The sequence below is a fragment of the Rhipicephalus microplus genome, chromosome 5 (genome assembly GCF_043290135.1).
Source record: "Rhipicephalus microplus isolate Deutch F79 chromosome 5, USDA_Rmic, whole genome shotgun sequence".
NCBI lineage: Eukaryota > Metazoa > Arthropoda > Arachnida > Ixodida > Ixodidae > Rhipicephalus > Rhipicephalus microplus.
Window position 1 is genome coordinate 5,422,157 of NC_134704.1, and position 66,485 is coordinate 5,488,641.

Sequence of the window (66,485 nt, forward strand, 5' to 3'; positions counted from 1 at the left end):
CTGCCCTTCGCATTTCTCGGTGCTGTTGCAAATGATTAAATTGTGCCTTTCACACATATCCATTAGCATTCTGCCTGTTGGGTCAGTATATCCATCCATATCTTTTATGTGCGCATTCATATCTCCTAATATAGTTACCTGGCACTTTTCTCCTAGTTCATCAATGTCATAATATATACACTGTACCATTTCTTGGTTTTTTCTCTGGTTTTTGATCTTGTCCACAAGTATGCAAAATCCAGGCGTGTCATCTGCTCTGCCACTTTCCGTTTTAGTAATAAATGCACCCTGCACTGGTCTTTGAGATTGCATGCAATATGTCGGAGTGCAATCTCGGCGGTCATGACTAGGCGAAGCTCAGATCGTCGAGTGCATTCATGAGAGCTCTGCGATAGCCTGCGATAGCCAGCAATGCCAGCGTGTCTCATGAGTTGCGGAGGCAAGACAGGGGTGTGAAGGAGAGTATGACATGACTGTCCGTAGCGGCCTGAACCCACGAGCCTACAGCATTTCTGCCTTTATTGAAAATGCAGCCGCCGCAGCCAGGATTCGATCCCGCAACCTGCGGGTCAGCAGCCAAGTAACTTAGCCACTACACCACTGCGGAAAGGCTATGGAACACAGCAACATATCATCACACAGATAATATATATACATGAACATACTGTGCGTACTGTACGACGGTCTTCTCGAGTCGGAAAATCACTGCAGACTAAACACTGAGAAAACACCGAACAAAATGCAACCGCGGTGGGGAAATCCCCGGTTAAAGTAAGCCATAAAGAAGAAGGGAACAATCTGCACGTAACAATAAGCCACAAGAGAATTCGTGCGGATTTCTTAGGCTGTTTACTCGCCAGAAAGTTAGAACGTTGTCAGTTTCTCTTTCTAAACATCTTCTTTGACGAACTTTCTTCACTATGGAAGTCTGTTGTAATGAGGTTATCAAAAAGTTTGTTTCTCTTTCTAAATATTTTCTTCCGTGAACTCAATGATCAGGGCAGAACTGATTTGCCACATAGGATAGTTAAGTGGCTATCCTATGTGGATAGCCACATAGGATAGTTAAATGTTATTGTCTGCCCTCTTCATTTGAAACTTGCCCTGCTTTACTTGAATATAACATTTGTATGTGCTTTGTAGTGTATGAATATCATAATACTGTATGAGGGAAGTCACGCATGATCACAATACGCTCTTCTACGACTGAGCAATCCCAAATCCACCAGTGCTGCACCACTTGTTTTTCTGCATTAGGCGATAGGTGGCAGCATCCTGCAAGCAATTTGCTTGGAATCTGAGAGCAAGGCAAAATGTTGTCCACGTCCAGAAGTGTTGATGCGAAGTGATCCAAGTCTTTCGACCGAGCAAATCCTCCACGTTGCTTTCAGCAGTGATGTTGAAAGAGACCATCTAGAAGACAAGGATTTTTTAGTGGACGTGGAAGGCTGGTGCACTGATGGCAAGAATGCACCAGAACTACCATTAGAAGAGAGTTTTAGAATGGCATTGCTCAAAGCTTTACGTTTGTGTTAGGCAGGCGTCGAACGGAAACTTCTTGCACGCCTCTGTTAAGTGACACCGTCTACTACCGCAATAAATGAGGAGTATGCTAATATCTTCTCGTCAAACTCCGGTAAAAATATGTGCTGTACATACTGTAACTACAGGGCCCTCAATATATAATGCTACCAATGCATTTCTTGCAGCCCTGACCACCAGCAATAAAGTTTGCGGACAAGCTAGTAGGTACATGTTACTTGAAAAAAAAAAAAAAAGTGAGAATACTGAGCACAATAACTGTGCTCACGTTGTGTGATCGCCTAGTTGTATTCCGTCATTGCCCTGCTTTTGTGTTTAGAGTAACCTGTCCAAACGGTTGAAAACGCAAAATCATGTACTTGAAGAGTTCCATTAAAGTGTTCTTTTTAAAGAGACCCAAAAAACAATTTGATTGCAGAGTTTATTTTTCTGGGTGAGACGACAGTCCTGGATCTAGAACAGCGTTACTCGCCTGGCGATAGCGCATGCTTATCTTGGCATAAAAGAACTTGAAGAAGAAGAGTAGATCATCCACATGTCCTGCGCAGCCCTGCAGAGCCAGCAGACGGGTCACGGCCAGATGAACGGCTTCAGCCGTGGCCAGCCAACTGGATGGCTTGCCCCGCTGAGGACGCCAGAATGCTGATTGGCCCCCTTCTAGCACCGCACATGGCAGGCCTGTGAAACCACGACTTTCCAGTTGGCTATCTGCAGCTAATATACTGTTTTGTTCCCAACGTATGCGGGATCTGCTGAATTTTCTTTTAACAACAAAGATGTTCTCAGTCAAGGCTTCCTGTTTGTTGTTGTAGTGCTAATATCGAAATTTTGCTGAAAGTAGAAAATAGGAGTCCCATTTTCCTCTTTCATTGGTTCATTTTTATTGGTCCGTTGAGCCTCGCCATGTCAAGATGGGCGAGGCTCAATGGACCAATAAAAAGTGGGCTAAGAATTTCAAGACATGGTGAACGAAAGAGAGGCGTACAAATATGGGTGAAGGTGAGCAGGGAGGCATGAGCTTCTCTTTTTTGACAATGTTCACAACATGCATCTTATGGGAATGTGCGCATGGTGCACCTGCTGCAGGTGGTCAAGTACAGGCACAGCCAGACGTACCACCCTTGTAAAAAAATAAAAAAAATGCTCTTGTATTATTTTTATTGGTTCCTGCTATTACCATCATGAAGACTCAGAAAGAACAGAAGGTAATAATAGGGGTAGTTTGTGGTGAAGTACATGCATGTTATGCATATATGAATGTTTAGAAATGAATATTCTCAATTGATAGTAAGCGCTCATCCTCTGTCCTTTCTGAAGAAGAATGGCAATTTGGGCTAGTTGGTTTGAATTCATGGTAATAAGGGCTGCAGCGCGAGCACGAATGTGCTAGAAGAAACAGACGAAAGTCGAGGCACGGAAAGGCACGTGTTGTCCTCTTTGCTTTCCGTGCCTCGACTTTCGTCCGTTTCTTCTAGCACATTCGTGCTCGCGCTGCAGCCCTTATTACCATGTCCTTTCTGACTCTTCGTACTTATTGGCGCTTGTTTCATCATCAGCTTATAGTAACATGCCCAACTGGCAGTCATCCTAAATGTTATTACCTTCACTTGACACTTTCTCCATGAAGAGAACTTCACAAGCAAAGTATCCTTGCCAAAACAACACAACACTCTCCAATGCCGAAAAATCACCAATGCTTCAGTTTTAACACTTTGCTGCGTGCTGCCCACTACAGTGGACACATGCAATTTTTTAAGCAGCTGTGGTACCCTCCAAGACGTGCATGTGCATAATGGTAAATAAAGTGGATAAATGGTATAATTCCCCACATTAGATAACGTCCTGGTCATGATCCCACACTTTTTCCTGCCCTCTTGTTCAGAATGGTAGACTCCTACTTTAGTGGGTATGTCTACAGGTTTTCCCACTCACTTTCATCCAAGTTCCAGCTTAAATAATCTACATGCTATTGAAATAATCTGAGCGCCAAGCTCTTAATTCCATTTGCCAAGCATTTATTCCAAGCGCCAACTTAATTAGGTTGGGTGCCTGTGAATTTACTTAAGTGCCATCACGTTTAATCCGATTGCCAACGGCTTTAATTTAAGTGTCCATCAGTTTAATCCAGGCACAAAAAGCAAAATACGGGCCATAAAAACGGCAGTACCATTGAAATGTAGTTTCTACAATATATAATAGTCACAAAGTAGCACAAATTATTATTATTTGCATTCACCGCTAGTATTTGTGAAAAAAAAATTGCTGCCATTGTTCGCTTGAGCCATGTTTGTACTTCGCTTTGTACAATTTTGTAGATGGCTGCTTGTCTCGGGTAGAGTCAGTTCAATGGCAACGAAAGAAAAAGCAAGAACAAGTTAACAAATATTTTGTGCTCATCAATAAAGCTCATATTTGAATTGTATAGCATTACATGACCAGGGCAGGTCATGTAACTCGAAGGACAGAATATGATTATTGGAGTGCTGGAATGCATACCAAGATATGAAAAACCTGGCCGTGGGCAGCGATGGGTCAAAAGCAGGTACGTGCTCAAAAAATTAGAAGGCCCGCACAGGTCAGAGCGATTTAGCAATGATTCGAAAAGGTTTTCGTCCTGCAGTGCACATAAGATGTGAACTCATGATCCTGATGTGGAAAACGGAAGTCTTATTTTACATTCATATTAGGTGTTATCTTTTAGGGGCGAAGCTCCTTATGGCGTGGCTTGGGCGTCCCTTGTATGTAACCACCAGTGGCACATACCCGAAATAGGTATAACACTTGACCTCCAAGGTGGTGCCAGTGAGAGATTTTGTCTGTGCGCTGTTTAACAATAAAAAATAGTGCTCAATGTACATGCCAATGGCTGCTAATGGGGAATGAGAGACATGAGCATTCGGCTTTTAGTCAACGCGCACGCTGCGATCCCCATTAGCAGCCATTGGCTTGTACATTGAGCACTATCGGACAAGAAAGAGACGCTACATTATACTCGCTGGGTGTAACCTCCTTAGCTTTAGAAAGGTTTAGCGAGCGTTGAGCCGCAGTGCCATGAATACAATGAACTTGTATATACCATGAATGAACTCAAGGTGGTTAAAAATGAGAAGTAGATACGAAGCGCAAGCCGTAAGAAAGTAAAAGCCGAATTCTCCTGTCTCTCATTTCTCATTAGCAGCCATTGGCATGTAAATTGAGCCCTATCTGACACGGAAAGGTTGCTACGTTATACTCGCTGGGCGTAACCTCCTTGGTTTTCAAAAGGTTTAGCGAGCGTTTGGTCGCAGTGCCATGAATACAGTGAACTAGAATATACCATGAACTCGAGGTGGTTAAAGGTGGGAAGTGGACCCAAAGCGCAGGCCGTAAGAAAGTGTGCGTGTGCCACCTCTCGTTTAGTCCTTGGAATGTCCGCTGGATGGCGGTGCTTCTATATGGGGAATATATGATAAAAAGATGCGAGATGGTGGGACTTGGAGTGTTGAATAGATGAACGAACGGACACACAAACAGATGCATGGATGGACGCATGAACGGACGCAGGGGCGGATGCATGAAAGAACGCAGGGACGGGCGCACAAAAAGACGCATGGACGGTCACACAGACGGACGCATGGACGGACGAATGCTTCGCCCCACTCTCCATCATTCACTCCGTGGATATGCTGCCATTTTTTTTATTCAAACAAAATTATGTGTATTCAGTGAAACACGCGTGTTTCAAGCAAACACGCTTCAGTAACACCAGCGTCGTCTATTACATTAAAACAGGAGTATCTCCTTTGATGCTTTTATGAAAAACCTAATTCCACATGAATCAAAATAAGTGCAAGTTCAGTTTTTAAATGGTTATTTTTGATTTCAAGGGCGGATGAATATCATCTGTCGGTCACCATCATTCTCTCCAACCTGAGCAGACGACTGCGAAAGCCTCAGCGAATAAGGAGCCAAATGCCGTCCGGTGAGCAGACGAGAGTCTCTTCATATGCGATGGTGTAGATTATTTGCCGGAATAATGCAGTAGCGATGAAGCATAGGCTAACATGGACTCTATGAACAAATACATTTAGTACCCGTAAGTGCAATTAATACGGACTGTTTTTGTATTCGAAGCTACGACACCAACACGTTGGGGGTAAATAGCAGTGCCCCTAATTTCATAAGCATTAGCTTGTATAGGCAAGCGACAAGTTCTTCCTGTCTCTCCATGTTTAGATTGTTCGGACACTTAGACTCTATAAAAAGGCAAACGATGTGTTTCTGGTGCATGGATTAAACTGACTGGCACCTGAATTAAAGCCGTTGGTAATTGGATTAAACTCACTGGCACGTGGCCTAACTCAGTTGGCGCTTGGTTTAAATACGTTGGCGCTTAGAATAAATGTTTGACAGATGGATTAAATAGCTTGTAACTAAAATTATTTCTATGGTGTGTGGATTATTTATGCTGGTACTTGGATTAAAGTGAGCGAGAAAACCTGTAGTTCCTCACTTTTTTTTCTAACACAGACGAAACCGTGATTTGGTATGTTTCATTACACGCACGCGATAAAAGTAGCCTTTGTAGACACAGACTGTAAATATGGCTTATTGAGCTGACGATAATTTCACAAAACAAGTTTTGCACTATTTCCACTGTAGTAGACACTATGCATAGTGGAGACATAGCTCACTCATGTGTGGCTTTTGTATAATATGTGGCTCTGGCTTTATGTAGCTGCATATATGTGGCTCATGATGTTACTATTCTTTTAGTAGTGCGTTATTACTTTTGTTCAGTTTCTGGAGACAAGCATCATGAGAACTTAAGTCATTTTCTCCGTCAACAAGTATATTATGCTCAAAGATGCAAAAATGAGCAACTGCAACAGGAAGCCATTTTCACTGAGAACATACAAAAAAAAAGCTATACCCTCCCTCAGCTCCCCTAAGCTCCCCCCTCCCTCTTCAACTCTAAAAATATTTTCGTTGCTTTCCTGGTGGTACCGCAGCGCAACTTTTCATCCTGTTACATAACTTTCTTATGTTCATTCATTCGAGCAAAATTGCACGCCAGCTGAAAAAAACTTTGGCAGCTTTGACTAATCGAACCTCTTGCGAATGATATCTACTCTAGCGGTCTATCTTACGTGCAATAAATGTTTCACCCCAACATAATTTGTTTTCGTTTCTCCAAAGGCAAAATAACAGAAAACTAAATGCAAACGTTGTTTAGAAGCGTAGGTTCTTGCCATGCAACAAAGGGTTAAATAATACTTGACCCAAAATGTGCAGCAGAGATTACCTTTAATCTTGGCATCCAGATAGATTCGTTTCGTTTGCTTCCATGTGCTTATGCGGAGGCAGGAAGGAAGCATGCAAAAGAAGTGGGGTAAATTGTTAGAGCTACACCACTGATGAAGCAGCTCTCCCAAGTTTTCACTAATTTGAACATTGACTGAGAATAATGAAGGCAAGACTTTTTGCATCCTTAGGCTACTCCACGATGAAATGATGCTCTGCCTCTACCCCAAAATCTAGTCACTGAAAACTGAGACATGCTTTCCTTTTTATACGACAGACTGCACTAGGTGTTACAAGACCCTCAAATCAGCCACTTCAATGGTGACCGCATCCCTTTCAAAGCTCTTCAAGAGTTGGCAGCTTTTTTTTTTTTTTTGCTGTGGTTGTCTTTCATGTGAGCCGCATTTCGGGCAAGTTGGTAATTCATTAGTTCATCACGGCTGTGCAACAACAACAACAAAAAAAGACAAGGACAATAGAGATGAAGACACAACCAGCACAAGCATTCCATTAAATTTATTGTGCCACTGAACCTATTTATTCCCTTCAGTGGCAATAGCACAATAGTACATATAAATTTCAGCAGCGCATCGTGCATGGCGTGTTTCTTCAAATAACTTGACAGTGCACATTTTTACAACCTTCCCGAGCAAACATCTGGTGGTCGTTTAACTTCACGGTGCTACATAGTGCTGCAGAGAATCCCTTTAATGGAGATACTACCACGTTCAACGACTGCTTGACGTGTCACATTCTAGGTCCAATGACAAGAGTTTTTTTTTTCTACGCTTGAAATGGGTACAGCTGAAAAAAAAACTGTGCATGCAATTTTAACCTAATGTTTGATTGTTATCATGCAAGAATTGAAAATGACTGATTACAGGGTAATTAGGCATTTTTGACATGATACAAGACTCACATTAATTACTGAAACTCATAATAAACACACATTCCTTTATTTTCTTTCAGAGAATGCAATATTGAGTGCCCTGGATGCATGCCATGCTAATTCAATAAATTTCCAGACCGTGGATTGAAATACGAGCTTATATATTGATGCAGTACTGACTACAATACTAGACACTTATTGAAAACTTTACTTTTACTTTACCTTATGACATTAAAGACCCTTTGGTAAGAGTATTACATAAGGGGTGGGAATACATTAAGACGTATTTTGAATGAACATGGCTGAAGATACAAAGATAGAAAAAGGGAAAAAAACACATGTGCTATATATTTGCATAATACGTAACTGAACACCGTAGGGGGAAAAAGACAGATGGGTACATGGAGTAATGTGTTAATTACGTCAGCACAAATACTTATATACCTAAACAGTACAAAGTAAAAATAAAATAACCCTTTCATTGCGAAAAGCGTGCCATGACACTATCCATGAACGCACACGGGCAAGTGATGGCAACGATCTGGTGAGACAGATTGTTTCACTCTGTAGCAGCACATCAAAAGAATAATGTGGAAAAAGTAGCAGTGCACATGCGAGGGCGGCCCACTTGACTACTGTGTAGACTTGTATCCCATGACTCAGCTGATTCGCTAAGTCACTATGGCTGAGGCGATAGCTAAATTAGGTGACAAGGGCATTAGTTCACCTTCACTATCTGCGACTCACAAAGAACTTGTGTTCTTGATGGCAGCATGTTCTAACTCCTAACCATGGTAGTGAATATATATATATATGGCCAAACCAGCGCCGGGACCCCGTTCCCAAACTGCTTGAGTTGCCCGCAACCACCACTGGGCTTGCGGCGAGCTTATGGGCCATTCCGATGGCCGGTTCCAACCGGTTCTCAACGACGCTAGCGCATGGCTCCGCGTTCGCATCAGTGCACAGCACGGTGTTAAGCAGTGATGGTCATAAAGTTTACTAAAATTCACTAGAAAGAACTCTGGTGCTGCGATCGTTCAGAGAGCATGGGAATTATGTGTAGTACATGAATTTGTCTAGACTTCGTACTTGCGGGCGGCGAATCACACTTGTGGTTTTGTTTATGGCTGTGTTTCGGTTTTCTTTCAAAGGAAATGGCAAACTCTTTTGATCTTTATGACCTAATTTGAAATGGCAAGTCTGAAATGGCAAGCATTTTAGAATTTTGGTACGACCACGCATCTTCCGTGGCTGCCCCACCGCCGACAAAGTGCGAAGTGGCGTCGGCGCGCATGGCCAGCGCCTCCTATGATGCACCAGGCGAGAGTGAGCGCTTGTTATTAGCCCCGAGAAGTTGGAGTGGCGCCGCCTGGTGGAAGGCTTGTATGACGTCACGGCATGGACTCTTCGAATCTTGCTGTAGCGTCCGTATACATATTATGCGTTGCGCTGCCAGCATTCACTTTTTTGCTTGTGCCATGGTTAAAATAAATGACGAAAGCAGTATCGATGGTGTTCCTGGTAAAACCATGAAAAACTAAACTTTTTTTTTTTTCAGTAGAATCCCCAACGGTGCCTGCACTCCAGTGAACACGTTTTAATAAGGTTTGTTATGGGTTCGTGCTGCTTATCTCGAGGATAGGCTCGATTATCGACCATGGCAGCTACACTCCAACAGGGGTGAACAGCAAGACAATGCATGTACACCAGGTTAAAGAATGCGAGGTGACCACAATTACTCTGCAGCGTGCCTTGCAATCATGACCCTCTTCTGAAATGCATACCACAGCATACTTGCATTTCAGGTTGCATCGTCCATGGGCGATTCTTTTAAAACGATGTGATTGTTTTGCTTCCACAATTGGTATTTGCATCGGACGCGTTGGAGCAAATGCTGGCATTGTTTTGTTTTTTTTCCTTGGGCGCGTGCTTAAGTTACTATCGAGTGTCGCAAAATATCTCGAATGCACTGACCCGAAAATACCGCCGCAACTGTTGCGTTACATTTTCTGGTGTGTAGTTGCTCATATGTCATCACATTATTTTGCTTCATGTTCTGGGGAATAATTTCGGTGCTTCATTTCACTAAAAAAAAAACAAGTTGAAGTGAGTTGCGGAAACTGCTCACGATTTCAGATAGTGTCTACAAGCAACATTCTAGCAAATGTGCCGTCACACCTGTAAGTATCAGTTTATATAGTCACCTGGTGAATAAATTTTCCCATATGAATACGATGTGCGAGGCCAATCGTTGCATCATTGAGGTAAAGGGCATTTCATTATCACGTGGGTCACGAAGCGGAGTGCACCATCGAAGCACTTCATTTCGACTCTGGCATTTGTTTTGCAAACGATTGCTATCAGCAGTGCTCCTACGTGAAGTGAACATTACCATTTATGACATGGTGGTAGATCGAGTCAGCTGTTCGCATAAATCAGGGTATGCGACTACTTAATCCTGATGACTGTTGAGAAGAAATCTGTGCATGAGATCAGAGTATACCAACGTCTACCAACGGCAACAATTGTGTGGTTTGCAGCGTTATTTTTTTTTTCTGGCTAGTACAGGTGATTGTGTATTAAAAACAGATCCACCTAAAGTTCCTAATGCTTCCTGCATACCAAAGTGGAATTCTGTCGAATTAGCAACATAATAGGATATACATATTACGACTCACGCATGCATGCACGCACCGCGCATGTTTTCGTAACGGTCTACTATCGCGATGCGTGAACGGCGCAGAAAGCATGACTTTCGACCCGGGCGAACTGCGACATGCCTTGACTGTCACTAGGCGAATCTAGATGTGCTTTCGGCCGGCGTCATCGTAGCATTTTGAAATCTTGTTCTGGCTGGCACTTTTGCACCACGTGTGTGTTCCAAGTGCCCTGCAGGACTAGCAATTGATACACATGCTGTGCGTGAGCGTAAGTTGGAACCAGATTCTAGCGCTATGTTGACACCGGCTAACAACAGAAATTCTGCCTTCTCACAGCCAAGGCACGCCGCAGTTCAACTGAGTCGAAAGCAACGCTTTTCGCTGTTCGCGTTTCTTTCAATCGCAATAGTACGTACCTGATGAAGCTGCTTCCGAAGTCTGCAATGCTTGTGCTGCAGACATTTCGGACTGTCGAGAAAGGTCTCCTCGACGTTTCACACGACATCTGCATAAACTTCCAGACCAGGAACAGCGCGAAACATGCTTACAACCGGACTCAAGTTGTGAAGTTTCGCGTTCGATTTGCAGGGCGTCTGCTCGCCTGGCAGTTGAGAGTGTTGCTTCGCAACGCTCGCAACAGGCGGCGCCACCCGTTTTTCAATATGGCAGCAAGCACTGAGCTCGCTGTATTCTGGTGTACACGGCGGGCTCGAATAAAAGCGGCCATCGGCAGCGGAGCAGGTGAGTCCTTGCTGTGACGTCCCTTTGCCGCGACTGCAGCGACGCCAGTGTTTGTTCTTGAGGCTAATTGCGCGCCGGTGAGCGCAAGGCGGGCAGGCGGGCCTGCATCCCATGAGCTGACGTTGCCACCATGGTTTGGAGTGGGGGGAGGGGTGCTGCCCCTTTCACTAGAAACCAACTTTTGTGCGTTGGCAGTACCACACTTTTATTTTCCGTCGGATATGTGGGGCCACACTGCATATGGAGGGCACTTTACCAAATAGTTTTCCACGGTATTGGTGTCTATGTCTTTCGCTCTTTGTTTTGGACACCGTGAGCACGATGAATAGTTTTACTGCGTGCGCATGGTGTGGGCCTTGACGATGTTCAGCTTTGCTTTTATTTTTATTGTGATAGCAATTATATGAACAGTCTCGGCAGGTTTTTATTGCGATAGCAATTATATAGACACACTCGGCTGGATTTTGCCGCCAGTTTCGACGTCGCCGTCACTCGCCGCATATGTATACATATCTATATATATGTAAACGCAAGAAACAAGAATAATCCAGAAAAATACTTTGCCACGCGGAATCGAGCTTGGTACCTCTGACTCGTGAGTGCGAGGCAATAACCCCTGAGCTTCTTCAACGTTCAAACGCCAAGCTATCTATATCTACCACTTACCACTGTTGACGGGCATCTCAGGAGGAACTATCATGTTTTCATAATTACCAGCAAGATGGTGCAATGAGCATGCGTCGCTACATCCTCACGACACGGTGGCGCACCCTCTCATCTCCCACACACAGAAAGGAGGGGGGGGGGGTGGACCCTCACTCGCGCACCCCTATCTCGCAGAGGAGATCGTAAGTCTTGGCTTGTCTTGAAGGTAAACATTCGACAGAAGTCTGTCAGGTTGGGTATGACACTGGGAGATGATAAATTTTCTTCAAAACATTTAGGTGGCATCTAAATCATCTCCCAGTCTGCTTGTGCCCATGCGCTTATCTTTTAGCGGGGAGAATCCCACGCCTTCGACTTTGACTGGAACAATTGCATTTAGTTGACGGGCACACAAAGATCACTTCACTCGTTGGACAGCCCCGTTTGCGAACTAACAGCTGGGGCACTTGTTAATTCGCACTAGTATCAGTACCTGCTGTAATAAGGTTTCGTGCCTCAATTTCATTTAAACAGCACGTTAAGTGTCGTGCGGTAAATGTCATTAGTTTGCTATTGTCCTGTGCATGTTGTTTTCATGCGTCATTCCTGTGTGAGCAGCACGCTGTATGCTTCGATCTACTAGCTGTTCTCGGCGTTACATTCCAGGTTGTTGCTATCACATTCATTGTTCCGCCTTTGCGGCGAAACTGTGACTTTTCTTAATTTCAGACAACCGTGTGGTCAACACCGAGGGGATGTCAGATAAGGCGCTGAGGGAAACTCTCTGAGACAACGATGACTGACAGATCTTCCGAGGTAGACTCATCACGTGCTTCCATCTTGTGCCGCGAGTTTACAGGACGGTAGTTTTGCGATTAGCTGATTAGTTTTGGTAATACGATGACCCGTAAAATACAATTCAATGAACGCGAGAGTAAGAAATTAGTAATGCTATAAAAAGTAAGCCTGGCAGCCGAATATTTTGAATCCGATATCGCGGAACTCCTACAAAACAGCTGTGTGAGCAAATACGGCCGCTCCAGAAAGAAGTGCTCTTCTCACACAGTGCCTTTGCGTTGAAAACGCACTGATACTCGTGCACCAGTGATCGCGACCGCCCTTAAAATACAAGTTCAACGTTGCTACTTGAGCGATCCCCTCTCCTCCCCTACTGCTTTGTTTCATGCTCGTTAAAGATGGGTGATTTACTTTCTGTTTGAGTATTCGACGGCTTTTCTAACACGCAAGAGATGTTATCTTATGCACTGCCTTTCCAGGCGATGGGGATGGGCTAAGTCATTTGACCTCTGCATCAGACGTGCTCGCGTGCTTTTATCCACTCATGAAAGCTACGATGCGCAGGGACATGCTATCAATTTAGACCTGCTACGGAACATGGCCGCAACGGCAAAATCCTGCCTAGAGTGTCCACATAATTGCTACCGCAATAATAATGCAGTTTTTTACTGTAAGATAGGTGTTTTGGCTTAGCTCTGCTTTCAGTCCTTCTTCGTTTAACTTGCGGGCATACTTTCGGAATTTTCGTACTGAAGCTGCCTATAACCAAATCCTCTTTATAACGAATTTTTTCGGGAATTTACCGTTTTTTTATATCCATGTCTAACTGTACACAAAACTCTGCGGTGACAGTGACCGATGGTCTGTGTGTGTGTGTGTGTGTGCATCTGTGTACGAGTGGTGTGCACATGTGTGTGCGCCAACAGTAGTTTTGGCAAGCATACCGCTTTTGCATTTTTAACAGAATAACTTAAAGATCTTATTTCACAGAAATTCTTGTGTTGGCATCAGTGTCGGCGTCGTTGGTTGTGAAAAAAAAAAAATCATCATCTTATGTGTGACCCAAAAACGAGAAGGATGCAAGTGAAATAATTAAATAATAAAAAAATCCTGGAGCAGAGTGTGGACCAAACTAGGGTTGCTTGGGTTCAGGTGGGGAACGAACCCGGGCCGTTTGCGTGGCAAGCGGATGTTCTACCACACGAGCATGCCTCTGCTTGCGAAATTAGTGAAAAGAACTTTCTCTGCTTGGAAATGCTGTGAAAGTAGCTTATATGTTTCACAAGCACATACGTCAGAATATGCATCATAATGGCTCCGTGGTTTTGTAGTGGCCCCCTACTACAAAAAGCACACACGCTACGGCAACTATTCCCTTAAGCCCATGTATAGTGGGTGAATAGCACATTCGAAAAGGTTTCATGCACTAAGTTTTTGAAATACGCACTAGGAACAGGATGTTGCTATCACGTTCAACTCCTAAAAGCAGAGCTTTAGGTTACCCTAACTTCTTGTGCATTTTTTATAAGATTTCTTATACACATTGCAATGAGGAAGAAGAAAGAGATGTACTTGAGCATGAACACGTCACAAAGATCTTTGTTACAAACACGATTTATTGGGCAGAGAGGCATTAGTCACCGTAAGCTTCTCACAAGTCACAACCAATCTATATCCAGCACAATAAAGAAATGAAAAAATACAGCCATCACAAAGTCACACTTGAAGCTCGTCGAAGAAATGGCAACTCTTCATTTTACTCAAGACCTATTTTGGTGTGCAGTACTACACTGCAAAGCTCTTTCTGTAATGTCAAAGACGCGAAAAATGCAGTTTAAATGCTTGCGATTAACGCTGGCTATGTATGTTCAAATACGCTTGAGAGGAGAAATCCATTAAGTTTCTTAAATATACGCTAGAGGGAAATTTGGCGCTAGTGCCTATGTGAGCAGCAACGCATAGCACTTCAGCAAGAATAAGAAATGTGGGTAGTACATAGAGTTCCCCAATAGTCGTTCGTACTTTACATTCCGTTCGGCTTCGCATGGCTTGAAGCTGTTTTGTCACGAAACAAGAATCAGCAAATGTTCGGCAGTTACGCCCTGCGACACAATTTGAGCACATAGTTTTCATCTGTTCTTCTTGTGCTGTGGAGCGCACCGATATCATTGCACACATGGCAAGGCCGAAATTGACACTATTATGATTTTAATTAACGGGACAAACTATCTTGATTTCTGACTACGGCGACACACATCGGCTATTTTTGTTATGGAAAGTGAAGTGTCATTTGACGTGACGACAAACACCGTTCGCTTTTGATTGGCATGACGTGAGGAATAGTGTTCAGTATTTATATGATGGTAGCTAGGCCATCCGAGTGAGTGCTAAAAACAGCAAGAACCTTTTTTTATAGTTTCTCAGAAATAAATCGTTCCTATTTCGAATTGATGTACTTTCAGAAAAACAAACGCAACACTAAGCCTATGAACGAGGCTACGGTACACCGGCAACTAAGAGTGAAAACGCATGCCGCGTCTTTAGCGAGCCAAAAATGCGTCAGGCGGTGTGCGCCGGCGTTGTCGTAGAAGGTGTCTTGCATGCAAGCCGAGAAGTAAACCCGCCCAAAGCGTATGAGTACATCTTACACAGTGTCACCGTGAGAGCGTCTCCTACCCAACACGTGTCGTTCGTACTAATCATGCTAACAACGCCGTCAAAAAGAGCGGAAGCGATGTGTTGTGTGAAAGCCACCACAAGGTGACATTTCTGAAATGTCTTTATGAGACGTGCACTGCGATTGGGAGAGGTCTTTGATGTCAGCAGGAGAGTAAAATGCGAAACAAAGCGTTTCTCGTCGTCGTCTGCTCAACTTTTTAACTTTGATGACACAAGACTTCGCTTTCCGTGCACCAATTTCTTGAATGTCATTTTTAAATGTCATTCTTGAATGGGCCTATCGTAGGTGATGGTTGGCTACAGGTAAGCTCTCAGGGCTTGTATTTTTTTATATCGAATTTTTCTTATATCAAACTAATTTGCGATACCCTTCAAGTTCGATATATCCGTGTTCGACTGTAAACGTCAAGGTTCCAGCTGGAATCGAACCCAAGCATTCTGCGTGGCAATGAAGCATTTTACCCCAGAGCTACGCCAGGTCTCGGAACTAGTTTTCAAATAGACGCTAATCTTTGTGAAACGTCAACACATAGTGTGCCCTTCGTCACTTCCGAAATGCAGTGGTCGTCACTCATAGTGTGCTCTTCGTCACACGGCAGCGGCTGTCACTTTGTCAACGACCGCTGCCTTGTTGTTTCCTTGTGCTTGCGCCCGTTCAGTTTTGCCTCACGATGCAAGTTTTAGTAATTATCAGCTGCTGGTGAGGCAAGTTGATTTAGTAGTCCACGAAGAGGGAGCAGAGAGTCGGGCCCTTTCTTTGGTGAAAGTTACTATTTAAAATTGAGAACGCCCATTGCGATTTTCCGAAAAGCACCGGCATGTTTGACTGAAACAAAACCGACTTAAAGAACCTCGGTGATATTTGCGTCTTCAGGTGTAACTTCATTATGGGGAAGTGCTATATCCAAGCATGTGGCTGCAAACAGAAATAGCTTACCGTGATACTGTGCATACAAACTTGTCCGCAACCACTGCTTACACAATAAGCGTGTCAGGCAGGCGGTTAAAATCGTGAAAGCGATTGCGGCAATTCGGGCATTGCATTGCAAGAAACTGTAAAAATGGATGTGAAACAATATCCGTTAATTCGCGATTTGAAGTATAGCCGATCAGTTTGTGTTAGGGGGGAGGGCGGTCAGGTTTGTTTAAAAAAATGGTCGGTTGATTCCATAAAACGGTCTCCATGATTTTCAGGGACACCACTATACATTAACACACAACAACAAAAGTAAAATACAGGGTAAAAAACGTGTCAAAGCATACACGAAAAAAAAAAGGTGACCGGCGTTACCGCGGCACGCACCACGCCAAGTCTCTACTTGGCATAATACTTTCCTCGGCTGTTTCCACAAATTCCAATCAAAGAGGCTTAACATAAGCACTGTTTAAAACACTTGGGTAGTCGGGCTGCTACTTTGGTGGCGTGCACCGCAGCAACTTATTAAAATTATTAATAGGTGATTCCACGAGAGATCGACACGGGTCCAAAAGTTGATATTTTAGATTTCATTGAGTATTTTATATTTCGTGCACCTCTCACTAGGTAGCCCGAAAGTCAACTTCGTTTTTTGATTAACGGCATAACTTACGAGAAAAAAAATATCAAACTTCACCAACACGGAGGTACCAATTTCGTCATCTGTCATTTTTGAAAATTGCAGATGCTATAAAAAGACAAATATTCTTGTTTCAAGGAAGATATTTTTTACCTGAAATGCATGTCTAATGAAGAATGAATTCATACGGTTCCAAGTTTCTAGACCTTAAGAAAATAGCTTTTAAAGATGTCTAATTTTGCAACAGTTTAAAATAAGTTACGTATTCCCCATTTTTTTTTCTCCGAAAGTAATGCAAGCAGCGTTTTCAAACTTGACACGTTTTAAGGATGTAGTGTGTTCATTAGGTACATAAATTATTGCTGCCGTAGGGCAAATGTAAATTTTTATATATTGCCTCAAAGTTCTCATATTGGCAAAAGTGTACTCCATTGAAATTTGAATGATGAAAAAACCCCATCTTCAATTTTTCTTAAAATCTCGTAAATGGACAACCGAAGGCCATCATACAGTAATATAGATAACATGTTGCATTATTTTGTTTTTAGCGGCAATATTCGTGGTACAAATCAGAGCTTTTCGAGAATGCGCTGATAAGTTGAGAAATCTAGAAATCGGAACGGAAAAGCGGCAATGAGCTTCAAACGCGAGTAAACGTGACCGCATTTGATGAAGAAAGGCTGTTTTAGCAGATAGGAGTAACTATTTTGAACACTATATTCTACAGTATCTGAATTCACTCTTATACGTGGAGCACTGAGACTTCTAATATGTGGTGCCTCTCCATTACTGACACACAGATAGAGCTGCTGTGACGGCCATGTGTTTGCAACACGTTGGGTAAGAGAATTGAATGTTGAATGAGCTCATAAACGATTCATAACAAATTTTTATCATTTGGGGCACGAAGACTGCCGCATTAGACTGAAGAATACGCTTTAGGGCAAGTTGTCATCCGTCGTCTGCTGTACAAATGAATTGCTAGGCGCCGCATCTCGGAGGCAATGCTTTAGATCATATGGTTCGAAGTAGGGACAAAGATTACGCCTCCCGTAATTCTATCGACAAAAACATTGTGAAATTCATTTTAACGTACTATATTTCAGTTTTGCATTCGCACTGTGGATATTTGTGCGCAAGTATCCTTGCGCACAAGTATACTTGTGCGCAAGGAATCGCGTTAGCATGAGTAAAAATTGGCAGATCTCATGTACAGTGGGAATCGATGATATGCGAAGCACGAATGAGGGAGGTTGATATGCCACCTTCAAATCAGCACAATGTTACGAGGTAGAGGTAAATGATGCCGTACACGACTTCCGTGTCATGATTATCATGTTTGGTTGAGTTCTTTACCTTCGTCATCTGGTCTCGTCACCTGATGCCAAATTTATTATATATGGAGCTAGCGAAACGGCTGCTAGCACGCTAGAAGCGTGGTATGTTGTCATGTTCTTACATGACACGCGTCTCATGATAATTATATTTGCACCAGTTATATAACTTCGTTATAGAAATGCCGAATTTCATGTGGACACGGTTGCATCCTCTGTATAGCCCACGTGTGTTCCTCAGTCAATTATAAAACTCTCAACTAAATTTGGCGTTGCACGTGCAAATTGTCGTTTTGGGCGCGGCTTGGCGCAGCAGGTCAGATTGGCACAGCATGGCGCATTGGGTGCAGCACTTCCACACCTGCATGTACCAAGTTCAATATTATGTGACGTGAATGGTTGACGAAGGCATATGACTGGTGTAAAAATGATAATCATGCTCACTAAGACGGGACCCAAGCTAGCGGCCGTAATCCTTCGGGATATGTGTATGCTAAATATGTAATGTTTATAAAACTGGGTAGCCAGCACTGCAACCACAATTGACATTTCATGAACAACATTACGATCTGTTTGAAAAGCAGTTCTGAGACTTAGCATACCGCTGCGGTAGAATACTTGATGGCCCCACAGATTGCTAAGCTTCGATTCCTGCTGGAACCCTGACATTCATTTTTTGTGTTTGACGGGTCAACACTGCTTATGTCAGCTTTTTCGTAACGCTGCTGCATTTAAGTTACCCACGTGTGTGCTCACCGTTCCTCGGTACATATCAACCGTCAATCACCGGTAACACATGCCCGCCCTCAAGTATGTGCCCCACATGTCAGGTGGAAAGGGCTTGACGATGTATGTGACGAGACTGTCACATTCACGCCATGGCCAGCGAATCATATTCGTCATACCATTTCATACCGCCATACTTATTTTGGTTCACTCCAAGTTTAGAAGCGATCACTAAAGCACCCAGATGTAGGCAGCCAGACACGCTAAATTTGCCTGCAGTAATTCAAAAATATGCTTCGCATTTAAAAACATTAAGGCAGCTTCTCCCTACATGGAGTGCCAGGCCTGCATGAAGAAAGTGCGCAGCTGGGCAGCTTTCTTTGTTTCTCTTTGTTTATTTATTTCTCTCGGTATCTTTCTTGCCCTTTCTATTTTTGCGCTTGCTCCATTTTACACCCTGCACGTTTTATGCCAAGCACACTAGTTTTTTTGCTGATGATGATTCTCACGAACAATGAGGAAGAAGCTACACACAAAGCGATGACAACAGCCCGGCCCCCAAAGTGCTCCATGCTTAACCATACTTCTTCTTCATACTTGCACATCATATCAACTTCCTGAAACTGTGACTGACATTTCTATTCGCGGCATTGTTACTCCCCCTGAAACAATCGTTAATGCCCTTCACAAGCTACTTAATATCCAACAGTTTAAAGAGGCCTTGTGTGCCACATTGTAAATGCAACTAAAAAAGTAAGTCTGCCCTCCTTTGAGCAACTACTGGGGCCTTTTTCAAGCTAGGCTCGCTCATTTAAAAGGTTTCTAAGAACACAGAAAACACTGGTACATATGTGCAGGCACACGCTCAGTTAGCAGTTTCGCACATGCACCACAACTTTGAAATGATGAAAAAATAACTGGAAAAGCGCACCTACCACTGAATATAGTTTTTCTTCAAACGTAATCCACCATTTCATATACAAGCTTACAGAATCATGCAACTAATTAGCAGTCTGGGTAATGAATTTTCATTAAGAAATCAGTGCTAACAGAAAAATTCGACAGTATACTGCCTAAAAGAGCAATGCTGTGAATTAATTTTTTTTTTGACATCAGAATGGAATATGCATACCTGTCAATAAATAATAGTGTCTTCCAAGGAATGGTCACATGCTTCTGAGCACAGACGACACAAGGACCAGTCGTGTAGCCATTTTGGACACTCATTTCCCACATTTTCTCCAAAGGCTTGGCGTTCTCCCCAGGAAAAATCAACAGCACCTATTTCACAAGAAAGCATTATTTCTCATAGCTAGGGGTGTGCAAAAAGTGAAATTTAGAACCGAATGAAAAATATAGAAGGAAAAAGGCAGCATTGGAAAGTTGAGAACACGAAAAACAAGGCCTACACAGACGAAGCGCTTGGTCAGTGTAGTTCATATTTTTCGTGTTCTCAACTTTCCAGGGCTCTCCTAAAGTAACCTCCAAATAGCCCCGCAAAAGCTCTTCTGTATGTAATTATAGAAACCAAGTGGTAATTGAACATAAAAAGGACACTATTCCTGTTCTTAAAAATACAAGTGCACCTGTTCAATTTCTTCATGAGAAACAGTGTATTGGCACTGCTTCTCATTAGGGAGTTTTTCGATTGTTCGTTGATCGTCCCAAAATGACATGATTACGAGAGACACCCTAGTGGAGGGCTCTGGAAATTTGGATTACCTGGGGTTTTTTAATGTACGCCCAAATCTGAAAACGCGGGCCTACAGCATTTTCGCATCCATTGAAAATGCAGTCGTCGCTACTTGGATTCGATCTCGCGACCATTACGGAGTTGAATAAGTGCATCTGTTTTTTTCAATTATTGAATTCCTTTCAGTTAATAATAAACTAAAAAATAACACATTATAAAATTGTTGTATGATAAATTCTGCAACACATGAGGAATGTATACTCGGCTAAACATTTTAAACATTCATACAGATACTACTCACACCTGGCCGTTGACAAAATGGTTAAAGGACTATTGACAAGATATTTTCGACCAAATTGTTCCCTTTATAAAATGATTTCCTAGATATACAAACCTAATCAAAAATATTTTATTCAAGTCTTTTGGGAGTGTTGGAAGGATTTTCATATAAAAACCTCTTGACAGCCAGTTTTCCCTGAACATTGCCATGGTATTATAACGAAGAACCTAAAAGCAGTGAAAACAACACTATGCCACATAGCCTTGTTGTCATCACTATCTCCTACTGCCATGTGAATCACTATCTTCACTGTCACTAGAACATCACCATCTTCTACTGCCATGTGAATACCTTTTCATCATAATGACAGAGTAGAAGACTAATCCTGGGTGAGATTGCTTTTTCGAAATTCCCTGACTTTTCCAGGTTTTCCATGATGATTTAAAGTAAACTTCGTTTGGTCTGCTTGGGAAATTCCGAGCACTAGACCCATGAGTGGTAAATAAAATAAGCCAATCCAACAGAATAAGTACATATGAAAAAATATGTATATGTGGCCAAAATGACACTTCTGAGCCAGAGAGTAAGCAAGCTGGCTGTTTGGCAGAATGCAAACACACAATTTAGAATTAACCGCAGTTGAAAATTTGAAGAAGCCCCCAATAGTCCAACAACGCAGCCAAAGCTGCTAGAAAATGTAGAAGTGGCACCATCTTGCGGCATCTGTGTAAAAGGAGGACACTTGAGCCCGGCCGGCTCCACCACTAGAGTATATCCTCGTTCACTATAGTGCTTACAGCCCAGGCCACTGGATGTGGATTGGATTGGACTGACCTCTATTTACTGGCATTACTATTTAGGATGTTGATTGGATTGAATCTGATGAAACCTGGATTGCTATATTTACTAATGACTTGCATCCCCATTTAAATTGTGCACCTCTAAAATATACTATTCAGTGAAAAAATAATAACTATATACTACTCGTGTATTCTGTGCATCATGCATTGACAATGACTAACAACGTCACAATAATGGAGCCGCATCACATACTTTTTTTCCTCTTTCTTTCGTTCTTTCTTTCTACGACGAGCACATGCATGTTGATGTATTTTTTCTCTGGGCTCTGACGCTTGCCGTTTGACAAAGTCCTCAGATGTGTGCAATGAAAGCTAAGGGTAGAGTTTAATGTGATGACGTTCAAATATGTGCTGGCAATAAGGAATCTGTCAGGTCGCAACAGTTCCCTTCATTCCACAGATTTATCACAGATGCAGGTGGGCTACCTTCATTTGTGTACTCCTCTATGGACATAACGCTAAAGACTAATCACAGATTTAAGAAAACCATCTCAACAAACTGAAATGAGAAATTTAGATGAAGTTACCCAACTCTACCCTTGAAACCCAAGCTACCAGCAATAAGTACGTAGCTGAGGATATTTGCTCTTGCATCGCGAATAATAATCATGATATTAATAATAATAATAAAAGGCATCACATAGCCCGGCAAGTGTCTGCAAATGGCAGTTCTATCCGAACCAGAAGGCCTACCAAGTCGAGCCGCAATCATGGTCAAGACAAACATGCCCAAATTTACCGACATGTGTAATGTTGTGGTTGGAAAGTCAGATATGCTGTGCGATAAGTAGAAGCAACAGGCATTGATTGATTGATTGATTGATATGTAGGGTTTTACATTCCAAAACCACCACACGATTATGAGAGACACCGTAGTGGAGGGCTCCGGAAATTTTGACCACCTGGAGTTCTTTAACGTGCAGCCAAATTTGAGCCCAAACGCCTGCAGCAATTTCGCCTCCATCGATGATGCAGCTGCTACAGCCAGCATTCGACCCCACGACCTTCGGGTCAGCAGCCGAGTGCATAGGCCACTAGACCATTGCGGCAAAGCGAGCAACAGACATTGAAATAGTGAATGTTAAATGAATAGCAAAATAACACTTTAGAAAACGTAAAGACTAAGTTGCCGAGCGAAAACTTCCGCGGTTCTTTTTGCGCTTCAGGCTGCCACAATTGTGACAACCAGCACATTGGTGCGAGCACTGATTTCAAGAAAAGAATTAAGCAACACGAATAGGATGCGTGACCTCTTATGCCCTCACTAAACACATGGAATCTACAGGCCACCAAACGGGCTGGTCAAGCACGCGTGTTCTGGCCAAAGAGAAGCTTGCATCTGCCTGCACCTGGAATGCCAGCGCATACAGACAACTGCACTTGTGCTCAACAAGAGTGGTGGGGCGCTTCGAATAATGTTATCCCGGTGCTTACGTCACGTACTTAGGTGTACTTAAATACCCTGTGCCTTTCTAATTACTTAATGCAGCAGCGTACAAAACTGGACGAGTTGGTTATGCTGCATGATGTAAAAACCAGCGCAAAAAACGACACAAAAAGGAAGGAGGACACAGGACAATCAGCACTTTTCCTGTGTCCTCCTTCTTTCGTATGTAGTCTTTTGCGTTGGTTTTTTACATCATGAGGCTATTATTGTGAACAAGGCTCCTGTAGCGGGTGCCGAAACATCGGTAAACATTGTATTCCTTTGGTAGGTGTATCTTTTCGTGTCTACACTAAGAAGCAACAATTATGCACTGTTTTTTTTTTTTCACGCTTCTTCTGGCTATTCATTGTAGTTGCAGCCGAAGGAGTGGCTTTTTAAGCTTTGATCAATGGTAACGCCTATTTTTGTGACAATTGCACAGACTGCCGTGAGTTTCTATGACCAGGCCGGATTTTTCAGGAATTTCCCGACATTTCCAGGTTTTCCAGGTTGGTATACACCCTGTGGAAAATGCACTACAATGTATTTGAAACAGCACCTTTACATTACGCACGCAGTAAAACTACAACTAGAGTGCTTTCCTCTCCATGCAAACCTTTTCATGGTGAGCAAACAGCTGGCTGCATGCTCCAAGAAACACCCCAAGCAATACATCGTGTGCTTCAGCAATGTGGTGTGCAATATTCTGCTAAGCAGGGGTGCAACAGCCGAAAGAAACGGAAGACCATGGTACAAAAACTGTTGAAATAAATGAACCTTGATGCGCTCTGCAGAGAAGTCGTAAAAGCAAGCAATGTGACGCTACAGTATTTTTCACTTGCAAGACGCACAAGTGTGACTACCCGCTACGCCTTATTGTGTCCGAGAAGGGCAGCTGGTAAAGGGTAGTGGCACGGTACCTACAAAGCATATTTGGTTCTTTTAACAGTGGTGACCCTTTCTTAGTGCGAAGTCTTTCGGAAATCGTTTCTACTTTGAAGGAAGGCTTACCAATGGCGTCCACGGCTTTTTCAATTGATGTGGAAGAACTTTTTTTTACTCAACTCCACATGGCACGCTTTTTGATGCTGTCAGGAGTGCAATCGATGAATTCGGTGAAGTTGATTTCCAAAACAAGCATGGTATCTTCATGAATAACTTTTTGGAACTTTTGAAATTCTACTTTTGAGTCCACTGCAATCAGCCACCAGGAGGGTACCTACGTCCAAAAAGCTGGAATTTGTATCGGTTCTGCAGTCGCGCCTGTCCTCAGTGACATATTCTTGGCAACCTTCGACCAATGCCTGAGAGATGAGCTGTCCCATTTGGATGTCGTTCGCACCTTCAGGTATGTGGACGACTACCTTATCGTGCTTGGGAAGGTCCCATGTGAATGTGTGCAGGGTGTTCTGAAAGGTGTCCTTGAGGTTTTCAACAAACACTCCAGTGGCCTGAAGTTCACGCACGAAATGCCAGTCGAAAATGAGATACAGTTTCTGAACCTACGGCTGAGGTTTGCCAAGGAGCCCATCTGCTTCAAATACAATCCGCGATCGAAGAAAGGCTTGTTGCCTTTTGATAGCGCACACTTGAAGTTGATTAAGAGGGGCATTCTGTTGTCAGCTTGTGCGGCAGCCCTCGACAAGTCTTGCCCTCATCCGACGTTTGAAAGCTTCGAGAATCAGGTAGCTCGTCTGGGCGCGGCTGGATGCCCGGCACAGTTTTTAGCTAGTGCTTGCGAAAGCCTTCTTAGAAAATACAAGAGCGGGGGTCCAAGCGTCGAAGGAAGGGAGAGGAGGCCTATTTATGTTATGCCGTACTTACATAGTGTTTCCCACAATGTAAAAAAGGTCGCTAATAGGTACGCTGTTGATGTACTATTTTCAGCGCCTACAAAGTTAGGTCAGATCTGTTCGTTAATGACTAAACAGAAGAAGGCGAAATGCACAAAAAAGCATGCGAACGTGTTCATTAGGTGTGTATCTGCTGTTTTATATCTGATCCCTTTGTCGTGTGGGAGGTTGTACATAGGGCAGACGGGGTGTTGCCTCAACGAACGCTTGCGTGAGCACAGTCTGGCGGTAAAAGGAAAAAATGGTGGTCATTTAGATTTTCCCTGTAGGACATGCAGTTCCACCCCCCCGTTTGAGAATGCGTCAGTCATGGCTAAGGCACGTGAAAAGATCGAAAGGGAGATAATCGAAGCGTACTTTATCAGGCAATATAATGACAAGTGCATAAGCATGCCTTCAATTTCACTTTCGGACAGGGAAATGGTCTTCCTACATGGTCATGTGTAATGTTGTGGGTAACGCCTTGCATTGTGTTCTCTTCCATTTCTCTTCTTTTGTTTTGTTTATGAGTGTTCCTGTTTTATTTCCCATGCGACGCTACGTAATGTTCTGTAAGGTTTTATGTTTATTATTATATTTTTTACTCTCTTGGCGTACTGCTTCTTCGGGTTTACTCACTTGGGGCTGCTTGGAGTGACTGACTATAAAATATTTATTTTATTGTTTTATTCGATGCTAAGCGCTATTTTGAGTGATTTTTAAACAAAAGTCTCTAGAGTACGTTTTCATTTTTTCACGCCTTTGCACGTTGCCGGGCTAGTTGGTTGAGATTCATCATTTTCACAGGTATAGCGCACCACGACAAGGACACACACAAAGGAGAGATGCACACACACACAGCGCTAACTTGCAACTAATGTTTTATTTGCGATCACACACGCTGTTTTATACAACAGTAGACCGATAAAACCTGGATAATGTCACGTCAAGAATACAGCACAGCCCATGCATGTGTCATCATTTGACGGGCTAGTGTAGATTGTCGCTATCGGTAATGACACATGCATGGGCTGTGCTGTATTCTTGACGTGACATTATCCAGGTTTTATCAATCTACTGTTGTATAAAACAGCGTGTGTGATCGCAAATAAAACATTAGTTGCAAGTTAGCGCTGTGTGTGTGTGCATCTCTCCTTTGTGCGTAACCTTGTCGTGGTGCGCTATACCAGTGAAAATGATGAATTCACGCCTTTGTTGATGCTTGATGCAATAAATAATAAAAGATAAATTTTAAAAAAGATGAGCGCACACCTTGGGAATACGCAGTTTAGATTGTGGGGGGTATCACGTTTGTATTTTGCCATTTTTCGCTTTTGTGATTGTGGTGGCAGTCACTTTTCATTTGATTTGTTTTGGGACAGCTTTGTTTGCGGCATCTTTGATTTTGTGCGCATCGTTGAAGCGCAGCGTAGCACGCGTATATATTGGCTTCAAGAAACGACAATAAACAGTTGGTAGTCTGCGCTCGTTCCTGTCTCCCTTGTTTTCCTACAAGTTTTTGCAGCAATTCAATTTTTCAGGGAAGTTGATGTGTAAGTGTGTGGTGCCATCACTAAATTTGAGTAAGAAAGGGGCAACTTTTCGAAATTTAGCATGTAGACATGTCGAATTTAGGCTGTTCACTGCCTCTTTTGATTCTCACTTGGTTTGACACTCGGATGAACAGGTGTTCATGCGTGGTAGTTTGACATTACAGCTCGGTTTGGAGCGTGTCTTGACCCTTTTATGAGTGCCTTATTATGATTTGTCATTCATTCGTCTACCAATATCTGTAATGTGATCACTGATTACGATGTTTGGCAGCATATATAAATGGCTGTGGTTTTTGTAAATAAACAGTTGGAAGTTGCCGTCCGTGTCTTTGACCCTGTTCTTTCGGCGACTAACAAGTTTTTCTCAAATAATACACCAACTATTTTGGCAACAAGCTTTGTTAAACTAGATTAAATCACTTGTACCATAATTTAAGCAAAGCAGAGAGTGCACCAGGCAAGCTAGGAGACCCTTTTGTAAGGCAAGTTGATATCTGTTCATAATAGCCTGTAACCCCCCCTAACAGTCCCGCCTTGAGAAAAACTGCGAGAAAAAGCTGACCATCTTCCCTTTTTTTGACAGTTTACCCTAAGAAAACAATCGATGAAATTTTCTTTGAGGCATAAATTAGTTATAATTACTAATCATCAATTACTTCGACTGAATATGTAATTCACAACTACATTATAACATGTTCGATCTGTAAGAACTGCTTTTCATTAAGCTGCTAGCTGATTTATTACCTTTATACTATTAACCAGGGTTTAATGACCCAAAATCATCCTATGATTATGAAAGAAGCCACAGTGGAAAGCTCCGGAAATTTAGACCACCTGGGGTTTTTAAACGTGCACCTGTAAGAACAGAGGCCTCAAGGATTTTCGCTTCCATTGAAAATGTGGCTACCGCAGCCGGGCATCGATCCCGCGACCTGCAGGTGAGCAGTCGAGTGCCTTGTCTACTAGACCACCATGGCGGGGATGCATTATCTCTTCCGAGGCATTATATTCAATGTAGCAAATATTACACAGAGGGAATTACAGGGTTTTAAAGCTTCTATAGGTGCCAGAGATGCGCAGCGCAAGGAAAGATGATGAAACAGAGCGGCACTGTTCCGTCACGCATACAAATGTAAACATTCTAGATAACAATCACATTTTGTGAACGTAAGACTGTGATGAGTCCCTTCATGACCTCGACAAAATTAGGTTCCCACCCAAACCTATTCACAAATGATAAATGTATGCAATGTTCCATTGTTAGGGCACCCATCATTTGTCCTACATAACCACTGCCATACCGTCCTCTTTATCCTGAAAAAGAAACAGGGCGTGGAAGAATTGAACAAGCCATACTATATTACAAAATACTCAGCCCCAGCCAAGCTTCAGGCCTTAGCCCCAGCCAAGCTTCCTCAGCTCGCTGGACTGCCCACAGTTGCTCTAATGCTTTGAGAGCTAAGCAGAGCCTGATTCGAAACTGCCGCTTTATGGTTCCGGCCTGTTTTGTCTTCTAAAGATGTGGACAAGTGTTGCCCTAGCACCGCAAACCTTGCAATTTTCTGTGAAATAAAGATCAGGGTAACAGAGATGAAAGAGAAATGGGTTTGGATAAGTATGTGTTTACAGTTGTTATCACATTACTGCCAGCTCTTTATTTAATATGTCGCGTGACGAAGAGTATTTGCACCTTCCTGGCTTGTAGTGCTGTGTTATGCATTCCTTCCAATACCACTCTTTCTGGCGTAGAACTTCATTCGAGGCGGCGTTTGCAACGGTATGCTTCACAAGCTCTCGAGCGGCCACGTGCGACACTTTGTTGTCAGTCAGCAAGGTTTGACTGTGTGCGCGGGTTCATATGATGAATGTGTCATTTTTTTTCACAATTTTCCGCTTGTTATTCATTACAATTCGCAGTGCTCAAGAAACATAGCCGTTCACAGCTACGTATCGCCGCTTGCGAGTCACTAATTACTACTTTGGCCTCTGTAGTGACCACCTCGAGGGCGATGGCCACCTCCTCAGCTGTCTCTGTGAGTGGTGTTTGCATCGTAACGCTCGCCTAGCATGCCTCTTCACAGTCGACCACCACAGCCGCGCAATTACACCTGTGCGCATATCTGGCCACATTTACAAATATCGCTTCCTTGCAATGTCCGAATTTCCTCTGCAAGTCCTCCACCCTCTGCTTTCTTTGACCAGTCTGATGTTTTGGGCGCATATTTTTGGGGAATGACAGAACTACTATTTTTTTCTTCATCTTCGCAGGTACGTTGGCTTTCTCACCTTCCTGCGTATGATAGTGTATACCCAGATCTTCGAAGAAGTAACTGCCTGTTTTTGTCTTTGAAAGTCCTTCATACTGTGCTATGTCATGCGCTTCTATCTATTTGTTGAAAGCATTGTGTAAACATAGTTCTAATGATTTCACTACGTGTGTTCTTGGGTAAACATCATCATTATCATCAGCCTGACTCCGTCGACTGCAGGGCAAAGGCCTCTCCCATGGTTTACTAGTCAACGCCGTATTGTGCTTTTCGTTGCCACGTTATACCTGCGAACTTTTTAATCTCATCAGCCCACCTAACTTTCTGTCTCCCCTTCGTGCATTTGCCTTCTCTGGAAATTCATTCAGTTACCCTTAATGACCAGCGGTTGCCCACCTACGTGTAAATGTAAGGGTAAACATAAAGCTTGCTTATACACTTTTCTAATTAAGTAATCTAATTTTATCTTCTGGGCGGCCTGCCATTTTTAATAAGCGGCAACGTACTTCATTCTACGAAGGACGAAAACTTTCACAGGCTTAATTGTGTAACCTTTTTTTTATACCACTATGTCTGTTTGTAATTCATTTTAGCAATCCGATTGTCTGATTTACCACGCTTTCCAACTTGCGAACAGTTTCTCTGTTGTGCCCATTGGCTGCAATATGCAAGCCTAACACGCATATCTCGTCTACTTTGGGAGTGATGAGACCATCTAAGGTTGTGAACCGTATCTTTCCTTCTGCGTTACGTCCACTTTGTTCACTGTCTTTGGGTTTTCGATTTTTACGCATAGGTTTGTAAACTAGTAGCTCTGATTTCGCAGTGGATCAGGCGAGGCCTGTGCCCTCACTATGAGCCGTCTTCATGGCTCTCGGTAGTGTTTGTTCTATTCGGCCGTCACGTCCCCGAGTTACCTACAGAGTAATGTCATCTGCGTGCAGACTGTGGCAGAGCCTGTCGATCTCCCCCATTTCTGCAGGAGACCCTATGGATGAGAGGTTACAGAGCAAGGGCGAAATTGCCGAGCTCTGAAAAGTGCTGGCGCTACCCATCTCTATCTCCCCGAACTCGATATCCCAGGGTGATCCTCGCTGTCCTGTGCATGAGAAAATCCCAGACATAGTCATACCTCACTTTAATGAGTTCTGATTGATCGATATGTGGGGTTTCACGTCCTAAAATGGCAGATTTCTTAGCACTTCCCTGGTCAGATAACTAGTCAACGTGTCACGGAAAGTATTTGTGTTATTTAGACATGCGATGCTATCTGGCAGGGAGTTCCAACATCGGACAGCACGTGAAAGTACTGAGCTATTGAATGCACGTGTTGACCCGTAAATGCACGAAAAGCTAAAATGATTATGAAGCCTGTGTGACGTAGAGTAGGGTCGTGTCAAACATGCCAGTGTTCTAGATGAGTGAATGAATTTGTGAAACAGTGTCAGCAAGGCAATGTCACAGCAGGTACTCAAAGGTTGCAATGAAAGGTCAAGGTTGATTTGCGTGATAATAGACTGATATTTGTAATTGTTGGAAATGAAGCGGCTTGCCCTGTTTTGAACTCCTAATATGTTGATCAGGTATTTATGGTGAGGGGACCAAATAGGGGAGGTGCACTCGAGTTTAGGGCAAACAGGAGTGAGGTATGCTAGCTTACGTATATTCCGAGGAGTGTTTTTTCGATTTCGACACAGGTATTCCATGGATCGGGAACCTTTGGCAGATATGGAGACGATGTGGTCAGACCAAGAAAGATTTGAAGTCAATGTAATTCCTAGGTATTTATATTGTGTAGCAATTGCAAGAGAGTCTTTATTGATATAGTATGCATACAGTGAAGGTGTAGCTTTCTGTGTAATTGACATTACTTTGCATGCCATTAACCATGTACAGCACCACTTATATGTTCTAGGTCATGTTGAAGAACCAGATGATCGTCCGTATTTTTTGTTGGGCAATAGACTATGCAGTCGTCGGCAAATATTCTTATAGTAGAGGATGTGGGCGATCATTGATGAATAAGAACCGAGGACGCTTCCCTGTGGTACACCACACGATACTTCATTTGAGGAGGATGAAAAGTTATTTGCAATGATGAATTGGTGACGATTAGAAAGAAAATTCCGAAGCTATGATAAAGTCATATATTCCAGTTTAAAGCTGAAAGTTTTGAAATAAGGCGGCAGTGTGCGACACGGTCGACCGCTTTGGAAAAGTCAAGAAAAAAACAGTCAGCTTGTAAGTTCTTGTTCAAGTTTGTGTGTAAGTATGTCGTAAATTCAAGAGCTGCGTTTCACACGATAGACCTTTTCTAAAACTATGCTGATTATAGAAAAGAGTTGTAAGTCTCAAGGTGTCTGTAAATCTGCGAGGTGATAATGTGTTTGAGCAACTTACAAGAAATGCATGTCAAGGAGATTGGACTAGATAATTTATTGCCATTTTTTAATACCAGTATATCTATATAAGGGAGGAGGCCAGTTGCGAGTGTGCTTAATATGTGAAGAAGAATTTCACTCGACACTGTGACTGTATTCCGTAACATCTTTGAGTTTATACCACGTACGCCACATGAAGATGACATCTTAAGGTTATTAATGAAGTGATGATATTCCTTCTGATAAGATTTCTATGGGTTCCATGTATTGGTAGCTGAGAACAGGAACATGAGGTATGCTTAAGGTGTCTTTTTTTGTGAATATTGAACTGAAGAATGAATTGAGAGCCGTAGAACATTTACTGGGAGGGGAACATTGCTGCTGTCATGCAAGGTGATTTCATTAGATTCGTTGCTAAGACTTTCCACAACTTAGCTGGATTATTTTTAAATAGTTCAGAAAGGTGGTTAGAGAAATACGGTCCAATCTCGATAATTTGAACTCGAAGAGGCCCGAAAATTTGTTTTAATTAAAAGAAGTTTGTATTAATGAAAGCTAAATAAATGGAAGGCTCTCCATGCAGTGGCCCATGTTTATTGAGCTAACAGACAAGGAGGAAGTTTCAGAAGACTAAGGTTCAACACACGTTTGCCTGGGCTAAGGTTCAAAAGTGTTCCCACTTTTGAACCTTAACCTAGGCAAACGGGTGTTGCACATGTTGGTGTCACTTCTTTCCGCTGCAGCGCAGTGTGTTCAGAAATAACACACCGTGAGTGTACTTCATCTGTGGTCACGTTGGCAGGAAAATTGAATAAGTGTCCAAGTGCAAAGAGGGCCTAGCTTCCCTCACAAGTACCCCTGGGGAGGCCGCATCCAAACCTCACGAAAGTGCCCCCACATAGATGAGGTTTTTTTCAAGAAAGCTGCTTACATCATCCCTCACGCGGCCTTTTTTCTACAATAAAAGCAATTGATAAAGCTGTCTAGAGCCATTTCACGAAAACTCCATATTTGGTTACATGTTTTGGATTGCACTGGAAAAGTTGGAGTGGTTGCCAGTGCATTTTTTGAGTTATGCAAACTCAGTTGCGGGCACGGGACGAATGCAAGCATGGTCTCCAATGTGTTCGTATTTGCCTGTTTTAGGTCCTGTTTATGCTCACTGCCTCGAATTCGAGTTCAACCCCCGCAATCAACAAGAGGGAACAGCATCAGCTTCTATTTCCAAGGTATTTACATCTGTCGTCGACACCGCTTCTGGCCACGTGTAGCAAAGACGCCTGCATCGAAACCATCTGCCAATCATCGACAACCACGCCATGGACCGCTGCCTACTTAACTGGCACGGTGGACGCCCACCGACTCAGTTGCGGGCATGCGACGAATGCAAGCATAGTCTCCAATGTGTTCGTATTTGCCAGTTTCCAGGTCCCAAACAAGATCCGTGGCACTTGTTTGCTTCCGAGTCCACGGACAAATAAACGTCGATACAACTGAGTCATCATAATACTTTTAGCAAGCTCTAGTTATTTTGCCCTGAACAAAGAAACAATGAGAAAAAGAAATAACAGAAGATGGGATAGAATCACTTCGTTAATGAAACAAAAAGCTTACATCACTGGGGTCACAAGCTGGTATGATTGGAAACGTATAGATCTTCACATGGTCTGGAGCAAGAACCGGTAGGTGAGCTGCCGTACTCTTCCCATCAACTTCCCCAGCATGCTTCACGATAGCAACTTGTATGGGCAACTGGAAAGTACAAATGAAATGTAATACTAGCAGAAATGCATTGTTGTGCAAGTAGCATGAGAAGCAACACTGGACAGGTGGCGAGAACAAACGAAGTGCTCACTCAGCCATTTTTTTTATTCCACATGCAGAAAGTACACTGCTCGCAGAATGAAACACGACATGAAAACTTTTATTACAAAAACCTTTATAAATAACTACTAGAGATAACCGCATCACGTTGTATGTATCTCGCTGCTAAAGTTAATGTTGGCTCTGATATAAGCAGTATAATTATGCAGATATGACACGATCAATGGATGGTGAAAACTAAGGTATGAGCATTACTTACCTCCGAATCGTCGCGTTCCAATTCGTGAGCACTGTGCCCGCGGATATCCATACTGTCTTAGTACCTTGCAGTCTCATAAAACTTTGCAACACCTTTGGCAACAATGAGTTGGCTACCTGTAATGCTTCTAACTCTTTTACAGCGAAAACTGTTATGAGATACTTTTCTGGTCACACGCAGTTGCAGGTTGTCCGCCGCCGCCGGTGTCCGTAACCACATCAGGCAAAATTAGAAAAAAAAAAAAACACCTTGCACCAATGGCACAGTGGGACTTGAACCCAGATCCACTGGGTGCCAGCCCAATATTCTATCACTGAGTAACACCGGTGCTTGTAACTTGTTGTCAAACTTGCCTTAGGTAAGCATGACATAGCACCAATGGTGGCACAGTGGGGCTCGAACCTGGGTTTGCTGGGTGCCAGCACAGTATTCTACCACTGAGCTACACCGGTGCTTGTGACTTGTCAAACTTGATGTTGGGAAAGCAGTCACGTTAATACAACTCATAAAGCATTTTAAATAGCGCAAGAACCACCAGTCATCACACAATGTGATTAGCATAACGATTGGGCCGTCCAATGCTCTAACCCATTACAAAAGCTTGTTCTTGTTTCCCTATTAGCTGTGGTGCATACCCACTACAGCCATAATTCCTCATCATTGTCAGCCACTGCGGACAATTGGCACAAAATTCCTTGGAAGTGTTTAGTGGATACCAGGCTTCTCACAATAATGACAAAAAATAGCATAGCGAATGCTGGCCTACTACCCAAAAGCTTATTATTAATCCCTAGTGGGTATCAAGCCAGTGTACTTGCAGTAGTTACCCAATGAATGTTTTGAAAATGCTCTGAAAGTCTGAATGTTCAGACATTCTTAAGAATTTATGATTCACCATTACGACATTCAGAAACAGCCTTTATTTCCACCCCGGAATCATTTTTTGCTGCTAGATGGCCGCGATTTCACATGCCACAAATTATATTTGTGCAAAATTTACTGGAGCCTCTAAACGTACGTATATGCGACATCATGCCGAGTCGCGATTATTCAGCCCCGGTGGAAATTCAATTCGACGACATTTTTCCTAATAATGCCAAATTACTTCCCCATAATATTTTGGATGGTTTACTACAAGATCACCTGCGCCGTATTACAATGAACGTTAAGATTGCTACAGACGCATCGCAATACGACGAAAAGTCGGGGGTTGGTATTTTCAGCCCGATTACAAATTGAATTTATTCCCTTCGACTACCCGATTTCATACTCGTTTTTGTGGCTGAGTTTTTGGCAGTAGTGCTCGCCTTACGCAAGTTAGATACAGCAATTACATCAGCTGTCATAACAACAGATTCCCTATCTCTCTGTGCATCACTTTCTGTTGGTGCTGATAATCACGTAACAAAGGCGTTCCGTGCACTAGTACCTGCGCATTTTAGAAAAGTACGATTAGTTTGCGTGCCTGGACATAAAGCTTTGTTTCTAAATGAAATAGCCGATTCCTTAGCTAAGTCGTCCATCAGCGAACCAATTCTAGCGCTTTGTCCATCATCCGCTTACGTGACTGCTGCTCGATTCTGCAGACGTATGCTTATGCAATTTAAAGGTTCAGCGCTAACAAACTCTACAGAATATCGCCATTTATTATATCCCTGGCGAAGAGACTTTTGCCACACTCGAAAACAAAAAGTAGCTCAAGGCTGCGTTGCCGGGTACCAAATCTAAATTTCTATAAACACAGGTTTGCTCAGGCACCTTCGCCACTGTGTGCATTCTGTGATGGACTGGAAACAATAGACCATTTCTTTTTGACCTGCAGACGGTTTAACACATTACGAAAAACCCTATTAGAAATACATTTACGTGGTATTGGTATGGACTTATCTCTGCCTGTCATTTTGTCTTTTGGAGCTTCCATTTCTGGTTTCTCTAATGCGACAGTATGCGCGGCCGTCCGGGACTGTATTGATGAAACTAATAGGTTGACTAATTAACCAGTTCCATTATCCTAACATGTCCACATAATTACATACGTATGAAACCAGATTATTGCTCTATTCCAAGAATAAATTCGTTTATGTAAATATTTGTATGCATTACATTAAGCACCACACTTTCCTAGGCTATCGGTAATCTTTCTGTTAAACCTCCATCATTCCAAATCTGAACCATAAATTTTAACACCACTCGATTCTTGGCCAATCCCTCACAGTGGGTATGCGGCACTCTCGATAGGAGAACAACAACAACAACAAGGCCGCTCTTCTAGCTTTCGCTGTGACTGTGCTTGGCCTACGGTGCAGGCCTGGTGTTTTTTCATCTGACTTCGCAAAACAGCAAAACGCTGGTGCATGAGCACAGGGCTGCTTCAGGGAAAAAAGCAGTGCTTGTGCAGTGATATCATAACACGTAGAAGGGTACACGGGCTGTTCGCTGATGCCTGTTGGAGTAGCGCACGCTAACACTCATGACTGCGCCATTATAATCAAAGTTCACAGTTGCGGATAGAGCTACGCAGCCTCCAACCTGTGTGTCTCTCATAACACGTAGAAGGGTACACGGGCTGTTCGCTGATGCCTGTTGGAGTAGCGCACGCTAACACTCATGTCTGCGCCATTATAATCAAAGTTCACAGTTGCGGATAGAGCTACGCAGCCTCCAACCTGTGTGTCTCTTCATACTCCTTCATTGAGCCAAAGATTGACAGGGGTTCCTTTCCTGACGTGGAGTGATGTTATCACATGAGCCCTCCGTGCGATGGAGATGGACAGCTTGTTTCATCTTTGCTTCAGCAGTGTTCCTCACTAGCGCTCGCAAAATATAATCCACGGAACAGCATTAGAAAAGGCGACATTAGAGTTCAATGAACCAAAGGATCAAGCAGGATTTCATACAAGCTACTCCACAATAGACCGTATTCTTACTATCAATCAGGTAAGAGAGAAATGCGCGGAATACAACCAACCCCTATACATAGCCCTCATAGATTACTAGAAGGCATTTGACTCAGTCAAGACATCAGCATTAATGCAGGCACTACGAAATCAGGGCATCAAAGAGCCCTACATAAACATACTGGAAGAAATCTACAGTGGACCCCAGCCATCATAGTTCTCCATGAAGAAACCGACAATCCCAATGAAGAAGGGTGTAAGGTAGAATGACACAATCTCTCCAATGCTATTCGCCACATGTTTAGAAGTGGTTTTCAGGACCCTAGATTGGGAAGAATTCGAGATAAAGAGTTAATGGGGAGTATCTTAGTAACCTGCAGTTTGCTGATGACATTGTCTTGATGAGTAACTCAGGGGACAAATTACAGCTAATGTTTACAGAACTGGGAACAGGCAGCAGTGAAGTAGGTCTGAAAATTATTACGCACAAAACTAAAGCAATGTGCAACAGTCTCGGCAGAAAACAGCACTTTGCAATAGGTGGAGAGACGTAGAGGAATATGTCTACTTAGGAAAGGTAGTAACCGAGGAGCTGAACTATGACAGTGAAAGAACTAGACTAATAAGGATGGGGTGGATCACATTCGGCAAGCATTCTCAAATCATGAATAGTAAGCTGCCACTAACCCTCAAGAGGATTGTATATAACAGCTGCATCTTGCCAGTACTTACCTTGAAGCAGAAACTTGGAGACTTACAAAGAAAGTTCAGCTTAAATTGAGGACGAGCAGCGAGCGATGGAAAGGAAAATGATAGGGCTAACCTTAAGAGACAAGAAGAAAGCACAGTGGGTCAGGGAACAAACTGGAGTTAAGGATATCATAGTTGAAATCAAGAAGAAGAATAAATGGACATGGGCCGGGCCCGGAGGGAGGATAACCGCTGATCATTTAGGGTAACTGACTGAATTCCCACAGAAGGTGAACGCACGAAGGGGAGACAGAAAGTTAGGTGGGCCAATGAGATTTAAAAGTTTGCAGGTATAACGTGACAGCAAAAAGCACAAGACCGGGTTGATTGGCAGACCATGGGAGAAGCCTTTGCCCTGCAGTGGGCATAGTCAGGCTGATGGTGATGATGATAACATTACAAATCTAGGCAAACGTGATCGTGAGAACACAGTGCATTCATTACACTTGTAAGCTCGCAATGCTGGTGAGGGGCTTTTAAGTTGATGAATTTCTCTCAGTGAAAACCTTCCAAAACAATGTGGCAACTCACAAGAGTAATTGAAGTCTACGGAGGAGATGATTGCCACGTTTGCTAGTGCAAGATAAAGCGACAAGCCAACCTTGTGACTACGAGGGCAATACAAAGATTGTACCTGCTAGAACAACTAGTGTGACACCACTGCGTGGCCGGGATTGTTGAATTTCCCGTGCTCATCGCACAAGAATAGGAAAAACTGCAATCTAGCGAGCTTGTGAGCTCTTTGAAAGAAGACGACGAGAAGCATTGTTTTAATGTTCTGAGCTCGTACGGACACTAATAAATGTCTGTGTTTTTAAAGCCATGTCGCTTGTTCAGTTGACCACATATTTTATATAAGGTGTTCACCTACACGAGAGAAATTGACCCTATGTTATTATCAGCAGGAATTCTTCCGTTATCATTTAGCGGTCTGGCTAAATGAGTGCTCCTGTGCAGCCCTTTTCTACAACTATGAAAATAACGATATCCAGACCATCCCAGACACTAAAACAAAAGACCGCACTCTGTGACAAGTGTGGGAAATGCATTGTTATGCTCAACCAGTGACGCTTGTGCACTTTCATAAAAAACAATTGTTTCTTCCCCCGCGTCTTTGAAGTTATTTCAATTTACATAAGAGTTTATTGTGCCTATATTTACGATTTTGGAAGTATAAAACAGTGTTTTACCTGTCTATTTCTGGTACCGAAAATGTGCTTTTATAGTGACTAAAAATTGAGCCTCTTATGATGACGACATTGATCACTGACGTGGACTGGCTTGTACAGTAGATGACATCTCGCTATGCTCCAAGATGCATTTTGTATTTATTTATTGTACCCTGAAGGCCCAAGGGCGTTACAGAGGGGGGCGCTGAATGGGAAATTATACAGAAATAGTAAGTAAATAGCACAACAAGAACATAATGCAACAATGCAATAAAACAATAGATTAAAAATAGCAGTACATACAATGTTGTAAGAAAATGCTTTGCAATTACTAATATGTACAAGCAAGGTAACTTGACATTAATTCCTGTATATACACCTTTATGCCAACAATAGCAAGATGTCATGAATTCCAAGTTAAACAATGCTAGCTATAGCCTTACGAAAAAGTTTGTTATCAATGATGGTGACTATATCATCGGGAAGGTGGTTCCATTGCCGAGATGTTTTGGGGAAAAAGGAATGACTGAAGGTGTTGGTATTTGCTGCTTGGATTCCGACTTTGAAGCAATGCTCTACCTGGTGCGACAAGTAATGTAGCTGTGAAATCAAGTCATCTTGAAGAAATGAATGATGGTATATCATATGAAACATTGTTAAGTGAGCTATTTTTCTCCGTGATGCTAGTGATGGAAGACATAGGTTAGCTTTCATTAAAGATGTGCTAGAATTGCGGTTATAATTAAAATAAATGAATCGAACAGAATTGTTTTGAACGAGCTCTAGAGAGATGAGGTTTTCGTTGTGTGGCTGCATTAGTGTACTTTAATTTGGGGTGCACTAATGACTGATAGAGTAGTAATTTTAAGGATGACTTCTTAAAAAATTTGTGACGTAAGTAGCCCAATGTGCTGCTAGCTCTACTGATAATGTATTAAATATGAAGAGACCAGGTTAGGTTTGAAGTTGTATGAACGGTTAAGTATTTATATTAATTCACAGGATCTAAAGGGACATTATTCATTTGGTACAATGGAAGAGTAGTAGAGTTTCTATGAATACGTAAAATTTTACATTTGTTAATATTTATTTGCATTTGCCAGGTATTACACCAATCAGTTATATATGGTTATATGTGGTTGAAAAGCATTAGAATCGTCAATACCGATTATTTCACGGTAAGTTACACAAATCACACAATTATGTGACATCACATGTCACCAGGGCATCCTGTGCGGGCATTGATGTGCGGCCGATCACGTGGTTCTCTGCCTATATACACGTGTGTGTTCTCTAATAAACTTATCACTTATTCTTGAGATACTGTCAGTTCCTCACGTTATAACACTGACGACGTGGATGGGATCCGCCCCCCGTTCTAGCTCAGTAGGAACGCAGTATCGCGGATAACTGGCAATCGACGGCCTCAGAACAAAATAAACGGCATTCCTGGCTCGGGCTGACGAAACACGGTGGCTGCGAAATTCGCCAAGGATCACCTCTTCGCCGGAAGAACAACTTACCGATAAGTACACCGCACCTTGTCGATATGATAGCGCAACTAGGGAAGCTAGATGAGTTCGACAAGAAGGATCAAAATTTTGAATCCTGTTTGGAACTTTGCAAGCAATTCGTCACCGCTAATGACATCAAAAAGGAAAAGAAACTCGCAGTATTCTTCAGTGTGATAGGATCACGAACGTACGAGGTGCTCAAAAGTTTGGTAGTACATGCTGTTCCTGGAGACAAGACCTTTGAAAAGGTCACATTGATGCTGAAGAAACGCTACAGTGGACAGTGCTCGGTCATTGCCAAATGTTGCAAATTTAACAAGCGAGCACAAGAGGAACAGGAAAGCGTCGAGGAAAAGCGGGGTTATCCGTCCGGTAAATCGGAGCGATTGGGCGACACCTGTTGTCGCGATTCACAATAAAGATGGTTCGCTGAGATTGTGCGGAGACTACAAGGTCACAATTAATCCTGAGTTAAAAACTGACCACTACCCACTGCCCAAACCAAAAAATTTGTACTCTGCAATAGGCGGCGGCAAAGTGTCTTATGCGTTGGATTTGTCAGCTGCATATCAGCAAATTCCGCTTACTGTTGAGTCCCGACCACTGCTTACCCTTAATACTCACAAGGAGCTGTTCGAGTTCCAATGCTTACCATTTGGGGCAGCTAGCGTGCCCACCATTTTTCAGTCTTTCATGGATGAGGTGCTCAAGGGTGTACCACGCGTGGGGTGTTATATAGATGACGTCATTGTGTCGGGGAAAGACGTCACAGACTGCCAAAAGACATTAGAGCTAGTCCTGCAACGACTTAGTGAGTACAACTTCACACTGAAAGAAGAAAAGTGTCGTTTTTTTTCAGAGCACTGTGACGTATCTTGGACACACAGTGCGCGCTGAGGGTATCTATCCTACAGAAGGAAAAATAAAGGCGACCACAGAAGCACCCGAACCAATGTGCCAAGCGGAGCTGAAGGCTTATCTAGGCATGCTAAAATTTTGCGCAAAGTTCTTAAAAAACCTTGCCTGTGTGGCAGAGCCCCTGTACCGTCTGTTGCACAAGGGCGAAAAGTGGGCATGGACACGAGAGTGCAGCGAAGCTTTTGCTGCTACGAAACGATTGCTTGTGAGAAGTAATGAGCTCACTTTTTACGATGTTGCGAAACCAATCGCTCTGTCATGTGATGGTTCGTCGTATGAGTTGGGGGCTGTCATTTTTCATGCGACTCCAAAATGGGCACAAGAGGCCAGTGGCGTTTGCATCTAGAACACTTACATCAGCTGAGAAGAACTACACTAAGGGGGAGCGGGAAGCATGAGCACTGATGTTTGGGCTAAAATTCTATCGCTACTTGTATGGACGAGAGTTCACTTTTTATACAGATCATCAGCCACTTCTCGGAATTTTAGGTCAAGACAAGCTTGCGCCGGCACGGCACTTGCCACCGCCTGAATGCAAAGACGGGCAATTACGCTGGGATTGTACATTTATAAACTAAAATACCGAAAAGCAAAAAATTTTGAGGTGGCTGATGCTCTATCTTGGCTTCCACGGCCTATTGTAGCTGTCGACCAGCCTTCCGAGTGTCTCTTGCTGTTTGACCGCATGTCCCTCAGTTCGGTTGAGGTGGCTAGAGGTACAATACGTGATTTCACTCTATCTTGCATGACACACTTCACATTAAATGGGTGGCCCTCAGAGTGCTTCGAAGCATTTAGACCATTTCATTCGCCGCGCAACGAGCCTTCGGTAGAGCAAGACTGCAAAACTAGGGGATCAAGAGTAATTATTCCAAATAAGCTCCGGCTACAGGTCTTGCAGCTATTGAACGAGGATCACCCGGGATCAAGCCGCATGAAAGCGTTAGCAAGAAGCTATGTATGGTGGCCTGGCCTCGACCTTTTGGTGGAGAACTATGTCCGACAATGTCGCGTGTGCCAGGCTGTTCAAAAGCGGCTCCACCGGTTCCTTCGCAACAATGGAATTACCCCACGAGGCCCTGGCAACGCATGCACAGGACTATGCTGCAAAGGGTTCGTAGGCGTTCCTAACCCTCGTCGATGCGTTATCTAAACGGATGGAGGTCTTGCCTACATCGTTCACTACTACTAACAAAACCATTGAAAAGCTACGTAGAGTGTTTGCCGCGTGTGATCTGCCATAAGTACTGGTGAGTGATAACGGATGCCAATTCATTTCAGAAGAGTTCGGGGCATTTTTGAAACTGAATGAGGTAAGGCAGGTCAAGACACCGCCGTACCGTGCGACCTCTAACGGGGCAACTAAACATATGGAGCAGACGATCAAACAAGCACTGTCAAAGCATGTCTTACAGGACAAGGCTAGCGACCAGAAACACAAGTTATTGGAATGTTCGAACAGCTATCTAAGGAGCTATAGGAACACTCCAGAGTACCACTGGCCAGACCCTGGCAGAACTATTTCTGAAAATACTGCCAAAGATAAAGCTTTCATTGCTAAAGCCAAGTTTTGAGCTCTCCATGAGTGAGCAGCAGCAACGTACCAAACTGCAAAATGACATGTCACGCAACGTTTATCTATGTTTTGCTGTAGGGGACGCTGTGTGGGTGAAGACAGTGTCGTGGGACGATGATATGGTGGCACAGGTTGTTAATCCCGTAACCTATCTGGTGAAAGTATCGCAGGCCCTGCGACTTACGCATGCTGACCACATCGTAGCCCGCTATGTAACCCCGTATTCCGCAAGCTGTACGCAAGTACAACCTGTTCTTCAATCCTCGCAAGATGCCACCCCTCCTCCTATGGTTCCCGGGCCGTGTAGGCCTTCGATCAGGTAGCCTCTCAGAGATCCGCGGAAGACAGAATCTGCCACAGTTCCCCTGCATCGCCCACGGCCGGAACACCTGCCTCCGGCTCGTCAGACCATCCTGGCTAGCCCTCCAGGTGTGCCATAGGCAGCCGAACGTGCAACCCTGTCGCGTGGTGAACGTGTGCGATGTGGTCAGGACAGATAACAGCCGAGTGACTTTCAAAAGTAATCTGTGTTGGAAGGAATGCTGTGGCGTGACGTCACACGTCACCTGGGCATCCAGTGCGGGCATTACTGTGGGGCCGATCATGTGGCTCTCTGCCTATATATACGTGTGTGTTCTGCAATAAACTTATCACTTTTTCTAGGAATGCTGTCGGTTCCTCACATTATAACAGTCGGCAAATAGGTGAATGTGAAATGTCAATGCAGATGGAAAATTGTCATAAAATGAGGCGTTTTAGAGTGGCACTCTTTTATAAAACAGGAGAGCGGTCACGACACGTCAAGTGGTAATGGCGGAACCAGTCTGAGTATCCAGCCAACCAAACGTCGCCTTCTTCACCGACTGAGTCATACCCCCTGCCTTTCTGAGTAGCACTCATCTTCTCCACTACATTTTCCTCCCCTCCAGAAAAGAGCCATCCTGGCGGCTCATGGGCAGGAGACAATAGAGGGATAATTTTACGGTTTTAGGCGGTCTATGTGGACGGTCTCACGTCCACGGCGTCGTTTATCATGGGGCTGCTCTAGCGGCTCGACGATGTAATTGACGGGTGAAGTTTACTTAACCACACGGTAAGGGCCGTCATACTTGTACGTCAGTTTCGTTGAGAGACCAGGGCTGGTTGAAGGGATGCGAAGCCAGACAAGGTCATCTGATGCATAAGAAGCCGGAGGCGTCGGGCTATTGTGGTGGTGTTTCTGGCGTTGCTGTTCAGCCATTGTGAAGTAGCGGGCAAGCTGACGACACTCTTCCGTGTATTTAGCAGCTTGTGACATCGTCATCGATTAAGCAACATCCGGGTGGTAAGGAAGGATGGTGTCTAGCGTGCAAAAGGGCTCGCGACCATAAAGGAGGAAGTATAGAGAGAAACCAGTGGTTGTCTGGACAGCAGTATTATGCGCGTATGTTACAAACGGGAGAATACTGTCCCAGTTGGTGTGATCGGTTGCGATGTACATTGACAGCATATCTTTCGTTCTGTAATGCCATTAGTTTGAGGATGATACGCAGTGGTGGTGCGATGAATGACTTGGCATTTTTTGAGAAGCGATTCGACGGCGTCCGACAAAAACACACGCCCTCGGTCACTCAGGAGTTCGCGTGGTGCACCGTGACGTAAAATGGCGCAGAAGAGAGTGGTGAAGTTTCTGCGTAGCACGTAAGGTGATCGATTGTGACGATTACCCAGCGATTTCCAGCCGGTGTAATGGGAAGAGGTCCATACAGATCGATACCAACACGGTCAAACGGTCGGGCAGGACAAGGTAAGGGTTGTAGTGGAGCTGGAGAACTTGAAGTGGGATTCTTCCGGCGTTGGCAAGCGAGACAGGAACGTATGTAGCGACGAACGAAGCGATACATTCCACGCCAGTAGTAGCGGTGGGATAGGCGGGTGTAGGTTTTTAACACTCCAGCATGGGCGCATTGTGGGTCGGCGTGAAAGGAGGCGCATATGTCTGAGCGGAGAGGACTGGGAATGACTAGGAGCCATTGGCGTCCTTCGGAGAAATAATTCCGTCTGTATAGCGAACCATCTCTGACAACGAAGTGCTGTATTTGACGGCGCATACCTCTAGGGATATTTTGCGAGGGAGCTCGACTCAACAAGTTTATAAGTGAAGCGATCCAAGGATCTTTTCGTTGCTCCTGTAGCATGTCGCTGACACTAAGTGCAGATACGTCGGGGGCAGGCGAAGACGGCAACTTGTCACTACATCGTAGAGGTGATCGGGACAAAGCGTCTGCGTTGGAATGTTTTCGGCCAGATCGGTAAACGACTTGAATGTCGTACTCTTGTAGCCGAAGCGCCCAACGGGCGAGCCGGCTGGTGGGATCTTTTAACGAGGAGAGCCAACATAATGCGTGATGATCTGTAACCACGCTGAATGGGCACCCGTAAAGATAGGGTTGAAACTTGCCTATGGCCCATGTGATGGCTAGACACTCTTTTTCGGTGACTGAACAGTTGGCTTCTGCTTTTGTGAGTGCATGGCTGGCATAAGAGACGATGTACTCATCAAATCCAGGTTTACGCTGGGCGAGCACAGCATCGAGACCAATTCCGCTAGCATCCGTGTGTATTTCCGTCAGGGCAAGAGGATCAAAATGTTGCAGTATTGGAGGTGACATAAGAAGGTGACGGAGTGTGGCGAATGCATCATCATAAGCAGACGACCAACTAGAGAGGTCACTGTTGCCGGCAAGGTCAGTCAAGGGCAATATGATGGAGGCGAGGTTGCGAATAAAACGACAGAAATATGGACATAAAACGCGGAAGCTGCGAAGTTCTTTTAAGGTCTTCGGCTTAGGAGATTCAGCAACGGCACGGAGTTTCGCTGGATCCGGAAGAATGCCATCTTTAGACACAACATGGCCCAAAATTAGGAGTTTTCGAGCGCCGAAGCAGCACTTCTTCAAGTTGAGCTGTAGACCGGCAGAGGTTAGGCAAGTGAGGACTGTCTCGAGGCGCTGAAGATGCGTTGAAAAGTCGCTTGAAAATATCACGACATCGTCTAAATAACACAGACATGTCTGCCATTCCAGGCCACAGAGGATGTTGTCCATCATACGCTCGAAAGTGGCAGGCGCATTGCAGAGCCCGAATGGCATGACGTTAAATTCATACAAGCCATCGGGGGTAACGAAAGCAGTCTTTGGGCGATCAGCCTCAGCCATGGGAACCTGCCAATAACCTGAGCGCAGATCTAGTGACGAGAACAACTCTGCGCCTTGTAAGCAGTCAAGGGCATCATCTATGCGAGGCAGCGGGTAAACATCTTTGCACTTGATCTTGTTCAACCGGGGGTAGTCGACGTAGAATCTTATTGAGCCATCCTTTTTCTTGACTAGAACAACTGGGGAGGCCCACGGGCTGTTAGAGGGCTCAATAACACCTCGCTTCAACATGTCGTCAACTTGTTCCGCGATTATGCGACGCTCAGATGCCGATACCGGATACAGACGCTGACGTAAAGGAGCGTGAAGGCCAGTGTCGATTTGGTGAGATACTGTGGAAGCACGGCCCAAAGTCAGTTGCTGGTGGTCGAAGCTGGCGCGGAAGCGCTCGAGGAGGGCACTGATGCCGGCACGCTGCTGGGCCGTAAGGTTGGTGTCGATGCAGCGCGAAATTGCATCGGTGAATGATGGGGAAGAGGGCGACGCGCAGCAATCAACAGCGCCAATAGGTAGCGTAATCGAGTGATCAGGAACTACACGTGCACTTGAGGGATCAATGTTATCAGCGAAGTCCAGGCACTCTACACACAGTAACTTTAACTTGGAAGGCGAGGGAAACAGATTTGAAACATAAATTGCACTTGATCCATCGTGAATGTTCAGAACGGCGAATGGGATCAGGAAGCACTTGCGGTGCACAACGGTTTCAGAAGGCGTAAAAACAGTTGAGCCATTAGAGACGTCACAGGAAAGCGGAACTAGGGCGGATGAGAATGAGGGTATTGAAGTGTCGGCGGCAACGAAAACGTTTGCAGGTGAAAGGGGCGAGTCGAGTGAAGCAGCGTCGCATAACGACGAGAACTCCACTTCGGCGCGAACACAGTCGATGACGGCATGATGAGTGCGGAGAAAATCCCAGCCTAATATTATGTCATGGGAACACTGCGGGAGTACTACAAACTCGACGACATAAATATCGTCAGCAATAGCGACACGTGCTGTGCATGCAGCTAAAAGGCGAATTCGTTGCTTGCTCGCAGTGCTCAAAACGAAGTCGTGAAGAGGCATTGTGACTTTTTTTAGTCGACGGCAAAGTTTTTCAGTCATTACAGACACTGCGGCGCCAGTATCAAAAACAGGTATACCTTCAACCGAGACAGCACCGACGTTGGACGGCAAAAAACAAGGTCTTGTGGAGTTCGAAAGATCCGTAGTTCTTGCCCCCGGAACTGCGGCTCCTAGTTTTCCTCAGGGACAGGGCGAGGTCGACGTGGCATAGGGGAAAAGGAACGGCGTTGAGGTGAAGGCGACCGGTGTCTGTTAAAGTTCCGGCGAGGTGAAAATGTGTCCATGGTCGCAGTCTCGCCATATACAGCAGGCTCCGGTTGTGGGGGGAACTCATAATTGTTGGGCCTGACGTCGTCACGCAGGAAAAACTCACGCCGTCGACAAAATCGTGCCACGTGACCCGCAATTCCACAGGCGAAGCATATGGGGCGGTTGTCTTGAGTGCGCCAAGGGTTCTGAAAGCGCGGAGATGGTGGTCGGGAGAAAGGACGGGCAGCCTGGTACATAGGCTCAGTCGGTACAACAAAGGGGCGCGTGGACGTAGGCGTTCACGACAAAGAAACGTGGCCGTTCGTGACAGGCGGACGTCGGGTTCCGTTCAGTGCTTCGGCATAGGTCAATAGAGCAGCCACAGATGGTGTGTGAGCTGTTGGTAGCACCTCGGACACTTGCTCCTAGACTACTCGCTGTATTGATGGCGCTAAAGTAGATGGGGCACCTTCGGAGGCACGAGGGACAACTGGCGTGCGACCTCCTCTCGTACAAATTGCTTGATCTCGAGAAGCAAAGTGGTGTGATCTATAGCAGTCCCAGCCGACGTTAAAGCGGAGATTGTTGCACATGGCGCGCTGGCACGATGAGTGGTGTCACGCTGTTTCCAGAGCTCATCATAGCTCTGACAAAGTTGGATCACTTCGGCTACCATTTGCGGGCTTTTGGCGACAAGCATCTGAAATGCGTCGTCAGTCACGCCTTTCAAGATGTGTTTGATCTTCTCGGCTTCTGTCATGGCCGAGTTGACACGCCGGCAAAGGTCGACCACATCTTCGATGTAACTGGTGTAATTCTCACCATTCTGCTGAGCCCTAGTACGCAAGCGCTGTTCGGCCCGTAGTTTGCAAAGCGCTGGACGGCCAAACAAGTCCACGAACGCCGTTCGGAAGGCCGACCAGGAGGGGAGGTCTCTCTCGTGATTATGGTAGCACAGACTGGCGACGTCGGTCAAATAAAATTGGACGACAGTAAGCTTGTGTGCATCGTCCCACTTGTTGTGCTTGCTCACCCGGTCGTATTCGTCAAGCCAGTTTTCCACGTCTTTGCCATCGGTTCCACTAAAGGTAGGCGGATCGCGTTGCCAAAAGGAGCCGAGACAGACAGGAGGTGCAGTAGTTGGAGCCGAGGCGGCCGCCTGTTGATCGTCTTCCGTGGACATTGTAGCAACTGGAGGCAACGTACGGTTTCGCAATTCCAGGATTAGGCGTTACCCAGCACCTCCACCAATTAAAATGAGGCGTTTTAGAGTGGCGCTTTTTTATAAAACAGGAGAGCGGTCACGACACGTCAAGTGGTAATGGCGGAACCAGTCTGAGTACCCAGCCAACCAAATGTAGTCTTCTTCACCGACTGAGTCATACCCCCCGCCTTTCTGAGTAGCAGTCATCTTCTTCACTACAGTCAATATAGATTAGAAAAAGAAGTGGTCCTAGTACTGATCCTTGCGGCATGCTGGAACGAACTTCAGTTAAAGGTGAGTCATGATTATTAGCAGTAACAAACTGATGATGGTTACAAAGAAAGCATTCGATCCATTTAAGTAGGTTACTATCGAGGTTTAAAAGACTTAGTTTGAAAAGAAGTAGTTGATGGCAAACTTTGTTAAATGCTTTATTGAAATTAAAAACACACAGTCAGCAGATGAGACGCGATCTAAAATACAGTGTAGTTCATAAGTAAATGTAATTAGTTGCATTTCACAAAAGTATGTTTTACGGAAACCATGCTCAGTTGTAGGAACAACCAACATGACTTGGAACAACCACCAGGGCAACCCGCTCAGACCTCGTCTTTGCCAACTTCAGGCTAGATGCGATTCCACAAAGAGTAATAATGAAGGCAAAATGAAATTCCCAATACAACACAAGAGAAGTTTCAAACCCCCAAGAAATAGCGTCAAGGACACTGTGCAAAACCAAACCATGTTTGGGTTGGGAACGCTATTTCTTGAATTTAGCATGAGCCCCAAATCTACCCAAAAGTTTTCGGTCAAACGTGACGGCACCCAATGAAGTCTAGAGTGATGTAGAATAAGGGGTGTCTCCAAAGCACCGCAGGCTTCGAAAAATTATCACTCCTGCTTGACCCAAAATGTCCATACGCAAATACGGGCTTTGCGGCCCCAAACTTTTCGAGCACCTATTCAAAAACTTTCTACGACATGCAAGTTAAGCATTGTTTGTAACTGTACATGCGTGACTGGTCCGTATCACGGGTGATTTACGGTAAAATCGAACGATTCCACTGCTTCACCCACTCATCGTCACTCACTTCGTAGATATGCCGTTTTTTTTTTTTTTGTTTTTACAGCGAAAGCTGTTACGAGATTACAACTCAAGTCACGCGCGGCGCCGCAGTTGTCCGCCGCCACCACCGCTGGTGTCCGTAACCACTTCGCACGAAATAAAAACAAAACCTTGTACCAATGACACAGTGGGGCTCAAGCCCGTGTCCGCTGCGTGCTAGCCCAGTATTCTACCACGCCGGTGCTTGGAACTTGTTCGCAAACTTGCCATAAGCAGGCTCGATGTCGGGAAAGGAATCGAGTAAGTAATACGAGTAATAAAGCGTTTTATAACAGCAAAAGAACAACCAGGCGCCACACAATGCGAATAGCGTAAAGAGTGGATCGTCCAATGCTCTAACCCATTACAAAAGCTTGTTCTCGATCACCTATTACCTGAGGCGCATACCCACTTCAGGCATAAGTCCTCATCGTCGTCAGCCACTGCATGAACTGGCACAAAATTTCTTGCAAGTGTTAAGCTGATACCACGCTGCTCACAAGAATGATAAAAAATAGCATAGCGATTGCTGGTCTACTATTTAAAATTATTATTATTAATGCCGTAGTGTGTTTAGATGTGTGTTTAATGCCGTAGTGTGTTACCCGCTGAGCGTTTAGAAAAGACTCTGAAAGGCCGCTCTACTGGTTTTCCTTTGCATTTTTTTTCGTTATGTCTTCGTGCGGTGAACTTAAATTTTCATCGACGTCATACGTGTCAACGGGTTCACACGAACAAAACCAGGCACTGGCGACAAACACGGACTTTTACCTGTATGCGTGGAATTTTGTCCCGGATGCTGGTGAGCGCTGTAAGGCAAGTGTAGCAAAAGTACATGCGTGACTTGTGACACTCTGGACAGACACCGCGCTCGGTTATGTCTTCCAGAAACTTGGATGACGATATGTGCAGGCGGGAAAACGGGTCTTCGTGTTCGAACAGACAGCTTCGCGTTATGAGCGGTCGCCACTGGCGCGTCATGCCTTCGTCTACAGTGTCAGAGAGTAGTCTGCAACAAAAATGTCCCACCAACCACGAAGGTTCCAGCAACAGTACGAGTCGGCACTCGCAACAAGAGTTTCGCTGACAAACTATGCAGTGACTATTCTGTGAACCAGACGACACAATTAAACATTGTTCTGTTCTGTGAACTAGACGACAAAATAAATATATTCATTGCGTGAACCACCCGCGCCTTACATTATCGCACCGTTCCCGATGGATGGATGGATGGATGAATGTGGCTGTACCATCCATAGAGTTTCCTAGAGGGAAACTAGTTACTAGGGGGAATTCTGGCGCTAGTGTCTAAGGGAGCTGCAACGCACGACGCTTCGGCGTGCATGGGAATGAAGGGTAGTAGTCACCTTCCTCCGTGGTAGTAGTAGTACACAAATTTGTCTAATATTCGTACTTCTGGTCTGCTTTTGACTCCGTGTGGGTTCGTGTGGCTTGGAGCTGTTTTCTTACGAAACAAGTATTAGCAAATGTTCAGCGGTTGCGCTTCACCATTTTCTTTTTTTTAGACTTACTTTCCAAATCGGCTCACGAAGTTCAAAAGGGTTCAATCTTTCTATCAAAACAAAACCGGTACATAACAATAAACAACGCCGCAAGTACGAAGACTGGGCAAATGTGTGTACTATTCATCATTCCCATGGTCGCTGAACGATCGCAGCGCCAGAGTGCCCTCTAGTTAATCTTGAGATCAAGCGGCGGCTAACGCCACCTAGCCGTAATACTTAGTGAACTAACAACAAGACATCTTTTTTTTTTCTTCCTTTAAATAGTGAGGTTGAGGACTGGTACTTAGCAGTGAAGGGTTTGCTTTTCACTCTTGCCTTGACTTTAGTTTGGACCAGTCAGATAACCTTCTTCTAGTTAATTCTACCCGCCTAAAGTCTATTTTGCCCTCCGTGTCCCTAAACCCCAGTGCTTTGAAAAAAACTGCGCCATCATCTTGAACTATAGGGTGAAGCCCTTTACAGAACATTATCAGGTGTTGGGCAGTTTCATCCTCCTCTCCACATGCACTGCATACTGTGTCTACCCCTTCGTATTAGGCCCGATATGTCTTCGTTCGCAATACTCCCGTCCTGGCCTCAAACAGTAGAGAACTACCCCGAGTATTATCATAGATCCTTTCCTTCGCAATTTCCTGCTTAAAGGTTCGATAGATCTCTAGTGCGTACTCCTTAATCATGCCCATTCTCCACATATCGGTCTCAGCTTCCTTCACCTTCTTCTTAACCGATAATTCTTTTTGGTTTGGCACCCTGCTGTTTTCTAAGTATTTACCCGTCACTTTTCTGGTTCACTTCCTGCATTTTGTATCGACATTCTTCATGTACAAGTAGCTGAAAACTTTCCTAGCCCAACGCTCCTCCCCCATTTGTCTCAATCGCTCGCTTCTCAAATTTTATCTTGCTCCTAGCTTCCCTGCCCTCAACTGATGTCCATCCCATATCACCTTGTACTCCCTGATTTGGTGTATTCCCATGAGCTCCTAAAGCAAGCCTACCTATTCCACGTTGCTTAATTTCTAATCTTGCTTGAAAACGTGGCCTTTTTGGCACGTTTTCAAAGAACGCTTCCTGGGCGCTTACAAATTCAGCCATGATCCCCTTGCTCACAACTAAAAAGGAAAATGATATGCACGTGCAAGTTCGGTGTTGCTGCGTCTACTCGCTAGGCTAAGCATTGAAAGACTCGGCTTTGCTGCGCCTACTCGCTAGGCTGTGTGTTCTGGTGCTACCATCAGATCTCTTAAACTGCATTGCCAGGTGCCTATTCCTTTACAACTTCCAGCGTCTCTCCACCTATTGCAAAGTGCTGTTTTCTGCCGAGACTGTAGCACATCACTTTAGTTTTGTGCACATTAATTTTCAGACCTACTTTTCTGCTTTCCATGTTCAGTTCTGTAATCGTGAGCTGTAATTCATCTCCTAAATTACTCATCGAGGCAATGTCATTAGCGAATCGCAGGTTACTAAGATACTTTCCATTAACTCTTATTCCTAACTCTTCCCAAGCTAGGGTCCTGAAAACCTCCTGTAAGAACGAGATGAATAGCACTGGAGAGATTGTATCTATCTGCCTTACACCCTTCTTTATTGCGATTCTGCCGCTTTTTTTATATTGACTGTGCATCCACTGTAAATTTCTTCCAGTATGTTTATGTAGCGTTCTTCGATGCCCTGATTCAGTAGTGCCTGCATTACTGCTGATGTCTTGACTGAGTCAAACACTTTCTCGTACTCTATGAAGGCTATGCATAGGTGTTGATTGTATGTGAAGGTGTTGTTTGATATGTTTATGGCACGCGATAACGTTAACATCATGGTACATTCCACAGTGCAGTTAAGTGCGCCGTGTTTTGGTCGGTGCATCTTCTTTTCACGATCTAGCAGTAATTTATTTTGGGCAAAAAATATCAGTTATGGTCTTGTTGCTTTTTCCCACTTCATAATGCAAATTATTTAACAAAAGATCACATCTCATACAATAATAAAAGGACCAGGGCTGTGGAGGGTCTTGACACTTTAATCATGCACTACCATATTGCAATTTTCAACTTCAGCTCAATGACCACTGCTTGAAATAATTAATGCATAATAAATTCTGTTGTCACAACATTTGTTTGCGTAAACTTTTGGTTGTGAAAACGTGCTCAGACGATCAACATCAGCTGGTACATTAGTTTTTAAACAGCACCCAAATGGTACTCCATGCCTCTCGATTATAGCAGAGCGTAATAGTATTTGCTTAAGATATGTGGTCAATAGGTACAAAAGTACAGCTGCGGCACATTAAGCAAGTTATTTGCAGTTAAAGAAAAACTGGGAGCACTTGATCACAGCACTATTGGGAGTCTGTCACCATGTACAGATCTTTTGTACTAGCATAGGTTTCTGTGCTTGCAAGCTCATGCACAGCAGAGCAGAAGGAACCTACATTGCTCTCCATTAAAAGCATAATAAAAGAATTCGATTTATCTCTTGCAGCCATACATTTCAACTAGGAAGTTTGTCTGGTTGAAATTAGTTGAGGAAGTAAAAGTACTTATAATCTTTAGATGCTATAGCACCCCCTGAGGAGGCCTTGGTGGTCAAAAAGAAAATGCTTCCTTAGAAGAAAAGCCAAGGCAAGGCTTCTCTTGATTGTGATTAGAAAAAGCCATTGTTAGTGTTAGGCAGTAGAGTTTTAACACCCTTCGCTAACACCAAAAAAAGTCGACTGTTTTTCTAAGTCAAACTCTTTTGCTGGCCTCGGAAGAATGTTATACTAAGCTCTATTTTTACTCTTTATATAGCTTCTTTCCTACCCGTTAACAAACTGCTAATACCCGAACATTAAATGTCTAGAAATTCAAATACTTCTGAAGTCAAGATTGTCACAAGTTATTTGCTTTTTCTTCAGCGTGTCAGGATGGCGTCATAATTAACATATTGAACTTCACTGTAATGAATGGAATATTTTTGCTCCGATTGAACAGGTGCTGTTTCAATTGCCATGCATTTGCGTAGATTGTCAAACACATCACAAATGATCGAATAATAAATACCTCAACTTAGTAAACAGAAAAGTTGTATAATTCAAATGTGGTGTTTTGTTGCATGTCATGAAGAGGGTAACATCATTCAGTAAAAGCACTGTTGGTGATTTCTATAGTCATAGAACTAATTGAATTTAAAGAATTAGTATTGAGGTTCCACTTTGTTGCATGTACAAAGAGTAGCACGATATTTATCCTGTTCTTTATGCCTGTGCATTTCATTAATGGCATTTCAACAACCCGGAAGTCGTATTAATATTGCCTGTTTTTGTCATATTTTACTCCGACTTAGCATTGTGTCCAATGCTAGATGCCAAAAGAAATTAATATGTCCCATTTCCCATTCATCATGAAGAGGTTTCTTTTTAACCCATTGTTTGAGGCAGTGACGTTATTCAGCATTCTGCTGTAGAGCATTAGTGCAATATGTTTGTACAGGACTCTATACCATTGGTCGCATTTACATGCTTTTTTTGGTCTACACATGTAATTTTAAAAATCCTCAATGTAAATGTGACTGTCTTCATATAAATGTGAAGTAGTGCATTAAACGAAAAAGTCTGAATCTCTATTCTGCGCCTAGGGTAGTAGGAAATGGTGCCGTGCAGTCAGGGGCAGATCCAGTCATTCATTTTAGGGGGAGGAGGGGTCGCTTAAAGTAACATTGGAGAGAGGGGCGTGGTCATTACTTTTTTTTTTACTAGCACAAAAACTCTATCATAGCGTAAATACTATTATTGTGTGCTCAAAGAAATCACACTCATTTGTCCTACTTGGTGATAGCGGGTGGACGGCAAGCACTGAAGAGAGGGGGTAGGGGGTACTGACAGGCTTTGGGGGGGGGGGGGAACCACCCCTATGACCCCCCCCCCCCTTTCTGGATCTGCTACTGCGTGCAGTTCTACACAAGATCACAGGATTGATTCCGAACTACAACGGTCACATTATAATAGATGCGATATGTACTAATGCCCTAGTTCCATGCACTCAGAGAAATTATGAAGTAAAAAAATTAGGCTTTCACTTGAAGCAGTGCTTCTCATCGCCAGATTTTAGTTTTGCGACATGAAACTGAAAAACTTAATTTTATTAATTCCTCTCCAAGCCAGCATAGATGCACTCTGCTTGCAAAACCCTGCTCCGTTTTTTTCATGTGGATGTCTGGTACATCACAGACTTTATGGCATTATTTAGCAGTGTGGTTTTTCAAGGCCTTCCCGATGGCCATGACCATTTTTTTTTTCCACATTTGTTCAAACCAGAATCAAGACCACCAGGGAATATTTCCTGTAAGGGAGGATGTCTGAAAATAGTTGGTTAGGTGTTCAAGTTGGCCCGTATTCCTTTTGCAAATCAATAACGAAATTCCTTCATCTTCATAATGCAAACAAATTCTATATCATGATGGGGCAGTCATACAGCCATACTGTCAGAGAAATAAATGTTCAGGACTAATATAAATGTTGAACAAAAGGTACTGGCAGGAAAATGCAAAGTTAGATGTCTCTCATAATTATATGGTGGCTTTGGGCCGTTAAAACCCTACATATCATCGAAAATGCTAAGCTAACCTTGCTTGAAAAAGTTGCTTGTTATTTACTACACATCTCAAGGATCAATATGAATTCTCTGCAATTAGAGACAAGTGCAAATTTAAAAAAAGTGCATCTTAAAACCAAACGAGAGAGCAGATAAACATTAATGACTCTGAGCACTTTTACTAAACATCCTAGCCAAGATTGCAAGAAAATAAGCACTTGCAAACATGTGTGCTAGTAACAGCAAAAGAATGTTCAGCTTGAGGTTTTTGATACAGGAAAAATAAAGGAATTATGAAAATGGTCACATGTAGAATGATAAAGCCAAGACAATGTTTTATTATCAGTTTTTAAAATGCTTAACTTGCGGATCTTTTCAATAATCTTCCTGACTTAGCTCGTTGTGCACTTGGCTGGAGTGCAGATTCATTTCCACCACTGTCAACTATTCTCCTTTGAGGTCCTTAGCAGCAAGTACACCTACCTGTAACAGACATAGCAAATTACCCCACCTCTTCCTTTATTCGCCTGTACAATTCAAGCAGCAGCCTATCGTCCCACTCCCAAACAAAGGTGGCAGCGAGTAATCTGAGCATGCATGAAATTCACTGCATGACTCAGGTTGTAATCCAAAGCATAAACTCTCATGAGAAACTGTGATAAGTGTCCACTTTGTTCAGACTGCAAATATTTAAGCAAAATTTGTTGAAACACAAAAATATAAAAAAATGTGTGCTTTTATTACTGTAAAGCATAGCGCAGTAAAGTGATAGTGTGAAGAGAACACTCGCAGATAGAGCAACTCAATGGGTGGCAAGCGTTCCTTTGTTAAATGGGCAGTCACATTGAATGGGGCTCTTGTGCAGCCCTGGCAATGCTATGAAAAAAGCACATGCTAGTGCCTCCATTCCAACTTCAATTGTGAGTGGGCACTGTGAAATACCGAGCAAGCGTCTCGTTTTCTTTTACAGGAAATCCCGAATATGTGCCAATGACCAAGCAAGCGCCCCCTCTGCTCCCGCAATTATTTTTCAACCTATTCTCCACTACAAAATTTTACAGCAGCAGTTCCTTGGAATCAAAGTTCTGAGAGTCCTTATATATGTGCAAGATTTTTTTAACACTTTTACAGTGTGATGCCTCAAGGCTGCATTCTGAGTTGTCACAAATTGTCTGAATATTTGTAGAACATCTTTCCCCCCCCCCCCCCCCGTGTCATAACACATGAAATTTTACACAAGAATTCTCCTCGGGTCTGTAAAAACAGTAAATGCGTGTGTATCGGATACAGCATTTTATTAGAAACACAGGTGTGCATTTTTCTTAAAGGCACTTCTATATTGAATTAGTGTCCGAGACCAAGCAAGGGCCCCTCTCCAGATCATGCCCGACCATCTTTCAGCCTATGGGGGGTGATGTCTCGGGATTTTACATTAGTATGAAGTGGGAGGTAGTGCTTGGGCCAGTGTGGATTTCTCACTTTGAAGTACTAAGAACCTGCACAGCTTCTACCCCTACGGAAGGAGAAGAAACACAGCAAGGCCAAATACGTGTTGCACTGTTTCAAGTTTTATTTTCCCATAGTGAAACTCGCATGTCCATCAAACGAGTTGTGGAAATGAGGGCAAGCTTCAGCCATGTGTAGCCTTTAAGCTTATGTGAACACACTTCCCAATTACCAGTCATAGTCAGCATGGTTATACGCTGTCCTCCTCTATAAAAAGGAGAACGCAAGCTCGTGGCCTGCGCTCTGGGACAGCTGGCTACAGCACCATCAACCTACAGCTGAAGGAAGCGTGTCCGCTTCTATTATTTAGCCAGCGCCTATTTAGCGACTATGATTCATTCTTTTGTTTGCCAATAGATGATGCCAAAAGGTGATGTGCACTGTTTAGCTGTTGATTTAGCTGGTCCAATTCAGTTAGTAAATAATGTTAAGAAAGTACTAACACAAAAAATGCACGTGTCATTTCTTCTGTTGCAATTAGTGGCTAATTACCCAGTTATCTTGACTGCAAACCTTGTTTACCAGAGCACACAACAGTTAATTGTTTAAAGCCATTTCTTTGTGCACTGCTGGGACGTACGAGCCTCGCCTCACAAGGCATCACAGTGCTGAAACTTGTGAGACTACACATTTCTTCTGCTTGTTTGAAAACAGCAGTGCATGCCCTTGTCTAAATGTACATGTAATGTGTGTCTGTTGCATTAAATTGTTGTCGGCGTCACGTTTGGTATCCTCCAACCTCCTTTTATCACATGCCTTGAAATGTGATAACCTAACCATAACAACTACATTGACTTTCATTTCTCTTTGGGCCAGGTGAATGAGCTGGCCAGCTACTCTACATCATTCTTGTTTTAGTTTTTTTCTGGGTGTTGAAGGGACACTAAAGAGCGAAATAATTTTTCGCATACTATTAAAGTATGATGTCACAACACCACTCTTACCATTACACGATGCTTGGCAAGTGCAAAACCGTGCGAAGAAAATTTCTTACCAAACACTGTGACGCATAAATATTGATGGCATTCACTGGGTTCTACATAGCTTATAATCGATAAAAATGAAGGACATTGTCATCTGTGGGTATCATAGACCTAGCATACAAAGTTTCAGATGTTACCAAGCCAATTGCAAAAATATAAAAAATACATTTAGAAATTTTTGATGTCATGCATGGACATTTCGGCACAAATTTCAATAGTGAAATCATAAAGGGTGCTTACCAGCGCAAACGACAGGGCAGGAGGGAACAGGAGAAAAGACGAAACAGAGCGCTGAACGACAACATGAGACTGGAGCGAAGAAGTCAGGAAAGGGCCCGTTGTATTAGAAATGAAACTCAAAGAGACAGTGGGATTGGGCGTGTTGGTATAACATTATAAAGGGTGCTTACCAGCGGAAACGACAGGGCAGGAGGGGACAGGAGAAGAGACGAGACAGAGCACTGAACGACAACATGAGGCTGGAGCGAAGAAGTCAGGAAAGGGCCCGTTGTATTAGAAATGAAACTCAAGAGACAGTGGGATTGGGCGTGTTGGTATAACGTCATGAAGGGTGCTTAGCAGCGTGAACGACAGGGCAGGAGGGGACAGCAGAAGACACGAGACGGAGCGCTGAACGACAACATGAGGCTGGACAACGGGCCCTTTCCCGACTTCTTCGCTCCAGCCTCATGTTGTCGTTCAGCGCTCTGTCTCGTCTCTTCTCCTGTCCCCTCCTGCACTGTCTGCGCTGGTAAGCACCCTTTATGATGTTATACCAACACGCCCAATCCCATTGTCTCTTCAATAGTGACACTTTAACCTTAATTTTCTCCACTAAGAATGAACTTGTGACAGTGAAACATATGGCATTCACGTTAAGAGTTCTCAGAGCGCAGTTTGTAAATCTAAACAAAACCACTGTTTCTCTTAAGTATCCTCGTAATGCTTTTGTAAATACACACAAGAAGCTTGTGAGTCAGGTGGAAAGCTGCACAGCAAACTAGTGTTGGGAGTATGGAGTTTGTACAATGTGATTTCACCCATGTCACTTTGCTGCAGTGAAGGGAACCAAACTGCTCGAGACTACAGCAGCAGAGGCCTATAAATTCCTCCAGACTTTCCTTCCACAGTTTCAACCACGTGGGTTCAATAGTGGCAAAACATGGCATTTAATCGACTTGTTTTCCACAACTCCATCATAAGCGGAGACTAAGACATGCATTTATCTTGGTTTAATTATTGTTTGTTGATATTTCAATAGATAACTTGTCTTGAGCTAATACTGATATTATTGAAAATAGAATCATTTTGATGAATAGATTCAATAACTCTGCTGCTAGCCTCCTTTTTGACATGCATTCATGACATTTGCATCAATTGACAATTGTAAGAAATTTCACCCTAATAGTAAATTTACCATGCACCACCCTTTCAGCAAAATTAACTTCCTGGATATGACGGTATCTATTGAAACATTCTTTATTGTGAGGTATGAAAAAAAAAGACAAAACCCTCTGCCCGTGCCATAAACATATAGCAGGCAATGCCAATTAAAAATAAATATGAACAGGGCAGAGCCAAGTGAAATTTTGAGGAAGGAGGATGTCCAGGAGAAGCGGACTCCACCCCCAGTTAAACAGGACAAAAATAAAAAAAAAAAAAGATCTTGGTTTGGTTTACAATGTTGATCTTGCTGCTAAGATGTTTGGCCAAATTTTATCTTCAGTGGTGAAATCTTGCGATGCGCATCTTAATGGGGCTGTCTTGGAGTTTTTGCTTTTACAGAGAAATCAAAGGTTACGCTCTACATAATGCCAATGAATAGGCAACTATAATACATAGACTACACAAGCCATCATCTATGACACGGCAAAGAAGAAATATTCGTCTGACAGGCAAAACGTTTAAGAAGCGTCTGTAGCGACAGCCATCACTATGGTCACCAATCAAGCAAGCCAAAGGAGACATTTGGCAAAATGACTTGCACTACACTCTGAACAAAATCCAAAATGAAGCTCGCAAATTGGAAAATTGTCACTAGCTGAACGTGTTTCGTAGCACAGCCTAACTGGCCACTAGCCTTTACAATCAAATACCAAAATGCACTTCCAAACTTGGATAATATCCTTCGCAAGAATTACCCAGCGTTAACAAAGAGCTCCTTAGGAAAACATTCCCCAAAGTGCCAAAGGTCCTGTATCGCTGCAATAAGAATTTTAAGGACATGTTAGGGCATGCAAAAGTAAACACGATTTTTTTTTTTTGCACACATAATACCTAGTCGTTATCCAAGATTTAAGACCCGCAAACACCTTCAAGATTATGTTAGAATTACAAGTACTAGAAGTGATTTATGCATAGTATAAAATCTAGTTTTACCTGCACTAGTTCAAACATTATCAACATGATTAAATATACATATTGTCACAACAGGACAACATTTTAACATATGGTGTAGTATCGCAACTTCGCCGGGGACATAGAGGACAAGAAAACACGACACTCGCTTTTCTTGTGCTCTGTTTTCTCGACAAAGTTGCAATACTACACCACATGTTAAAATAATATCTCGCCAACTCGCCCAGCTCTCAACCCTATGTACCGAACAAACAGGACAACCTGTAAATGTTTCATTAAATAGGCATCAAGCAGGCATGGCAAATAACTGGAAGCAATGGTACAGCACTTTATAGTGGCAGGTCATACCTTCAACGATCTTAAACCTTAAATACCTTAGCCAGCTTTCTGAAAAAAAAAAACATTGCCACACCTTATTCACAAGCTTTATATATTCCAGCCAACAAGCATAAATGTTTCAAAGGAGGCACTTTAACTAATTTGATATGGCACATACACAACAAAAACCCCCCAAAAAATAAGCCATTATCAAGGAATTTTTAAGGCTAATTATCTCCATTGTCAGGTGGTGCATCTTCGAGACAAAGATAATTCAGCAAAATGTTTTTTCCTTTTCTACCCATCCATGCAAAACCATCGCTCCCTCCTGCCCCTTATTTCTTTGTTTCATGGGCTTTTTATTGATTGTCCTTTTTACCCTGGCACAACCCATCACGGGGGACCGGCTTTTAACTCGCCCGATTCAGCATGCCGACTCCTCGTTTTCATCTCCCTATTTTCGCATGTGGCCTTCCGTGCTTGAAGTTGGAGGAGAGGGCATGAAGAATATAGAAAATGCACTAAGGTAGGCAAGGGATGACTTTTGCATTTTTGGTACAGCATATGTGAAATGTTTTGTGGTCATTTGCTGATTGTTAGCCCCAGTGAATGTGGGTTTTCTTCATCTTGATAAATCTGCCCTACACAATTCAGATAAGGTCGGCAGTTGCAGCCTTGAAGAAGTCCGCATGTTGAGACGGTGGCTCTAGCGACAACCCGTGTCCACAAATTTTTTATCTATTTAAGCTTGAGTCTTCCTCTCAACTTCTGTGTCTTTTGGTTTCATAACATGACACTACCCATTAAAGAAAAAAATTGCTACTGCCTTGTATAATTCGTGTTAATAATAGCTCATTTTTGTTTATTTTGGTAGATATTTAATGCACACATTGTTTTGGTTTCTTAAGAGCAATTATGTTAGTGAACCAACTATTGCTCTTCATTGTTTATTCCCCATCTTGCTTAGTATACAGACTAGTACGTACTGTACTAAGACTGAAAATATGAAAGAAACAAAAAGACTGATATTTTTACACTATAGCACGGAAATTAAGATCCTTATTTTATTTACAGCATGTCAATTGCCAGTGACTTGACTGCTGACTGACCAATGGAGGGATTCGATCCCCCTACCTGCGGGTAACAATAGAGCACTATAACCACTGGACCACCCTGGTTGGCAGTAAAGAGGACGGCCTCGGTAAAATCGGTATGCGCTACTTTTCGTCCAGCTGTAAGGAAGCAAGTTCAATTGTATGAGACATATTGATGAAAATCACTTTGACAGCATGGCAGAGTGATTCAGTTCACTCATGTTGCCTCCTTCTTGCGTTTCAGTGGCCCCTTTCACTTGCAGACGTGGTTCGCGAATACGAAAGGTGTGAGCGGGAATGCAACACAAATTTCCATGTGGCAATTCTCGCAAATTTTGGGTAACTTATGGGGCATATACTGTGACATGTAGTGCGCAGGATAATCTTCGTGTCAATTAAAAACAATAATCAACACTATTCCACTGTGTCATGCGTCTGTTTGCTGCATTAGACATTGCTTGCATAGTATTCTTTTTGTAAAAAATATGGTTGCTACATATATTGCTCATAATTTTACGCGATAACATGCCCACCCATGTTTCTTCATTCTGTGCATTTCTTGTAGTGCGTCACGTCGCTAGTTGGTGTGCCCTTCTACTCATGTAAATGAAGAAACGAACAGATGAAGCAAATCACTATATATAATTTGTGGTATATTTTTTCAGCTTTGTGTTCCTTATTCTTACACTGTTTGCCACAGTGCTGGACAATAAAGCTTGTGCTCACTACAGCTGCTCACACTGCCTTTCTCATTATGCATCTTTAGCTTTATGACCACCATCTTTTTATTTATCAGCCTAAGTTACATGATGAGTATTTTAGTAAGCCTTTCTAAGGCTGTGATTGGCCTGCAAGTTTGCCTGTGTTGCACCTTTGTCACTAGACTACACTTCGAACACTTCAGCCGTTATGGCGTAGTAAAGATATATACCGTACATTAGCATACAAACCGAAGAAGGTGTATGAACCGAATATTTTGTCGCGCGCATGGGTGTGTGTGTGTTTGCAGCCGTTTAGATGTTAGCAGAACGTGCGAAGGTTCAATAAAAATGTTATTCTCTGGCCTGAGTATATCTTAGCACAGATACGAAGAGTCACACTGTAATATGCTTGAACGTTGATTGATTTGTGGGGTTTAACGTCCCAAAACCACCATTTGATTATGAGAGACGCCGTAGTGGAGGGCTCCGGAAATTTTGACCACCTGGGGTTCTTTAACGTGCACCCAAATCTGAGTACACGGGCCTACAACATTTCCGCCTCCATCGGAAATGCAGCCGCCGCAGCCGGGAATCGAACCCGCGACCTGCGGGTCAGCAGCCGAGTACCTTAGCCACTAGACCACCGCGGCGGGGCTATGCTTGAACGTGACCTGTCAGACCTTATAACTGTGTCTGGCTTTTTCCATTAGAACGAACCTCTGTCTATTATAAATTATCGTAGTGATCAACTCCGGCAAGATCGGTTTCGGCGGTTACAAGTATATACATGATCACCGCTTAAGCATTAATCCCATCGCCGAGCCAACTTAAAACACTCGCGGCCAAGATTACTGCCCGAAACCTCACAGAGTGCCAAAGCCTTGAGAAACAACGTGACAAGTTTTTCCGTATGCAGACATTATTAATTGCAAAAGCATTCAGGAATGATATTGTTGTAGTACCAGCGCTTAGTTTCTAAATCGTGTCAGCACGAAGCGACAAAAAATAAAATGTTGGGTCGGTGGTATCAGCATTTAGCTTCTAGATAGTGTCAGTGTGAAGTGACGATAAAAAAAATAAGTTGGGTAAACGGCAGGAGGGGGGGTTGAACCCCCCTGGCCACGCCACTGATTAATAATAAACATTTTTGTGTAGTAGGCTGGCACTTCTTATGCTATTTTTGTCATTCTTCAGAGAAGCGTGGTATCCGCTAAACATTTGCAAGGAATTTCGTGCCAATTGTTCATGCAGTGGCTCATGACGAAGAATTATGCCTGATGTGGGTATGCGCCAGAGTACATAGGTGAACAAGAACAAGGTTTTGTAATGGGTTGGAGCATTGGACGACCCACTAGTTACACTATTCGCATTCTGCGACGACTGGTTGTTCTTTCTCTGTTTTAAAGTGCTTTATAAGCCGTATTACCGCGATTGCTTTCTCAACATCAAACCTGCCTGAGGTAAGTTTGCCGACAAGTCCCAAGCACCGGCGTGGCACAGTGATAGAATACTCGGCTCGCACAAAGTGGACACAGATTTGAGCCCGTCTCTTTGGTACTAGGTTTTTCGTGCAATGTGTTTACAGACACCGGCGGCAGACAACTACAGCGTGTGACCCGAGTTGCGATCTCATAACAGCTTTCGCTGTAAAAAAGAAGAAAAAAAAAACGAGCCCTTACATTTACATTCTCATGTTGAGAATTAAAAATAAACTAGTAAATAATAAAATAGTGGCATGAAGCAGAGTTGTAGCCACTCTTGCAGCCCAGCGACGCTCTACCTGTGCAAAGCAAGTAGGCATACCACTCCATCAATGCATTCATCTATACCTCCTCACCACATTTCATACATGACACAAGTGTTTTTGTATAAAACAGGGTCAAAAGCAGTCGCAGCAGTGACATGTGAATATTATTTGCTTTAACCACTTGCACGTCCCCGGTGCTGATCATGAACGTGCGCCAGCTGCGGGAGCTACTTGACTGCAGTGCCACTGGCTCTCGCAACTGCCGGTCTGCCACGTAGTGCATCGCTCCAGCGAATTGCTCACTACCAACACAACTTGCCCAGGGTGCTTCAACATATATTTGCAAGCAAACTTCGCGTCTTAAAAGAAAGGATCAGAATGTCTATCTAGTAATGCACAGCTCAGCTTGCTCACTGATGAATGAAACATGCAAAGTTATCTTTCTTTCTACTTAATGCTTTTACAATTGGCCTAGCACGGCAGAACAAGGGAGTGGCTGCCGCTTTGTCAACTGCTCACAACGGGTTTCTGCTGACATCTGCTTGGTGGTGGGACAGTCAATGTGCATGGCGAATGCCAAGAAGTATTTTGCAAAATATGAAGCACGCCCACATCTTCACTAGCGTGAACACACCACTGACAGCACGCAGCGCCCAAACTGCGACCTGGCTGGCATGTACTATACATTAGGATTGCGCGTATAAGCTTGGAAAAAAAAAGTGCTTGTATACTGTTGGTTTTCTATCATGAGTGACGCGCTGATTTAATGCCACCAATAACTGAGGCTGCACGTACGCAAACTAGCGAGCCAGCGAAGCACTTCAATACACAGAATCGGGGACTGGTTATGTGGTAGTATGGAAAAAGAACAACTGAAGCGGTGTTAGAATACTAGCCAAAATGTCTTTAAACCTGCCACAGCTTAGGCAGGTGGAATGTCAACTTTGGTGCAAACTGTATACTTGGATCGGAGTAGGAAAGTAGGTTCTGTAGCAAAATGATTTAGCAGTTGGTCCAACACTGCTGTCAGCAACTTTTATAAGCAGTACTGCCTTGAATGGTATCATTTTTCCATGAGGAAAACAAAACACTTGACCATTTCAACTGAGTTATTTAGTGAAAAATTCTGAACAAGGGGGCCATGTTTTCGAGCATGCACAATGGCTAGAAAGTGGGTATTCACAATGTTGGCCATCACTGTCATACAAGGCAGGTGGGAAAAATTTAATGTGTTATGCCTACAGTAAACATTTCTTGATCCACCCATGTACAGAGCAGCAACAGAAATGAGTGCACATTTGAAAACTTTCATCTGGAAAGCACAATTTTGCTTGACAATCAGTGCTCACACTGCTTTGTAAAGGCACACTTCAGTAAAGTACCAGAATGAATCACTAGAAAAGAAAATTTAATTGTCATTATATTACAGCACACTGATCATAACACTTCATTTTGCATCCAGAAAGCAATGTTGGACTGCACATGCAGCTTGGCTCCATCTTCAGATTCCCAGACCTTGAAAATTTGTGGTGGCATGCACAGAAGCACCCGAGAGCCAAGCACCTTTCTTCAATGGAAGAAAATGCAAAAGAGGTTGTCACGCAGTAGATGAAGGCTTGCTGTGACTCAGGATGCCATATAACAGCATATATAACTATTAGTTGAAGTATCTAGTAGCACACTATTTACACATTAGTAGGAAGGAAAGTCTGAAAAAATAGTCTTTACAGCACCTGCCTACTTTTATGGAGCAATTTCTTTACACTATCATCATCAACAAAGCGCTATCACCCTGCTGGGCATCCTGCACTTGTGGAGCAGCAGAATGATGGCAAGCTGAGACGCGCTAAAAACAAAAGATGAGTAGCTACAATGCAAGGGGTTGGCTCAAGTATGGCGCACCCCAAGCCAAATTAAAGCACTGGAATGCCGATGCAAGATCCAGCTACTCTGAAAGCACCATCATCCACAAGTGCACTTATCGCTCCGCATCATTGGCATCTTCATTCAGGTTGAGCACTCAGGCAGAGCCCATGATGACTTATAGCAATCACTGCTGGAAAAAGGCTTAGTCCTTTTGTACCACTGCCGGAGTGCTCTGACCTCCAACTGTACTCCATCTCAGCACCAGCATGCTAAGCCCAACGTTTAGGCAAGGTATATCAAGCCTGAAGTCGCTTTGAAATCGCTGAGCAACTCCATCCATTGAGCAATCCTGTTTGTGAAAGGTTAATTTCTGGATGACATACAAAGTAAAAGCATAGCCAAAAGAGGGTCACTACTGAACAATGCAAGTCCTCGTTCACATCACTAGCCTAACGGTTAAATGCATACACCAGTCAAAGAAGCAAGACTGGACGGCCCACAGGGTTCCCACTCTTAAGACACACGGGTTCTTATAACATGCATAAAATGTACATAAGAATCACCAGCTGTATTTACAAGGCAGTGCACACATTTTACAAAGTGGTCCAGCTCAACAACAGACGTTTCCTCTCATCAAGCAATAGTGCAGCTTCGTCAACTAGCCACTGTGCAATTAAGGCCGGCGAGCTTCCCAGGTGTATGCAAGGACAAGACAAACTCTGTTGACGCAGCACATACGAAAAAGTACGTAGTGATCTGTTCATAAAGTGCAGTACAACAGCAGGCGTTTTGCGAACCACACTGCAATAAAAAAAAGGGGGGGGGGGGGGGGCATAGTTGGGGTGTCCTTCTGCCCCACAAGAATCTTAGCGTTGCATTGGCACCACATGCCAGGTACTTCTTCAGTATGACAAATCACTCTTGATACAGTTCTCAAGAA

General features: G+C 43.6%; 1 protein-coding gene across 3 annotated transcripts; it reads right to left on the bottom strand.

Annotated features, from left to right (window-relative positions):
• Positions 1-502: 502 nt before the first annotated feature.
• On the bottom strand, positions 503-50,263 carry LOC119175095 (tRNA-uridine aminocarboxypropyltransferase 1). Of its 3 annotated transcripts, none has more exons than XM_037426320.2 (6): positions 49,650-50,225; positions 32,763-32,900; positions 19,989-20,137; positions 6,827-6,873; positions 2,015-2,220; positions 503-1,413 (listed from the first exon to the last, which is right to left on the bottom strand). In XM_037426320.2, the coding sequence occupies exons 1-6, from the start codon at positions 49,857-49,859 to the stop codon at positions 1,201-1,203; spliced, it is 963 nt and encodes a 320-aa protein (XP_037282217.2). In that variant the 5' UTR covers positions 49,860-50,225; the 3' UTR covers positions 503-1,200. The 3 variants fall into 3 exon arrangements, with proteins under 3 accessions (XP_037282217.2, XP_075750848.1, XP_075750847.1); XM_075894733.1 differs by lacking the exon at positions 49,650-50,225 and adding an exon at positions 33,232-33,454; XM_075894732.1 differs by lacking the exon at positions 32,763-32,900 and having other exon boundaries at positions 49,650-50,263.
• Positions 50,264-66,485: the final 16,222 nt, after the last annotated feature.

What these genes read in the sequence shown, in the direction of transcription:
- LOC119175095 (XM_037426320.2), bottom strand. Translation starts at nt 49,859, where the DNA reads ATGACGCGCCAGTGGCGACCGCTCATAACGCGAAGCTGTCTGTTCGAA. An exon ending in ACAAAATTCCACGCATACAG is followed by an intron (nt 32,901 to 49,649) that starts GTAAAAGTCCGT and finishes TGTACTTTCCAG; the next exon opens with TTGCCCATACAAGTTGCTAT. An exon ending in ACACTATTATTTATTGACAG is followed by an intron (nt 6,874 to 19,988) that starts GTATGCATATTC and finishes CCTCCGCATAAG; the next exon opens with CACATGGAAGCAAACGAAAC.